The 72,089-nt window shown below is 43.9% G+C and overlaps 1 long non-coding RNA gene across 1 annotated transcript; it reads left to right on the forward strand.

Moving 5' to 3' along the window:
- Window positions 1–6,319: 6,319 nt before the first annotated feature.
- On the forward strand, window positions 6,320–14,410 carry LOC143443796 (uncharacterized). The gene is made up of 4 exons (XR_013113087.1): window positions 6,320–7,098; window positions 8,070–8,161; window positions 8,692–8,877; window positions 13,937–14,410. It is a non-coding gene; the product is annotated as an uncharacterized LOC143443796 (long non-coding RNA).
- The last annotated feature ends 57,679 nt before the right edge of the window (window positions 14,411–72,089 follow it).

Below are 72,089 nucleotides of genomic sequence, written 5' to 3' on the forward strand. Positions count from 1 at the left end.
CTGGGCCCATGTTCTGGAAAGGGACCCGATGGATTTTTGTGACTCTCCAAGTAGGTTTTATGGGAATCCATGGTGTGAGCTGTGAGGAGGTTCGTGATCTTTGCATTTTATTTCTCTGTGCCTTCTCTCCAGAGGAGAAGGTTTGGGGCTTTTCTCTATGGCATTGGTACCTTTTTCTTCTGGGTTCTGTTTTTCCTCATCTGTGGTGGTTTAAATAGGAATGGTCTTTATAGGATCATATATTTGAATGTTTGGTCATTAGGGAGTGGCAGCACTTGACAGGAATTATAAGGTGTGGCCTTCTTGGAGGAAACGTGTCACTGCAGGTGGGCTTTGGGGTTTCAGATGCTCATGCCAGGCTCAGTGTCTCTCTCCTTCCTGCTGCCTGTGGATCTGGATGTAGAACTCTGAGCTCCTCCAGCACCATGTCTGCCTGTGTGCTGCCATGCTGCCATGCTATTAATGGACTAAACCTCTGAAACTGTAGCAAACCCAAATTAAATGCCTTATAAGAGTTGCCATGCTCGTGGTGTCTCTTCATAGTAACAAAACAGTGACTAAGACATGTGGGTTCTAGGGACTAAACTCAGGTAGTTAGGCTTGAACAGCAAATACTTGACCCTTGCTGGCCCTATTATTATTACTATTATTATTATTATTATTATTATTATTATTATTATTATTATTATTATTTAAGACTCCATGTAACCCTGTGTATTAGTTACTTTTATATTGCTGTGATAAAACCCTATGACCAAAATAGCTTATAAAATAAAAAGTATTTAATTGGGCTTATGGTTCCAGGGAGTCAGAGTCTGTGATGGTGGTGTGAAGACATGGTGGCAGGGTCAGCTGAAAGCTCATGTCTCTAAATACAAGCAGGAGGTGATGAGCACACCAGGAAAGGCATGAATCATTTAAAACCTCAAATATTCAAACATATGAACCTATGAGGGTTGTTATCATCCATAACACTGGCCTTGAATTTACAGAGACCCATCTTCCTCTGTCTTCCAAATGATGTGATTAAAGGTATAGTCATCATGCTTGACCCAGAACAATCAATTCTCCTCCTCTTCCTCCTCCTCCTCCTCCTCCTCTTCTTCCTCCTCCTTCTTCTAAATTTATGTCTATGGGTGTTTTGCCTGCATGTATGCCTGTATACTACATTCATGCCTGGTATCTGCAGAGTCCAGAAAAGAGGATCAGATACCCTGAAACTGGAGTTACAGATGGTTGTGAGCTGCCATGTAGATGCTGGGAATTGGACCTAGGTCCTCTAGAACTGGAAGAGCAGCTGGTTCTTTTAACTACGAGCCATCTTGCTAGTCTCCCTGTTTCCTGATGATTCTTAAGGGCCTATCTGGAGTGCCTACATTTCTGGGCAGGTGCCCTACAGTATCAATGACGACTGCCTACTAGACCTGGATAACCCCGACTACCATGTTACATGTCAACTACCAGATTCATCATGTCCAAGTAGTTTTTCATTCTCAGTTGAAATACTGGTCTGTTGTCATTTACTCTTACCAAAACTGGGCACCAACATCTGTCTAGATGCCCATTTCAGAGACCAGACTTCATTCCCTTTCTCTTTCTTTTCCTTCATCTAACTAAGCTAAGTATGTTATGAAGTCTTGTTAACACTACACCATAATCTTTCTTCTTACCAACCTTCTGTCACTCATGACCTGTTTATTTACTTTTAAATTTTATTTTTATTTTATTCATGTGTACACACTTGTATGAGTGAACACCATATGTGTATACAGGTGATCATGAATTCAAGAGGTGCTAGAGATACAGGTGGTGTATTAATTATTTTAAAAAGCTGCTGGTAGAGCCGACTGTCTAAGCTGCAGCAGCTCTGCCTAGCGCAGCCACATAGCTAGAAATGACCAGCTAGAAACACCAGCCCTGCCACCCACGAGACACCAGTGTGGGAGATGGCTCTGCCAATCTTCCACACTGTCTCTGCAAGGATTTGCAGTGCCTGGACCATTCTGCCAACCACACAGGCTCGGTACAGATGAGACTCTAATGCTTAGATTATCCAAAGGCTTATATATTTAGTAAAGATCAATAACACGATAGATACTCTTACAATCAGAGGTGTAACCCAATACCCAATCTAGATATACCAACTACCTTTGACTGCTACAGACAATCAAACATCAGTTTCCATGGCCACTTCTCTCCTTCTCTGTCTCTCTTAGCTCCTCCTCTTCCTTTTCCTCTCCTTTACTCCTCCTCTTCCTCTCCTTACTCCTCCCACCTTAGCTCCTCCCACATACAGGTGGTTGTGAGCTGCCTAACGTGGGTGCTAGGAACTACACTTGGTTTCTCTGGAAAAGCAGAAAGCACCTTTAAGTATAGAGCCATCTCTCCCAGACCTCATTTGTTTATTTAAATTCAAGCTTTCTCTAGGCCAGTGGATCCCTCCAGTAACCTTGAAAGCACACACTGGATTCTCTGTGTTCTCTTCAAATCTTTGAAGACTTTCCATCCCTTCTAGGGTAGAGCTTTGCTCCTAGACAGAGGCACCGTGAGTCTCTTATAGTGTAATCCCAGCTTATTTCCTAGAGTCCTGCTCCTGCCCAGCCCTCCTGCTCAAATGTCCATGTGACCTGGCTCATCGGATCCTGAGGTCTTTGCACTCTCCTCTCACCTCGGCAGCTTCTCCATTATTTAGGGCCTTTTGGGCTAAAGCTGTGACCTTCCCATGATTTCTTCTAACATTTCTTTTCAGGACCATAACACATGAATCACCTTTTCCTCCCGCATGCTGTGCATCCTTCCATTATAGCATTCATTATGTTGTTTTATGAAGCCTTTTCCCTTTTGTCTCCTGCTCTCTCGGGGACTTTTCCTTATTCATTACTGTCCTGTACTTGACACCAGCTGGAGTCATTAGAGAGGAAGGAGCCTCAATTGAGAGAATACCTCCAAAGATCTGGCTGTAAATAAGCCTGTAAGACATTTTCTTAATTAGTGATTGATGGGGGAGGGCCCAGCCTGTTGTGGGTGGGAACCACCCTGGGGCTGGAGCAAGTCGTGGGGAACAAGCCAGTAAGCAGCATCCCTCCGTGGTCCCTGTATCAATCAGCTCCTGCCTTCAGATTCCTGCGCTGTTTGAGTTCCTGCCTTGACTTTCTATCGATGTTGAACAGTGATGTAGAAGTGGAAGCCACATAAACCATCTCCTCCTCAGCTTGTCTTTGGTCCTGGTAACAATAATGAGGACGGTTACCATATTTCATCCAAGTGCCTGGAATACAGGCAACACTAAGTAAGTTTTATTTTAATGTTTCTTCTTCCTCATTTTCTTCCTTCTGATCTCTCTCCAGTCCGATTGAAGGTGTGGACAAAGCCCAACTCTTTTTTTTTTTTTTTTTTCTTTTCTCCCACCCCTCTCCCCCCTGGCTGAGCCAGTTCAAATAGGACACAGCAGGCCCTGAGAAATTGTAATAAGAATGAGAGATCAAGGGCCGGGAGAACAAAGAGTACATTGAGCGGTTTGCAGTAGGGGTGACTGGAATTGCACCCCCCACCCCATGCTTGCTCAGAAAATAACAGTCATATTTTACAGCCTAATCCTGTCTTACGCTTTCCACAGTGGAGGCCAGCTGGTGTTAACAACATCCTGATGAACAAGCCAAGGAGAGAGTGTGTGTGCTGGTGAGGACTTTCTGGTGACTGAGGAAAAAAAAATTGTCTCAGTCTGGGCTGGCATTGACCTATTGATCTTAATGGAGGACTGACCAATCTTTCCTGTAGGGACAAAAAGGATATTAAGCTTTGTCAACCTCGGGGGCTCTAGGGCACCTACTTAGCTTTACCACTGAAACACCACAGCAGCCATAGAAGATATGCAAATGAGTGAGAGTGGCCGCCTTCCAGAGAAACCGCCTGTGGACACTGAAATATTAAAGATATGTGTTTCATGTGGGTTTTGTTCTTATTGTTGTTTATTTGAGACAGAATCTCATTAGCCCAGGCTGGCCAGAAAGTCAACCTATAACTGAGAATGACCCTGAACTTCTAAACCTCCAGCCTCTATTTTCTGAGTGGAATGACAGACACCTCCCTCCTACTTAAAGGGTTTAAAAGCAGCTTGTAGAATTTGAGCCACAGTCCATACCGTAGTTCTGACTCTGTTCTCGGAGGCATGATTTATCACTGCACTAATGCTTCTGAGACTAGACAGGACTGGGCTCATTCGGGGTGGTATAGACCTAGTCAACCCACCATTCACAATAGCTGTATTTGGAGTGAAGTACTGTAGAGAGCTGACTTCTGATAGGATAACAGCAGCCTTCCTCTACTGTCTTTGTCAGGGTTGTCTATTGCTGTGATAGAACATCATGACTGGAAGCAACGTGGGCAGGAAATGGTTTATTGCATCCTACAGCTTATAGTCCATCATCCAGGGAAGTCAGAGGAGGAAGCAAGACAAGAACCTGGAGGTAGGAGCTGATGCAGAGGCCATGGAGGAGTGCTGCTTACTGGCTTACTCCTTATGGCTTGCTCAGCCTGATTTCTTAGACACCCCACCCAGGACCACTTGTCTAAGGCATATCCACAATGGGCTGGGCCCTCCTACACCAACCACTAATTAAGAAAATTCCCTATAGACTTGCTGCTTACAGGCCAATCTTATAGAGGCGTGTTCTCAGCTAAGATTAATTCTCCCCAGATATGTCTAGGTTTGTGTCAAGCTGACAAAACCCGACAAGCACACCTACAGAGTGCCAAGTACATGCCAGGCACTGAGCTTCAGCAGGGAATGTAGACCCTCTCATTGTTTCTCACAACTGTGCACTGCAGAGCCTGGTCTGCCTGCTTTACAGATGTTTGCCCAGCTAAAACTTCTCCCAGGCATTTGCCAAGTGCCTGGTTCTGAAGTTTGTGTTCTTATTGGTACAATGTGCTGCCACAGCAGATGTGTCATTGCCATGGAGATGGTGGGTGACAGGTTACATTTGCCAAGATGCCATTTTTATCATATATGGATCAAATTTTCTATAAGAAAATTTGGGGACAATAAAGACCAAAGAGCAGATGGTATCATATCCAGCTGAGAATCATAATGGCTCTGAATCCTCTAAGACTTGATGAACTCCCCTGAATCTTTAACTTTAATTAGCTAGGGATTTAGTTTCTGGATCCTGAGTGTGGGGTCTCACATATGCTAGGTGAGCACTGTGTTACCCAGGTCTTCAGTCCTGTTTTGATTTTGAGAAAGGTTCTTATTAGGTTGCTTGAGCAAGCCTTCAATTCACTGTGTAGCCTAGGAAGAGTTACTTTAAGGCCAGGCCAGCCTGGGGCATATAAAAAGGCCCTCTTTTTTCTTTTTTTTAAAAAATCATTTTTTGTTTTTGTTTTTGTTTTGAGACAGGGTTTCTCTGTGTAGCTCTGACTGTCCTGGAACTGCTCTGTAGACCAGGCTGGCCTCAAACTCAGAGATCTACCTGCCTCTGCCTCTGCCTCTGGAGCTAGAAGACCCTGTTTCAAAAGAAAACATACATGCACGCGCATACACACACACACACACACACACACACACACACACACACACAGAGAGAGAGAGAGAGAGAGAGAGAGAGAGAGAGAGAGAGAGAGAGCGCTCTGGTTGCACCCACACCCGCCACACAGACTCAGTCTGCCTTTCCTGCAGGACACACACACACACAGCTCTTATGTATGCAGTTAAACTTCTTTAAACTACCTGTCATTATTCTTTATCATTTCCTGAGGACTCTACAGGATGATGGGGGTTGGGGGAAATGGGCAGTTTTCCCCATGAGATTAGCCACACTTTACTTATTTTGAGATGGGTTTCACCATGTAGCACTAGCTGGCCTAGAATCTGCCTCTGTCTCCCAAGTGCTAAACTTGGTCTATCACCACATTTCTACACCTGCCCTTTTCTCTCCTGTATTCTGACTGCTTCTCTCCTCAGAAACCTTACCCTCTAGTCCCTACCTTAGAGTTCCTCAGGAGACAGCAGACGTATGGGGGTGTGGGTGGTGTGGGGATGGGCATGCTCACTCTCTGCTGTTCCTGGAGTCTAACACAAGCTCTGGTGTCTGCCCTGCCCCCACCATGCCTCACCCTAGCTTCCTCTCTGACCTCATAAATTAGTTCCCTTTCCAAAGCTGGGGTGTGACTGTCACCAGGGCAGCAGGCCACAGCTGCAGGCCCTGGGGAAACAAGCTCAGTTCAGGGTGATGCAATGGGTGTGGGGTGGGGGCTGGAGGCTGAGGAGGGAGATAAGAGAGACAGAAGGACAGTTAGGAATGTAGTCAGACAATGAGTAGGAAGCTTGGAGCTGTAGGAGGAAAAGGAGTCTCTGAGCTGAGCTGGGGGCTGACCTGTCTTGGAAACCTGCCAGCTCTGGACTTGGGGCCCATTCCATGCTGTATCAGATAGCTCCTTTTTTGGCTTCTTTAATTGGCTTTTCTCTGACTCCCCAAGCATCTCTGGAGCAAGTTCTGGGTGGTAACCTGTGCTTGTGGAGCCCTTGGCCTCCTGGGATTGTCTCTGAGCTTGCTTCCTGCAGACCTGAGTGTCCGAACAATCTCTCTCATGTGGCTTTCAACTCACCTTCTGTCCTCAATTAAAGTTAAGATCTTCACTGGAGCCTGTGTCTCAGGCTAGCAGTAGCTGAAGGCCTTTGTAAAAACTGCCTAGTTTTTTCCCCTCCCCACCCCTTCTTCCTTCTTCTTGGGTTTTCTTATATTCCATTAGGGTTTTTTCTTGAGACAGGGTCTTACTACATAGTTCAAGCTGGTCTGGAATTCACTAAGTAGCCCAAGCTGGCCTAAAATTTGTGGCAATCCTGCCTCAGCCTTTTGAGTGCTGGAATTACAGATATGAGTCGTTGTGTTTGTCTCTCAACTTTCGTTGAGATTTCCTCATGCGAAGGCATTGTCGTGAGGAAACGTATTCTGCATTTGGAAAACAGTCTTGAAAGATGATTCCTCCCACCTAAGCTAAGATCCATGCTTGTTCACAGTAAACAACTGGATGGCACAGAAACAAGGAAGGGCACCCCAATTCTGCAGTTTAGAGACACCCTCTCTGGCTGGCACTTTGGTGAGTTTTCCTTTGTTCTTTCCTCAGTGACTATTCTTGTCTCTATCTCTGCCGATGACATACAGCATCTATTATTTGATATTCGATCCACTGATATTCTGTTCTGAGTATTTGTCATGAAAATGATCCCTTAAAGCAGCGGTCAACATTTCGAGAACAGGCACTTGCTTTCCAAGACTCAGGCAACATTCTTAGCTAGAGTTAATAATGAATTCGCGTCGAGAACTGACACATCCTCATCCAACCTCCACCTACCCACACATCAGGAAGGCAGAAGAAACAGACTCCCCTGATGAGATCTGTGGACAGTGTGGAGCAGAATACTTGGGAAAAGAGGTGGGCATAGAAAGATGCTTTGTATCTCTCTGCTCACTGTCTCTCTGGACCTGTCCCCACCCTTGACCAAGAAGCTTCCATTGGGAAAGAGCATCAGCCAGCTACCTGACAACTGGAACCAAGGCTCAAAACTAAGTGGGTGCATGTTTTGTTTGCTTTGGAGACAAGGTTCTTTTATGTAGCCCTGACTGGCCCGGAACTCAATTATGTAGACCAGGCTGGCCTACAACTCATAGAGATCTGCCTACCTCTGCCTCCCATATGCCGGGATTAAAGTATGTACTCCACACCTGGCTAGGATGTATTTTTGATGCTAAAGAAAACAAATGTTTATCCATGAGCTCTGCAAAGGCCATTCCTATAGCAGCAGTGTGTTCCTCAGTTCCCTGCAGCAGAGTTCTTGTGATATTAGGTGTTCTTAGAAATAGCACCAGGCAGAAGAATGGGGGTGTAGATGAGAACTAGCTATTCTTAAGGAAAGGGCTCAAGAGTCAGATGTCTCAGATTTGGGGTTCATCAGCTGGACTCTGGAAGGACTGAGAATATTGTGAGCAGGGAAGAGGTCCATGATTTGTTGAAGGATGATACCCTAGACTCAAATGATATATAAATGCAAAGAGTGTTTTATTTTGTAGGTCCAGCATGCTGGGGTCTCCTATTACCAAGATAGAGAGACAACCAAGTGAGCTCGCGGGACCGATTTAAAGCACATTAGGGGAATTCCAGGGTAGGTGGACTTTGTCTTACTCTATCTCTAAGGACATTTCATGGCGAGTGTGGAGGCTGCCTAGAAACTGCTGACCCATTATCCTTGCTTCAGACCAAGTAGTGGGACAGTTTCTGATGGCAGGGAGTTTCTGACTAGCTGTCTAAAGCCTGGATTTTTAGGCTTAAATCTCCTGAACTGCCAATTTGAAACCTGTCATAGAGTCAGCCTGTCTCATCAGAACAATAGATAGTGTAGTCAACTCTAACTAGGTCAGATCAAACCAACTTCAAAACCTCCTCAGTGGGGGAGCATGCCCACAGTGCTATTAGCCAATTTTTCCTAGCATACTATTTCAGCTTTAGGGCTACTTAAACCTTTATATTTGTTTTTGCATCGTTTACTCTATTTAGAGTAAAATTTAAGTACAGTGGGTTTCTGAGAAAAGCCTGGTCCTTTAATGGAGAGGCCTACTCTGGAGGTGGCACAGGGGAGGGAACAAGAGAAGTATAAGACCTCATGCCTTGGTTTGGTCTGCTGTATTTCTCAAGGGTGTCTCCTTGCTTCCCTGCTTGCTGTACTTAAACTCTTGGATGTTTGACCGATTGCTGTGTCTGCATGAACACTGTTCTTTGAGGAACACAAGAATCAAGAAGGCTGCTAGAGACCTGCTCATAACAGGGACAGACAATGCCATCTTTCGGACTGAAGAGATAAGGTCAGGAATGAAAGAGAAGGTGAGAAACACCTTGGGGTCCCAGCTCCTGAATTCTTTGGATCTGACTGACCCTAGTCCTCTCGTTGCCTCCTCAGAGTCTGGTAATGATAAAAGCAATCCTTCCCTTCTGTAGCTGGGGCGTCAGTTACTTTTAGCCTCAGGCACCTCGACAGGTCCAAGGAGGAAAGGAGGGGAAAAGAAGAGCAAGATTGAGGACTAAAAGGCTAAAAGGGAACAAGAAAATGGAGGGTTTTAGGTCTTTGCAAAGAACTTGGAGTGTAAAATTAGAGTCCAGGCTCTGCCTTCAGGACAGAATGGGACAGAACATTTGCTCCTCAGACTCTTGCCCACGTAATGGCTTCTAAAAAACTTCATAGGCTGGCAGCTGATCCTAGCCTTGAGCACTGTTGAGATAGAGACTGTGTGTGTGTGTGTGTGTGTGTGTGTGTGTGTGTGTGTGTGTGTGTAGATTTGGTGTGTCTATAGGGCTAGATCCTAGTTCTCATTCCTTTATTGCTGCCTGCCTTCAGGCGAAAGCACTAAAATCTTTAGATGCATGGTCATGTACCACCTAAGTGATGTATCTGTCATTCAAGAACCATGTGTGTGTTGCTGGTCCTTAGATGATACACAGGGCATTAAAAAGTTCCTATCACCATTGGCCCTCATAGCCATCCTTCCTAATATCAAGTAAAACACTTAGTTAAGCGTTCATGTTAATGGTGATGTAACACACTGACCACACATGCAGAAGTATAGCAGCTTGGAGTTCTAGTGTGTGAAAGAGGCAGTGAGCCATGGGACTCAGAAATGGGAATGTCCAATTTTATTACAGAATAGGGTCACAGAAAAATTCACTGTAGAAGGAGAATTCTACAGTGAATTTCAATTCGTTTCACCTGGACCATCAAAGACAAGTGAGGTATCATAGGTATAAAAAGGTACAAGGAAGTTTTGAGACTAAGAGAAAGAAATGTTGGGGGTTTTCATGAAAATAAAACACCTAATGGGTTCCAGGAAGTGTCTTTGAAGGTAGCTTTAAAGGAGGGATTGTACTCAGAGTGATGTGTGAAGTCATATAATGGGCTATCAGGAAGAAACTCAGCGAAGTCCCGAAGGTGGGTCTCCAGATGGAGGCAGCACAGAGGAGCTTAGCACATGCACACATGCAGAAGAAAACGCAGGAGAGGTATTCCCAGCCAGACACACCAGGGTTTACCTCCCAACTCCATCTCAATTGTTGCAGATTTTGAACAGGTGAGCAAAGTCTTAGACTCCCACTTTCATAGCACATACACTGAAGATATTTGCCTGTCTGAAGGAGATACAATTTAAGGGACACCATGATCAGAAAATGCTGACCAAGTACCCAATGTAGACCCTCCACAAATATTGTTTCCCCGTTACTCATTTAGGTGGGACAAACGAAGAAACAGAGTTAAACATTAGGACATTCTCTGAGGCTTGTAAGATGGGTCAGTAGATTAGGGTGTTTGCTGCCAAGTCTGATGATCTGAGTTTGATCCTCAGAATACACGTATCGGAAAGATAGAACTGACTCAGGGAAATTGCCCTCTGACCTCCATATGCTCTGCCCCCTGCATGCTTGCACAACCCCAAAATAAACAAAAACAAACATTTTAAAATGTTTTCTAGTGCCATTCCTTTGACAAACAGCTATTGGTCATCACCGATCACATGTTAGACCCCGAGCTAGATGCTGGAGGAGATATAAAATGCCACCTCTCATAGAGTGCATGAAGTAGTTGGAGGGATGATACACAAAGAGATCAAAAGTCAAGAAGGGTCCAAGTTATGAAGCTGTCCCAAGGTGCTGGAGAGAGTGCTCAGTGCTTAAGAACGCTGGCTGCTCTTACAGAGGACCAGGTGCAGTATCCAGCACCCACATGGCAGCTCATAACTATATGTAATTACGGTTCCAAGAGATCCGATGCCCTCTTCTGAGAGTGTAGGCACACACATGGTAAAATACATACATGCAGGCAAAACACAATACACATAAAAGTAAAATAAGTCTTAAAAAAGAAACTGTTGCAAGATTGTGCAGGGATGGGAAGAAGACCTTCCAGGCCATGAGTTCTGGGCATCGCCTGCTGAGGGTTCAGGGAGAGTGAGGGCACGTGCCGGGAAGGTTCTTGAGAAACATGAGCCAGAGCTGGAACATGACTAGGATTGGAAGAGGAGAGAGGACAGAAGTTATGTTCAATGGCAGACAACATGAAGCAAACGGAACACACAGCTGTGTGAGAGGAACATGGGCACGAGCCAGTTTGATTGCAGAAATGGATCCTAGGCGGTAAGGAGGGAAAGATGGTGGATTCGGGCTCAGAAAAGAACAGGAAGTCAGGCTAAGAACTTCAGATTATGGGCAAGGTCTCCTTCACTGTATATTCTGAGCCACACAAGCTTGTTCCACCCCTACCCTGCATTTTTAAAATGTCACTTACTCCTTAGCATTTACATATGGCCTGCACTATTTTCTTTGCTGTATGTATGTATCATACTCATACTGTGCCCTAAGCAAGATTGCAAATTCCATAGGGCAGGTCACTTAGGGGTTACACAAACAGGCATGACTCAGGGGAGGAGGCCTGTCTTAGAGGCTGGAAGGTAAGGAAGGTTGAAGGAGAAACACCAAGAAGCTGTTTTAAATATGCTGGATATCTGGATCTCTATAGATTTGGTATTGTTTCCACATCTACTAATACAGAAGTACGTTTCTTCTGCCGAAGGTTCTAAGTGTTCCAGATTTACATTCTTTGGGGATTTCCCTGATCAAAATTTTTAAAGTGTGTGTTCGTGTGTGTTTAAGACACTGTTTCTCTGTGTAGCTCTGGGTGTCCTGGAGCTCACTCTGTAGACAAGGCTGGCCTTGAATTCAGAGATCCACCTGTTTCTGCCTCTCAAGTGCTGGGATTAAAGGCACCACCACCGCCCAGCTTATTTGTGATTTCCCGTTCGTTTTTTTTTTTTTTTTTTTTTTTTTTTTTTTTTTTTTTTTTAATGTAGACCAGGTTGGCCTTTACAGATTCTCCTGCCTCTGCTTTGCAGAGTGCTGGGATTAGAGGTGTGCACCACCATTCCTGGCTTGGCTTCCATTTCTTAACTGCCAGAATCACACACCCAGTTTTACATGGTACCAGGGCTTTGTGTGTGCTAGGCAAACATTCTTCCAACTGAATTACACTCCCAGCTTGATTAAGCTTCTTTCTTTTCTTTCTCTTTTTCTCTCTTTTTTTAAATTTACTAACTTTTATTTTATATGCATTGGTGTTTTGATTGCAGATTTATCTGTGTGAAGGTGTGATATCCCCTGGAACTGGAGTTATAGACAGTTGTGAGCTGCTATGTGGGTACTGTACTGATCCCCAGTACCCCTGGAAGAGCAGCTAGTGAGTGCTCTTAACCGCTGAGCCATCTCTCCAGCCCAAGCTTCTTTCTTTTTAAAAAGATTATTATCTTGTTGTTATTTATGTATATGCATGTGTTTTGGAGGGAAGGAAGGTGCCTGTTGAGGCCAGAAGAAGACAGCGAATGTCCCGGAGCTGGAGTTACAGGCAATTGTGAGACACCTTAGGGGTGCTAGGGGCCAAACTCTAGTCTGTTGAAAAAGAAGTCAGTGTTCTTAATTGGTAGTCAGTCTCTCTAGCCCCTGATCAAGTTTCTTGACCTTCTCCAAACCAGCAACAATCTCACCATTTAAAAACAGAACCACAATGAAACCCCTACTCCTCTTATAGTTGTATCCACCATCTTTTGAGCACCAGCTACCTGTTCTCATCTTTGACCCCAGGAGGAAATCAACCAGGAGCCTTGGAAATCAGGTGACTGAGGGCAGGAGACAAGCCCTGTGCAGAGCAAACAAGGCCTGCTTGCATGTTTGCTTTGGTTTAAAGAGTTACTGGGGATCCTATACTAACCTTTAGTTTTGCAGGGAGCTTTGCTCTCCTTGTAAATAGCTGTTCCAAAGGAGCAGTTTCTTCATGTGACCTGTCAGAAAAATCCTTAAAACTGACCTTTTCTGTGGTCAGCAAGTGTGGCAGCAACGACACCAGGGCCATTGGCCCCAGTCATGTGTGAGGACAGTGACCACTCAGGAGTATCTCCATTTATTTCTTTTCAATCCAGGGCATAGCCTTTCATCTTGGTATCTCTTTAAGCCATATTCTTTGATGACCCAACCATCTCCAAGAAGTTGGCTCTTTGCATGGGAATCTGTACCCAGATATGACTAGGGCACTTCATGGCAAAACATACACACCAGGGGTCTCATTGTTCAGGGGACCCTTGCTTTGGTCTTGTGGTACATCCTGACCCAGTTATCTAGAAAGAAAAGATGAAGATGAGGGTGAATCTGAATAAGAGATCATTTATTATCATTTCTAGAAGAAAAAAAAGGACAAGATTCTTCTTTAACCAGAGCCTTCTTATACTACCAAGTGTCGAGACTGGGGTTTGACTGGCTTTCAAGGCCTTACAGATGTAGGCCACATCTGGTCCACTCCCCTCCCTCATGTACATTTCCCACTGGAATCTGGTTGGTTCTTTACAGCCACCTCCAAGTCACTTGTGTGTGAGCCTTGTAGGAGTCGTTTCCTCTGGCCTCTGCTCATCATGTTCCTTCTGATGATAAGTCTCCCCCTGTATCCACTTAAAGCCTTCCTACACTTCAAGGTCAGCCCAAACCTCCCTCCTCTGCAAAGTCTCTCCACATTTACTGCTGGCTCTGATCTTGCTTTGTGTGGGTTAGTTTGGCTTTACCATATAGTCTTCAAATCTTAGAAGGATAAAGACCTACTGAGTCCTTTTCAGGTAGTATCCCAGCCGTCCCCAAGACAGCCCTCAGTTCCTATTCTCTCTCTCTCTCTCTTTTGGTTTTTTCGAGACAGGGTTTCTCCGTATAGCCCTGGCTGTCCTGGAACTCACTCTGTAGACCAGGCTGGCCTGGAACTCAGAAATCTGCCTGCCTCTGCCTCCCAAGTGCTGGGATTAAAGGTGTGTGCCACCACTGCCCGGCCTCCTATTCTCTTATATTGTTCCTTTGTTCACTTCTCTAGGGCTCATAGCTACCTGAATGAAGACAGAGATCCATCCATGCTTGCTGACTGGTTGATTTATTCAGAGCTCGTATTCAAAAGAAGAAAATAATCAGCAAAATAATAAAAGGTTGAGTATGATTTATGTAGCCTGCTCTGTGCCTTTGAAAGTGAGCACCTCTAAACCTATAAAAAGCCTTTTGTGTATGTTTCTCTCATTTAACCACCTGCCAAGAGATTCTGACACTAGCCTCTGTGTTAACTCAGAAAAATTCACCCACAAGTAGACACTAATTAGCATGTGTTAGTAGTACCTAACTGGGTGCTGGAGAGATGGCTTACTGGTTAAAAGCACTTGCTGACTCTTTCAGAGGACGCAGAACCCTGTTCCCAGCACCCACATGTGGCTTACAACCCTCTGTAACTCCAGTTCCAGAAGATCTGATGCCCTCTTCTGACCTCCACAGGTTCCTGCATGAATGTGATGAACATATATACACTCAGGCATACACACATAAAATAAGATAAAATGAAATATTTTTGTTTGTTATTTTGAGACAGGGTTTCTTTATGTAGTTCTGGCTGTCCTAGACTCTGTAGACCAAGCTGGTTTTGAACTTAGAGATCCACTTTCCTCTGTCTCCCAAGTGCTGGGATTAAAGATATGTGCCATACACACACACAGCTAAAATAAATACTTAAACAAATAAACAAACAAAAAACCAAAAGAGCACCTAACTGTGTGCTTCCTCGGGGATCTGAAATCCTGTCTGTGGAGAATAGTCCAGAAACTACTTCACAGTGCTTAGTCACATGGGAAGTGAAGAGAGCTGTGGGCAATTGTTTCAGAACAGGAAAGAGATGACAAAGGAGAGCCAAAGGTTCAGGAGCTACAGCTTCTAAGAGCATAGATTGATTCTCAAAGCAAATCCTGTTGGTTTAACACTACTGAAAATACCAATCACACAAGTGGCACCACAGCCCCGAGCACTGAGCATCTAGGTGAGGGGAGGCAGCCCTAAACCAAGCCCTGGCTGAGTAATGGCCAAAACTACCACAGCTGTGCAACTGTCAGGAAAGGTTCCCGAAAAGAGCTAAATTTAGCCTGGTGCCTGAGGGCATGAACTTCTAAGGGAAAGGGCAAATGAGGAACCACTCACTGTGCCAAGGAGAGAGACCAGCAAGCACAGTGCCCACGCCTGGTTTCCAACAGCCAAAAAGGACTATCTTGCCAGTTACGGCCATAGCAGCTGCGTGATAGCACAGGCACCTGCATGTGTGCATGTGGGTCTGTCTGTGTGTGTCTCTGTCTCAGTGCGAGTTTACACTGAAGACCTAGAGTCTTCCTGGACATTTAGATCAGGAACCTGTCAGGCTTCTGCTCATGCTTGCTGAAGAAACTGAGAAATACAATGTCTTTCAAGGATCTAGGTAAAGGGCTGAGAGTTACAAAAGCATGTCAGCTTGGATCCAAGGAGTTGCAATATCAGAGCAAGTAATTTCCAGTGTGCAATAGCTTGGTGATATCATGGCAGAACACCACCTACTGATGGGGCACAGAGAAAACCATTGTGTGCATTGTCAATCTGGACAATGTATCAAAATTGGGAAAAGCCATGATGAAGGTGGCTTGTGGGCTCTCACAATGAAGACACATATCCCAAAGTAAGAGCTCAGGGCACTTGCTGGGTAGCTAATGCCACCCCTTTGCAAATAGTCACTTGATCCTCAGAGGTATCATCCCCAATTCACAGATATGGCTGCCAGCTCCAAAGCCTGGGTTCTTCTGTATGCATGGTTTTCTCCATTCTCCATGGATGTAAAATCCTATCCAGAAGGAATCTATAGAAAACCCAGTATAACCAGAACATAGGGGGAGGGGGGTGGTTTTTGTTGGTAAGACTTCAGATATCTTAAATCAGTCAAAAGCTAACAATATATTGACACCCAGCTTGGTACTTTGCTACCTGAAGTTTCTATCCCTTGTAAAATGACTAACCTCTGATGAATACACTTGGTAGGTAAAAGGGGATGCCCCCTCCCCCACCCCATACTCTTTGCTTTTAGCATATGATTGGCTTTCTGCTCACTGCCTGGTCCCCTTGACATTTGCCCTCAGCACTCAGGAAAGTGCATATTTGTCCAGCCTTTATGCCACATGGCTCAGAGCAGCACATGCTCTAATCTGGACTAAGTCCACTTAGCAGAGGCATAGGTGACCTTCTGCTGACCCTTCCTGGAAACTCTTATATTACCCGGGTTCTCCCATCTGTGCTGGTGGGAATGGTAAAAGGGTGAGGCAAAACAGACAGAAAGCTGTTTTTCCACTGTAAATCGGGAAGTGGCCTTGGGTAAGCCCTAATGTCTTCCTCCACCTTTTTTGTTTTATTGGTTATTTTAATTATTTGCATTTCAAATGTTATCCCCCTTCCCAGTTTCCCCTCCACAAACATCCTGTCTCCTCCTGCTCCCCCTGCCTCTATGAGGGTGCTCTCCCACCAGCCCACCCATTCCTGCCTCAGTGCCCTAGCATTCCCTTACCCTGGGTCATCAAGCCTCCACAGGACCAAGGGACTCTCCTCCCATTGATGCCCGATAAGGCCATCCTCTGCTACATATGTGGCTGGAGCAATGGATCCCTCCATGTGTACTCTTTGGTTGGTGGTTTAGTCCCTGGGAGCTATGGGGGGGAGGGGTCTGGTTGGTTGATATTGTTGTTCTTCCTATGGGGTTGCAAACCCCTTCAGCTCCTTCATCCTTGTCCTAACTTCTTCATTGGGGTCCCTGTGCTCAGTCCTATGTTTGGCTGTGTGCATCTGCATCTGTATTGGTCAGGCTCTGGTAGGGTCTCTCAGGGGACAAGCTATACCAGACTCCTGTCAGCAAGTGCTTCTTGGCATCAGCAATAGTGTCTCGGTTTGGTGTCTCTGGCCACACCACCCTGAATGTGCCTGATCTCCTCTTTCTCCACTTGTAATTCCTTCCATTTCCTTTGGTCACGGAGCATTAGCCTTGCATAACATATTCAACACTAAAGAGGCCAGCAAGCATCAAGAAACTCATTCCCAGTTCTAGACATTCAAGACCTGTATTCAGAGATTGTCTGGCCTCCCTTGGTCTGTTGGTATTCTTTGCTCTTCCCGTCTTCAGGCTAACAATGTTCTTTACAGCTGTGTCTTGGGCATTTTCTGTTCTCAAGGATCTCATTCTCTCTGGGCTGGGACTTCTCATCCTTCAGTGTCCCAGTGATCATCAATCACACTGAGATCTCTCTTTATAGCCAACACACGATTGTTCGCTAGACACCTCCATTTGGAAGTCTGGAGACACAGTGGGTCTTTACAATTCGTTCCACTGGAGGGGGCCAATTTGTAACTCAAAGGCTAACATCTCAGGCAGGGAAAGCCTCTGGGTTCTTGGCCCCCTTTACCCTTGTTACTTTGTGAGGTCAGTTGGAGTGGTGGAAGTGTCAAAAGACTTGGTTACCATCCCGACTACCTCTAACATCTGTTTGTCTACAGGAAGACTATAGGGCAAACGGAGGTAAGCAGATCCTTCCTAGTGGGAGTATATTCTATGCTACTTAGCTGATAGTTTTTGCTGAGATGATACTATCATCTTCAGCGATTTAGCAGATTTCATTCTGTGTCTCTACAGCTTTGTCCTGACTTCCATGGAAGGGGCTGGAAATTAGTTGCTTGCTTCAGTGCTATCCGTCTCACCTTTGCATATAATTTTTATGAATTTAAAGTTTGTTCTTTGACAATCTTGTACATGTATATAATACAGTGGGATCACAATCTCTCTTCCTGTCCTATCTTGTCTCCCCTCCATTCCTACCAACTCCTTTTCCAACCAGTTTCTTTCCTAGACTCAGGATTTTTGGGTTTGTTTTGTGATCTCTTTAGTTTAACCGGGGTCATCTGTGCAACCATTGGTTTGGAGTTGTCTTTTGGAGCCTGGTGAGGTCATCAGGAGGCACACAACTGAGGGCAGTGACCCCCTTCTCCCCACATCTTTCCTCTGAGGCAAATGGTTCAGTGCTGAGGGCAGAGTGCCTTCTGAAAATCCTAGTTGTCTCTGCCGGACTGTCAGTGGCCCATTCTTATGCAGAATAAGATGCACACTTACTAGTTGACGGTTTCTGTTTCAGTGGAGGTTTCAGATGTCAATCACTCCCCCTTTTGGGCTCACATGTGTGCTGTTTTCTTGAGGAGATAGTGAAAGTCTTACTCAGTGTTCACCTTATGAAGACCATTGTTTGTTCATGCTAAGTCAAACAATGAACTGTGATCTCATAATTAATGATTGTTTACTTTTTTCTTTTCTCTAATTTATTTGCATTTATACCTAAATCTCTCTTCCCAATTCAACATTCTTGCTATATACATTTCCAAGTGGTGAAATCAAGTGTCTATGAATGATAGAATTTTTTTCTTTACTGATAAATTGATTATGCTCTTGTACTCACGTGTGTGTGTGTGTGTGTGTGTGTGTGTGTGTGTGTGTGTGTGTGTGTGTGTGTGTGTAGGTTAAAGAACAATGCTTAAGAGCTCTCTCCTGGCTGGGCAGTGGTGGTGCACGCCTTTAATCCCAGCACGTGGGAGGCAGAGGCAGGCGGATTTCTGAGTTCGAGGCCAGCCTGGTCTACAGAGTGAGCTCCAGGACAGCCAGGGCTACACAGAGAAACCCTGTCTTGAAAAACAAAACAAAACAAAACAAAACAAAACAAAACAACAACAACAACAACAACAAAAAGAGCTCTCTCCTGAGAGTTCGCTCCTGCTACCATGTGGGATTTAGTGATTAAACTCAAATACCTTTACCTTTACCTGACCCCCTTAAATTTATTCTTTTGGCCTGAGAAACAATTACAATAATTGATTCCATATTTATTATTTTTGTAATCAGGGTCCTGTCTTAGACTTGTTTGAAAGTTATAGCCCCCTGTCTCTGCTTCTTGGACTCTAGCTGATTCTTCATTTAAGAAAAAGGTGGGGCTGGAGAGATGGCTCAGTGGTTAAGAGCACTGGCTGCTCTTCCAGAGGACCTGGATTCAATTCCCAGCACCCGAATGGCGGCTCACAATTGTCTGTAACTCCTGTTCCAGGGGATCTGACACCCTCACACAGACCTATATATGAAGTAGAAACTTCTGGGTTCTTTGGAAGTCAGTTATGTTAAATGATGTTTTGCTGGGGCACACAGGTGAAATGCTTTAGCAAACATGTGAAAGGACTTTATGATGTTTAGAAAGACTATAAATATGACCCCACAGACAGTGGGAGCTCAAGCATTGGTTTGCTTTGTTCCACCCCACTATCTTTGCTGATGTCACACATGTATTGGTTCACCTTACGTTGCGTTGCTGAACTTTGCTTGTGGCGACTTCATAGAGAGAAAGTTGCCAAAGAACTTCTCACGAGGTTCCTGCAGTTTCTGCTGCTCCTGAAGATTCAGGTCAGTTGGAGAGCCTCGAGGTTTCCTCTGGATCGAACTGCCCTTGCTGGTTTTTCTGTGGTATCTGCCGAGTGGGCTGGGCTGCAGCTGCCGACTCATGTTTGGTGTTTGCTAATGGACTGGACTGAGAACAATGAAGATTGGAATCATCCCAAAGAACTATTTCTAAACAGGTCCACTTCCTCCAAATCCTAATGATCTTTCTTTTCCACTACCTCTGGTGGGTGGTGGGCGGCAGGGGAGGTTGAACCCTTATTAAAATAGTCTATAAAAATATATGCCTACATAGAAGCAGTCAAATCATCAGTGTACATAAAAATAAAATTTTTTAAAAGGTGCTTTCCAACCATTCTGTCTTTTCCCTATCCTTTGGGAGATTTATTCAGCCTTATATCTTACCTCTTCCATTGAGCTTATTGTATCTTTTAAATTCCCATTGATCTTTTTGCTTTAATTTTCATTTTGTTTTGCTTTGTCACTATGTGACCCAGGCTGGCCTTGAACCCATGACCCTTTTGCCCTAGCTTTTGTAGCTTTCACTAACAGTGCACACGTGTGCTACCTCTTTGTTATCATCTCATTGGCTTTGTTTGTCCTCCCACATATCCTCCTTCCCAGAAGTCATCCTCATCAGGGCCACCAGAGACATACTGTTGAGTTCAGTAATACAGATTTGTCCTCGCCATCCCCTTAACTGCTTTGAGTCTGTCTACACCATTGGTGCTATGGGGCATTACCTCTGTCTGGGAATTCCATTCTCATTCTCCTTGATCTTAGTGTCTCTAATACTCCCCAAATTTTCTCTAGCCTCTCTGATTGCTCCCTAGGCTCCTTTCCTGTTCAGCCCCAGGCCATGTGGGCTCTCTCTGCTCTTCTTCCACCATGGTCCTCTCACCCTGGATGACCTCTCCTCTCATGACTCCTCTCTCCCGCATGAGCACTGATGAGGTCCAGTTCCTGTCTCTGCTCCAGCTCCAGACTCATCTTGTCAGCTGCCTTCTGGCAGTGTCTGTCTCCATTGATGCCTCAGACTCCAGGCATCCAAAGCTGAGCTCATTCTGTCTCTCATGCTCATCCCATTTCCCATGCCTCCTCTTTCTGCATCTTTTCTGAAGGGCATCAGCACCTACCTAGTACCCTAAACATGATGCTCTCACTCTATCCCATGTTTAATTTCACTGGAAACACAGGCAAGCAAGCATAGACTTGGAAAACTAAGAAAACGAAACCAGGCTGCTAAGAAACATTTTTAAAAATCTAGTGCCTTTTTCAAATAAGTGCCAGAGGGTTAGAGAGATGACTCAGTGGTTAAGAGCACTGACTATTCTTCCAAAGGCCTTGAGTTCAATTCCCAGCAACCACACGGTGGCTTACAATCATCTATTATGGGATCTGATGCCCACTTCCAGTGTATCTGAAGACAGCTACAGTATATTCATATACATTAAAAAAATAAGTAAATCTTATTTTAAAAAAAACTGTCAGAGTGGCCATACACGGAAAAAACAGGAACATGTTGGATTTTCTTATACCCATATTAAGATTTAATATTACTTGTATCTTAGATATATACACAGAAGAGTAGATGGACATAACCTTCTTGGGGACAGAACCCTTATTACTAACAGACTCATCACTCTCTGACACCTTTTCTCCATACTCAATTGGTTCCTAAGCCCTGTTGATATTTGCATCATTGATAGCAATTGAACCACTTATAATGCTCTCTCAGGGCTTTCCTGTCTGTGACCTAAATTGCTCAAGTAATATCTTAACCCGCCCTCCCTTGCCACTCATCCATCACAGAACTGTGGTCTGCTTCCTGTGTGTCATGCTCCTTCCCGAATACTTTCCATTGCTACTTAGGTACATCAGGAAAGTTCCAGCCTCCTAGCCCATGTGTCCTGCCTCCCCTCTGCCTGTCCCCCACCTCCTCAATGTTACTTCCTGTCCCCCACCTCCTCAGAGCTACTTCATATACAACATCTTTCAATATATCCTTACCCTGGACCCCTGTCTCCACAGCTAGCTGACCTGACCGTGGTGTTTAGAGGCAGGGCCTTTAGGATAGCAATTCTCAACCTGTGGGTCGTGACCCCTTTTACAGATCCCTTTTACAGGAGTGGCCTAAGACCATCAGAAGACACTGATATATCATAATTTATAAAATTTTATAATTTTATATTTTTATAATTTATAAATTATAAAAACAGCAAAATTACAGTTATAAAGTAGCAATGAAAATAATTTTATGGATGGCGTGTGTGTGTGTGTGTGTGTGTGTGTGTGTCACCACAACATGAGGAATGTATTAAGGAATCACAGCATTGGGAAGGTTGAGAATCACTGCTTTAGATGGTGACTAGAATTAGAAAAGGTTGTCAGAGTAGGGCCACCATGATTAAATACTAGTGACTTCAGAAGGAAATGGAGAGACCAGATAAGATACAAATGTGTGCTGTGTATGTCACTTCGTGTTGTCCTGCCATGTCAGGTTGCTACAGAAAGAACACTGGCTCTGGATATAAACCCTTGACCTTGATTCTCCAGAGTGGAAGCTACTTTTTTGTTATACACAGGTAAATGAAAAAAACTATAAACAATTTTCTTCTGCCTCCTGTGTGCCCTCCCCCACCCCACCCCACTCCCATCCCCTGCCTGGCACTTGTCTTGGGTCATCACTTTTGTCCCTATCATGGAGGTAGGTTCCTTACTGGGGCCCCATGCAAAATAAGGCCATTGTCCTCTTCTCAAAGCTTGCTACAGTGAGGGCATCTTCCGGACACCAGCTCCACTCAGCTGACAGAACCCGTGTCCTCTGTAAACAGTGCCAGGAGAACGCCATGGCCTCCTTGGTCTGGGGCCCTTTCACCAAGGGGCTCCCAGGACGGGGGGGGGGGGGGGGGGGGGGGGGGGGCGGGGGCGGGGGCGGAGGGCGAGAGAGCAGGAGAGAGCCGAGTTGTTTGTTTTCTCCTTTGTGTTAACAATACAACATCTGTTCCCCAGCCTGGCAGCTGGACCAAAGTGAAATGGTGTGAGCATTCATTGCTCTCTGGATGGGAGGCTGGGCCCTGCGGAGGGGAGGCTGAAGGGGTGTTGTGAGGAGCCCCACAACCTCCCTGGACAAGAACAATTGCAGTAAGAACATCTGCAGTCCCTCTACCCTACCGCACCGCTACTTCCCACCCTTCCACCCTCTCAGTTCCCCTACCCCTCACCCGTCACAGGCATCAGGAGAAGGGCTGGGTGACTTGATGTCCTGGCAGATTCATGAATTGTCAGTAATATCCTGCATAGCTGCCAGTGTGCAGTTTTAAAAGAATCACTCAATTAAAAGGATGGTGTTTGCATAGTAAATATCTATTTTGGCTCTTGCACTTTGATAAAAATTGTCTTTATTTACTTAAGAGTAAAGCTGACAGAGGTGGAATGAGACGGAAGCAGTATCACGTGAATGGGGAAGCATGGGGGTTGGGGGGCAGAGTACACAGGCTTCTGGGTTGCATCTTTTTTTCCTTTCTTGGAGTGTCATCTTCCTCAGCTCGGAGAGTACATAAAGGTGGTTGGCTCCATGGCCCAGTCTCTCTTCCCTGCACTGGCCCTCAAGATTCTCCTCAGTCTTGTGGCTGAGAGAACCTTTCCCAGTTCACACTGTAGACTGCACCCAGGTCCTGAACTTCAGCCTCCTGAGTCCCAGCTTCTTGCTCACCATCTGCAGCTGGTTATCAAGGGCCTATGAAGCATCCATAAGTGAGCTCTTAATGTCCTGCATCCTGCATACACTGCTCTTCCAGTCTTCCTCACCTCTGCTTATAGTGGTTGAAGTGAGAAATGATCCCCCATGGTGCTTCAGAAGGTTTTAGTATCAGACGCCTGAATGTAACTCAGATTCTTTCCATGTTCTTTAAGAAGATAGTTCTGCCATCTTGTGAAAGTTTAATTTTATTCTCAAGTGACCGCTGTCAAATGTTTGAAGATAACTCTTATGGCTCGAATGTCTGTAACATTCCTGGCTAAACATCTTCACTTCATTAGTGACTTCTGTGTCACAGTGTGGTTCAGTTCTGAGTGTCCCAACTCATTATTGTCTAGTGTTTCTGTTAGCCTGTAATGGTGGCACCCAGAAGTGAAATGACTCCTTCAGATGTACAACTTACATAGAACTTCCTTGGTTCCCAGTCTGGTTCCAGTTGCATGGGCGTGGCAAACAGATCACAGTTTTAACTCACCTCCCTTTAGTCATCAGCACTCCCTGGGAGGTCTGCTGTCATTTCATCCTGGGAGGGGGGATTGATCTTAAAGTATTTTTACTTTGAAAAAGTGGCATATTTATAAGAACTCACAAGCACAATGCAAAGAGGTCCCTTGTGTCCTCCCTTCAGTCTCCAAGTCACACCTCCACGCTCACATCTCACTTAACTATTACACAGTGTCCAAACCAGAAAGCTGACCCTGGTCCATCACACCTATAGCTCTCTGTCGTCACGTCTATTTCTGAGTTGCACAAGTAAGTATGAGCACATTACACCACAGCCACGTAACTGTACATGCTTCTTCAGCTGTTAGCTCAGTCCCTGTCAGCTGCAATTATATCATCCGGAGCAAATTTCTAAAGGATTTTTATATCACCCGAGTTTTCCTTCCTTAATGTTTCACATATGTTCATATATTAATATATACACACATGCACACACACATATATAATTTTATTTTATGTGCATTGGTGTTTTGCTGACATGTATGTCTGTGAGGGGGTGTCAGAAACCCCGAACTGGAGTTATGGACAGGTGTGAGCTACTGTGTGCTTGCTGGGAACTTACCTTGGGTCCTCTGGAAAAGCAGCCAGTGTTCTTAACTGCTGAGCCAGCCCTCCAGCCTCATTCTTATATTTTTGGTTGTGAGCCTAGCCTTTAACGGCTGAGCCATCTCTCCAGCCCTCCAGCCTCATTCTTAATGTGTGTTAATACCTTCTCAACAGGAAGACTAAGCCAAGACTAAGCTAAGACTAATCAGGGAGTCTCCTTCTTGGTGCCAGCATTTTGAGTGAATGATGCCATCAGTGACTGTGTGGCTTTTCCGTTCACGTCTCCTCGCTGACCTATTAGCAAATCCTCTGACCTTTGACTTTTGAAATCCATCCTGAACCTTGAACAATCCCTAAGGATGATGACCTTAGTCTTAGCCACTATCACCTTGGCCTCAGTTGCTGACCTCTGACTTTCTAAGTGACTTCCCCTGTCGCACTCTTGTGACTCTATGTATGAAGACCAGACAGAACATCTCCCAAATCACCACCACCACCAGCAACAATTTCAGCAACAGCAGCACATTTATGCTGGAGAGATGGCTCAGTGGTTAAGAGCACTCACTGCATTTTCCTGCAAACAACATGCTTTTGTTCCTCTTTATAGCCGAATGAAATCTCATGTTGTACATACATTCCACATTCTTTCCACAAATTTGTTTCTTGATGGACACCTGGCATGACTTCAGAATGTGGCCATTGTGAATAGTAGTGTATCAACCTGGATGTGCCAGTATCTCTGTCACACTGGGTCCTCTGGGTGATTGTTGGGAATCAAACTCAGATCTTTTATAAGAGCAAGTGACCTTAGCTACTGAGCTGTCTGTCTTTCCAGCCAGGTATTTTGTAAAATGACTCTCTCTGGGATTTGACTGTTTTTTTCACAGTGAGACTTTTGTTGGGTGGTGATGACAGGATTGCAACTATCATGTTCTTTCTCCATCCTTGCCACCCTGTTGTCTTTGAAAGCATCACTAGATGTGGCCCACAACTGAGAGTCTGGGCCCTGCCTCTCTCAGAGGGCATTATCTATACAAGTTATTTGGAATTTCTTACTTAAGATTTCCCTGCTTATCCAGTCATCTCTATGTCGGTGTAGATAGAGTGTTGGTTACTTGCCTGCACCTTGGGTTGATTGAGGCTTCCTTACTTTATGGCTCCAGTGTTTCTATATCTCCTCACTGCAGCCTCTTCACGTCATGTTTCCCTGCGTTCTCCTCATCCTGTGTCTCCCTGTGTGCTCCCATCAATTTTCTTCCCCCTCTACTTTTAGCTTTGAGCACTTCCTTATTTTCTGGCACTGGAGATGTTTTGAACCTTTCTTGTTTATTTCCTGCTTGAGTTACAGTCAGCCGTTTCTTCACAGGGTTTGTTCCACTTTTTAATACTGCTTATCGATACTGACATTACATGATGTACTTCTGCTCTTTTCTTTCTTCCCTCCCCTAACTACACTGCAGGTTTCACAGGGACAGGAAGCTTGTTGTTTTTCCTGGTTATAAAATCAGTTTGGTCAGGTCAGCTCTGAGGTTTTGTTTTCTTTTGCTTATTTGTTTAATTTTTTCCGAGACAGGGTCTCATTGTATAACCTGGAACTCTCTAAATAATACAGGCTAGCCTCACACAGATCCATCTGTCTTCCCTCCTCAGTGCTGGGACTAAAGGTGCGAGTTCTATGCTCTTCTCAATTTTTTTCTGAACTTAAATAGGCCCCTTGGGAATTGGGAAACAAAATTGTGATTTACTTTTTTTATTTATACAAGTATTTATTGATGGGTTATCATATATCCCAAGATGGCTACGAACTCATTATACAGCCAAGGATGACTTTAAACTTCACATTTTCTTGTCTCTACCTCCTGAGTGTTGGGACCACAGATACATGCTGTCATGCCTGGTTAATGTGGTGCTGGGGACTGAAGCCAGGGGACTTTGTGCATGCTACATAAATACTCTACAAACCATGTGACATGCCCAGCTTTTGTTGGGCTCTTGAGGGTTTGGTCCATCATAGCTATTTTATTCTAAACTTCTCTTCATCTCCTGATGACTTTACTTAATCAAAAATGGCACATGCCCTTAATCCTGATACTCTGGAGGCAGAGGCAGGAGGATGTCTGAGATCGAGGCCAGCCTGGTCTACATAGTTAGATGGAGGCCAGCCAAAGCTATTTAGTGAGACCCTGCTTTCTAAATTCTGTATTCTGTATGCAAGAGAAGGTTTGTTTTGTTTTTTTTTTTTATCGTATTCTTGCACCACATCCACACTTTCTCTGTGGTGTTAACCACTGTTCTCCTTCCAGCTGTGTTTGCAACTGTGGGCTTCCTGTTTCTGCTGAAGCTCCTTTGGGCTTCCATCCTTGAGTTCACAGGTGGTCTAGACCCCCACAGTGTCCAGCAAATCTTCAAAGCTCAATTGGGGGGGGGGGATGTGGCAGTCATAGACTCAGTTTACTACCCCTTTGGGAAATGCCCAGGCCCATGTTTGTGCTCTAGCATGAATATGTTCTAAGCTTTACTAATTGCTATGGAAATTAGTTCTACTTTCCCCTTGCTTAGCCATTTTCTGCAGTATTGCTTGGCTGTTCTATGGCTGCTGTTTTGAGTCAAGGTATCATAGTGTAGCCAGTCTGACCACAAACTCAGGACATCTAGCCTGCCTCAAATGGCAGACTTTGAGGATTGTGGGCATGTTCCACCATGCCCTGCTGGCTACTCTTCACAGCCTATGCATTCGCACTGTTATCTAGGGATACTACTAGAAAACCCTCTGTCCATATGAATTTGTGTCCTTGTCACTTGCTTCCTGGGTTTGATGGAATTTACCTTGTCTTTGGCCAGAATTTCACTACTTGTTAATTTGAATATTCACTCCCTGTGACATCAGCCACTTTTGTTCGTTTGTTTGTTTGTTTGCTTAGTCGTATTTCTTTTCACCTTCTGAGATAGATTTTGAAATTTCCTAGTGATAATAGAAGAGGAGAAAAAAATATGGGCTCAAAGTATGTAAAATGCTACGGTAGGCAGAGGTTGCTACTTTAGAGACCATGTCCAGGGCAGGTCTCCACTCAGAGGACACCTTTGAGCACAGTGCTGCTGGAGGAAGGGAGGGACCAAGCCTGGGGAGGAGTGTGTCTGACACAAGTAGTACAGAGGTTCTGAGACAGGTGCAGACTGGACATGATTGACAGTTAGCCAGCAACTAATGTGCCTGGAGCCCCGTTAGGAAGGAAAGTGTAAGCAGACAAATCAGAAAGGGAACTGCATGGGGAGCAGGTCCTATAGATCGTGGATAGTAAGGACACCTTTATGTTGTACTCAGAGAGTGACGGGATTTAGTTGGACACTGAGGTGTTCTAGGAGACTTACAGCCATCCAGGCTGAGAAGGTAGTATGACTAAAATCTAGTGGACCGAATGTAAGTTCTTCCTCTTAAATGAAGACTTGGGTAAGTAAGCAGAAGTGAAGAGCACATGCGTGTGGCAGTCGCCAGGCTACAGTTAGTCCCGAGCAAGCTGTGAGAGTTTATCACTTGGTTTGCTGACAACTCTTCATTTTTAAGCTGGAGTTGGAGAAGTGTGTGCAGATGGAGAGGGATGTAGAGTCCAGTCTCTGACTGAAAACTCTGTGCAGCGAGAGGATCTCGGAACTAGGAGAAAGTGCAAACGAAACTCTTAGGGGCTCCCCAGAATAGCCTGTTCTGAGTCACATGACATTAAGTTTTTTGGGAACTGCTTTCTATGTCTGCTGTGTCTGCTGTAAAAATGCTTCCAAGGGTGCACATATTAAGTCAGCCAGTGTCTTTAATGAGGCCCCTTCAGAAAAACCTTCCCCTTGTTGAGGTCCAGATGTGGTTCAGTAACTGGACTCCTAGTTATTAAAGGTTTTAATATGTTCCAGACACAGTTCTAAGAGGCACAGCTGAATTCTTGTGCTCATGATCTTACACATGGGATGAGTGCATAATAAAAGATTATCATGTATACAAATAAAAATACTTTATGTGGTACTATGAGAAAAAGAACAAACAAATTCTGGGGAGAGGAAGCAGAGCCATGCCTTTGAAAATGAGATTTCTAGCTGAAGCTTGAATGTGGAGAACAAACTGGATATGCAAGCATGTGAGGGAAGAACATTCTAGAAGAATAAAAAAATGTGGTACAAAAGCCTTAGAGGGTCCTTGGGTGACTTTGAGTGACCTTGGCTTGTTTGAGGAACAGAAAGGAGACAAGAAGTGCTATGAACAGACAGGGAGGTGCAACTGATGAAGTCTAAGTGAGCAGTAAGGAGTTGGGCCTTCTGGGTACATTCAAAAGCATCCAGAACTTACAAATACCTGGGTAGTTCTGAATGAACAATTGCCATGTTTGTCTCACGAGCCTGTGAACTGTGTATCTTATTCCGTTTCCCTTTTTCCTATCTTTGAGCCAGATTGCAAGCTACCCTTGGTAAAAATGTGCGTGCTATGAACCGTTTGCATCTTCTCCCAATTGCTCGTTGGTGCTTGCTTACTCTCTGTCCTGTGAAGATATAAGAAGACTATCTGAAACCAGGGGCCGAACCTTCACCATGCCTACTGACAGGAGACTCCTCCACCTTGGACTGTGACTAATAACGTCTGATGTTTAAGTTAGCCAATCCCAGGAAATTCCTCAGAGGAGTCATAACCAAGGCACAGCATATGTTAGATTCCTTCCTGGCTCCATCTTGTGCTCAGAACCAAGGCCTTTTTCTTTATCTCTGGCAGACTTTGTTTTACTTTGGTTACATTGTCTTTCTGGCAGATCCCATCAAATATATTTTGGATGGAAGTGTTTGTACAAATATATTAATGGAGAAAAAAATATGGAGGAAGAGAGGTAGTTAAAGCTTTTTCAGGATCATCATCTTTAAGAAAAAAAGCATTAAAACAGGAGCTAAGGTAGGCAGCCTAACTCCACTGTAGCCATTGCAGACGCCTAGGACTTGAGGTGCTTGGAGGTGACGTTAGAGGGTGGCGTGGTGGAAGGTGAGGCTGAGAGGCTGCTGAAGAGCTGGGAGGCAGATGAACAACCTCAGTCCAGGACAGTAGAACTTCCAAAACACTCTTAGTTGCATCTCTGATTCTTCATTCGTGGGTTGTTTTTGTTTTTGTTGTTTTGGACAGGGTTATGGTTCCTCCCCCCACCCCCATGTGTGTGTGTTGTGTGTCTTTCACTGGCTTTCCTTGAGCAAATTCTTGAGTAAAGATGGGATTGTACAGCTGCAGAAATTCAAATCTCTAAGGGGTGGGTCTGTCTGTCTGTCTGTCTTGCTTTTTAAATTTTGTGTCTGAGCACTTTATCTGCATATACGTATGTGCACTGTGTGAGAGTTTGGTGCCTTTGGAGGTCAGAAAAGTCCTTTACAAGAACAATGAATGTTCTTAACCACTGAGCTATCTCTTGAGCCCCAAGGGATCTTCCTTTTATTTGTGGATGGCTCAGCAGCATCTTATATTTACTTTGTTGTTGTTGTTGTTTTGAGACAGGGTTTCTCTGTGTAAGCCTAGGTGTCTTGGGACTCACTCTGTAGACCAGGCTGGCCTTGAACTCAGAAATCTGCCTGCCTCTGCCTCCCAAGTGCTGGGATTCAAGGTGTGTGCCACCACTGCCCAGCATCTGAAAGTGCTTGATATGCAAGCCTGACAACCCAATGTTGGTCCTCAGAATCTACAGGAAGCATTGAACTGATTCCTGAAAACTGTTCTCTGATCTCTGCACACAGCACTGGGGTAAGTCCTCTCCTTATCTCTATTTCTATCTCTGTCTCTGTTTTTCTCTCTCTTCATTCCTCCTTCCTTTTGTCTTACCTCCCCCCCAACACACACCATATCATAAATACACATAAGAGTAAGATGTTTTTTAAAGTTAGTCAGGTGGTGGTGGCACATGACTTTAATTCTAGCACTTGGGAGGCAGAGGCAGGAAGAACTCTGAATTTGAGATCACTCTGGTCTACAGAGCAGGTTCCAGGACAGCCAGCACTACACAGAGAAACCCTGTTTTTAAAAAAAAAAAAAAAAAAAAAAAAAATTATTATTTTCAAATTAGAAAACAATTTCACACACTCTGGGAACTCATTCGAAGAACTACTTAAATGAATAGTGATCACCTATTGCCAAGATCTCAAAGCCAGAGCCTTTCGTTCATGTTTAAAAGCATACAGGGGCTTTGTACAGAAATCTTTGAACTTAAGGGTCTGGGATCTTGATTAAGACAGTGGTGTCCTCTAACCTGTAAGAGTTGATCAGGATTAGATTGAATGCAATGATATGGCGTATGAGGTGGCGATCTATTGATCTACAAAGTCAAAAGTAACAACTAAAAAGCAAGAGAGAGATTTGGAGGAAGGGCTGGAGGGCTGTTGGGGTGCACAAAAACTATAGAGAAGCCGGGCAGTGGTGGCGCATGCCTTTAATCCCAGCACTTGGGAGGCAGAGGCAGGCGGATTTCTGAGTTCGAAGCCAGCCTGGTCTACAGAGCTAGTTCCAGGACAGCCAGAGCTACACAGAGAAACCCTGTCTCAAAAAAACATTAAAAAAAAAAAAAAAAAAAAAAAAAAAAAAAAACCTATAGAGAAGATAGCCCACGGGATACGGCTCAAAGTTGTCTAATGTTTAGATGAAGACTCTTATGAGAAGACACTTGGTATGGAGGTTGATACAGTTATAGAGAAAGTAGATATAAATGAAAGTGGAGTTATTAGGCATGTCCTTTAATCTGGATGCTGCCCTTAGACTGTAAATTCCTGAGCTCCCTATAACATCATGGTGTGTTTCAAAAACATGTTTCATTACTGTTATATTAAGTGTGCTTATAGGCAAAACACATATGTAAAATATTATTTATTATTATTTCATGCATGTGGGTTGGTTTCTTCCACCCTGCACCCCAGGAACTGAACTCAGATCACCAGGCCCTTGTGGTGAACACTCTTAGCTGCTGAGCCATCTTGCTTGTTCCAAAACATTTTGTTTAAAAATTCCGGTATGTGAGCTGGAGACATAGCTCAGTGGTTAAGTGTACTGCTCTTGCAGAGGACCTGAGTTCTATTCCCAATGCCCATGTCAGGCAGGCTGTAGCGGTAAGTCCAGCTCCAGAGAATCTGATGTCTCTGCTGTGGACACAAGCATTCATGTACACAGACAGTCACACATACATACAAATAAATAAAATCTTTCAAAAATTACCCTAAAGTAATTTAGTCGTATCACTGTGGAATTGACTCATCCAACATCTATCGGCTTCCACACTGCAGGCATTATTTTAGACACAGTAGTGAACAGGTCAAAAATTCTCATCTCAATGAAGTTTACCTTCTTGTTTACATGTCATTTAAAAAATGCAGGCATGCAAGATGGCTCAGTGAGGGAGGCACTTGTATGTGGGTAGGCCAGACAATCTGGGTTGGTTCTCCAGATTCAACAAGGTAGTAAAAGACAACCATCTCCTGGGGGTTTTTCTTTGACTTTCACATGTGTGCTTTGGCATGAATGCATCTGCACATACACATATACATATGTGCATGCACATACACAGTAAAACACACACACACACACACACACACACACACACACACACACACTGACTATGTTCTTTAACAGAGTTTACTCTCTAAGGTTGAACAGCTAGCTCTTAATTAGAAAGGCCATACTCTTGTATTAGCTACTGTAAGCCATCCCTATCGACCTTAAAAAGTTTTACATCAGGGTATTAGGTCATGTGGTGTGACTGCTTTGAGTAAGGAAGGAGACTGGCAAAAGGCAGGGCAGAGAGATGATGGGGAGGTCAGGGGGAAGTTTGTATTTAATACCAAAAGGAAACCCACCACTTTTTTTTTTTTTTTGGTTTTTTGAGACAGGGTTTCTCTGTGTAGCCCTGGCTGTCCTGGAACTCACTCTGTAGACCCGGCTGGCCTCGAACTCAGAAATCCACCTGCCTCTGCCTCCCAAGTGCTGGGATTAAAGGCGTGTGCCACCACCGCCCGGCAAACCCACCACTTTTCATAACTAGAAGTGAATAGAAATAATAGATGCTAGAAACCAATGCTTCAATATTTTAGATTTGTAAGTAAGGCTTGGGATCTAGTAGACCCTTAACAGTTAGGTCTTCAGGATATGGTTGCATATGTGTGTACAGAGAACCTAGAACACGAGAACAGGCTAACACTGACTTCACCCAAAAGATTGCGTGACTACTTACCATGTGCTGCTTACTAAGAATTTTTTTTTTTTTACTAAATGTTTACTTTTTCATTTTTTTCTTTTATGTACATGGGAGTTTTGCCTACATGCATGTCTGTGTACCACATGAGTTTGGTGACCACCAAGGCAAAAATAGGGTGTTGGACCTCTTGGGACTGGAGTTGTAGTTTGTTGTCAGCTACAATGTAGGTCCTAGGACTCAGAGAAGGTCCTCTGGAAGAGCAGCCCATGCTCCTAACTGCTGAGTCATCTCTCCAACCTCCAAGTGTTTGCTTTTATTAGATGAGATGTTAATATCTGACTGTGTGATTGGGAATGGAGTGGGAAGGGCTCACTTGAGGATGTGGGCAAAGAGAAAGCCTAGTGATTGTTCAACAGGCCCTAAAGTAGCATGTCTGGTTTTGTTTAAGTATCCGCCTCTCAGTCTAATGCTAATTTCAGCCCAAATTATTTCTATCCATCCATAAGTATCTTATGTGCACTTTGCTGGTCATTGGGGCAAATTATTGGACAACGCATGCTCTTCACTTTCCGGTACACTCAGCTTTGAACTTGGTTTTCTATTGGAACAGTCATACTCAATGAATGGATCTGGGAATGAGTAAAGTCAGGGGAAGAGCTTGGGTGTTAGTTCTTGACTGGCTCAACATTGTTACTCTGTCAGGGACCCCATATGCCTCAAGGCTGGCTGGGCAACAGTCCAAGGGAGGTAGAGAATGAAACTTGCATCAGTACCGTCTTTGCACTAATTGGCTCAAAAACCTTCAGAGTCTGACCTTGTGGCTTATTCTTCTTACACATTTGAGCATAGTAAAACTTTGGAAAGAGGTTTCCACGTGACTGTTATCGCGACAAATCTTTAGGCATAGCTACATAGACACTCCCTAGCAAAGTAATAGAGCACCTGTGGCGTTTACAGTAAAACTGAGTTCTATTAGCTAATAAACAGAGCTCAGGGCTAGGGCCTAGAGATCGCATCTGTGGTAACTACAAGGAGAGAGTCTGTTGGTGGAAGATGCAAAGTACATGGGGTCTCTTTCATAGGAATGGCTTCTAGTTGCTGAGAGACAAAGCTCTGGATTAGGGACTAAACAATGCTCAGGATACAGGGGGAGTGGGGAGGATGGATTAAGGTGGAGGTTGGTTCCTAATAGAATAGCAAAGAATCATTAGGTAGTTCTACCACTGTCACTCTGGCATGAGGTGACTAGGCATTGTTCGTTCCCTTCCTTTAAAGAAAATAGGCGGGCAAGCTTAGAATCGACAATCCTGCTTTCTCCAATGCTTACTCTAAGCTGTCATATGGTCACCAGGGGCCAGATCCACAGTGACCCTGGCTGCTTTCCACACACCATGAGCCTTCTTTGCAAATGTTGCATGAACTGACTTAGTGACATTTTTCGGTTCATTGTCTTTTCATCCAGCACTTTCTCTTTCCATGATCCTTTAAAAAAAAAAAAAAATCAGAGATAAAACAGCTAAAAAATTAAACCCCAAAGCAACTCAAAATAGAACAAGAAAAACTGGAGGGCATATTCCTTCATTATTTTTCCCCTGTCCACGCCCCTTCCATCTGGCAATGTAAGTGCTGATCCAGCATGAGAAAAGCTCTTCTTGGGACATGTGGCCTGGGCAGCAACAGTAGCAGGAAGCACAGGAAATCTCATGAGATGGCCTGTTCGTGAACACTTGCCAGCCTGCCTCTGCAGATTCATAAGGTGGGTATTTCTAAGTTTCTGCAGAGGCTGCTGGAACAGACCCTTAGCTTTCAACTGTGTGAGCCTCATTCATGTTTGGCACAGTAGCTGCAGGGCACAACTGTCAGGAGCCCCGCCACAGTCTGTGGCTATGGGGGTTGGGGGGGTGGACGGTGGGGGGGGGAGGGGGGAGGTGGGAGGTAGGGCAGGCTGAGGTCTTGTTTGAATAATGTGAAGCATGGGGAACCCAGTAGCTAATGTTGGCAATGAATGGAAACCAAGCACACTCTCTCTGTAAGTGCTACCATGAGCCAGATCAGTCAGACAATGCTACCAAGTCCTCCTGAGGTCACTGAGAAGGAGGAAGGCATGGTCTGTTGCTGTGGTGCCAAAGAGCAGCTGATCACGAGGGAAAGGGGAATGGTTAGGTTAAAGGCCAGAGCTTACTTGTTCAGAAGATTCAGGGCTCGGGCTTTGTGACCACTCACTGATTTACGTTTGGGGACAATTTAGCTAACTAGTCACCCATGAACATAGCCTTCTGGATGAAGATGCTAGCACCAGGACATCAAGCCACCAGACAGCCAGAAGTTTCATTGTTTGTTAAGAATAAAGAGGAAAACATTTAGGGGAAAGACAGAGAAAGACAGACAGATAGATGATAGACAGATAGATGATAGAGATAGGTAGGCAGATAGATAGATAGATAGATAGATAGATAGATAGATAGATAGATAGATTTCTTCTGTTCCTTCTAAGAAAAATGTTTCCTGACACAAGTCCCTGACATAGTCAACGGCTGCTCTCTGCAGGGTTTTCTTGAAAGTCCTACACAGAAACCAACCTAGAAAGACTTGATCAAGGAATAATGATTGGGCAGGTCTCAGTCCGCCCAGCCACATGCTCACCTACAGCACTCAGTTCTTGTTTTGGGCCGCATCTGATCACCTGCCCGCACATCTCAAAAGTTGGAAACCTGAGGTGATTTGATTCTGTTGTGCCAAATCACGGGGCAGACCTAGCTTCTAGCAAGACCAGAGATCATCCATCTTCAGTCAAGCTCTTAGGGATGGCAATTCTTCAGTGAGATGTCAATTCCTGTCATCCATGCAAATTTACCTTTAAACAAGGTTGGCACTGCTAACCCTGGCTATGTCTCAAGTGTTTAAGAGAAGGGTCAACGCTCAGCTTCTGCTGGGTGGGAGCACAGGGTTTTTGTTGCTGTCTCTCTGGGTGAAGGCTAAGCACTGGGGCCCTAATAAGCACAGCTACTCAGGGAGGCAGGAAATGCTCAGGAACCTGGCTACATAGGTTTCCAGGCTGTTCAGATACAGGACAGAGCTCTCAGGTCTCACCCAGCCTTACAAGTCGGAGGTTTGGGATTTTAACTTTGCAGAAAATAAGCTTGACTCTTTAGTGTTAACTTCAGTTTTTTCGGGATGATTTGTCTCCTCCAGGGTCCCTCACTGGCTTTGTGAGCCTACCCTCTCCTTCTAGGGACTTAATGGTCCAGGATATAGAGTCTACATAGTCCACATAGAGAACATGCCAAAACAAATCCCTGTGAAACTCCATCCCCTGCTCTGGGTGAGGGCCCCGCCTGGCACAGACTTCTGAGAAACTGAGCAGGGGCCATGTGATTTTCTGAATCAGGATTAGCTAAGAATAATACAGAGCCATTGTACATACACTTGAGGATATGAGAGCACATGCTGAAATTTGCATTTATAACTGATCAAGCATTGGGGGTAGAGAGCGGAGATTCAACTCTTAATTATTTTAGTTTATGATTTAGACACTAGTCATGTTAGGGGAGGACGAACAACCATGCTGAGATATTCTAAGACAGTGGTTCTCAGCCTTCCTAAGGCTGCTACCCTTCAGTACAGTTCCTCACGGTGTGGTAACCCTCCTAATCACAGAATTATTTTTGTTGCTACTTCATAGCTGTGATTTTGCTACTGTTACGAATCATGATGTAATATCTGTGTTTTCCGATGGTCTTAGGTGACTTCTATGAAAAAGTGATATCCAACCCACAGGTTGGGAAACACTGTTCTAAGAAATTATTTAATAGAGAAGCGTCATTTTTCTCTTTCCCATTAAATATTTATTTGTTTACTTTTTTATGTGTATGACTGTTTTGCCTGCATGTATGTATGTGCACCGTGTTCGTGTAGTGCTCAAGAAGGTGGAAGAGAGTGTTGGATCCACTGTAACTGAGTTACAGACAGATGCGAGCCACCCCGTGAGTGCTGGAAATTGACACCAGGTCTTTTAGAATAACAGGAGATGCTCTTAATCACCAAGCCATTGCTCCATCTCCAGGAAGTGTCATTTCTTGGTCACAAAAAGCAAACCTGGACTACAAAGCTGGGACTTCTTCCTCTGTCTCTCAAGGTCACCAAGTCCCCAGGAAAGCTAGTAAAAAAATGGCCAAGTGATCCAGGAGGGGGAAGCTCTTTGTATCCTCCCTGTCATAGTCTTCCACTTTTATTTAAAAGTTATTTTACTAAGGTACAGCTTGTTATACTGCAAAACTAACATTATTTAGAGTAGTAGACAGCCAACAGTGGGTCAGACGCTATCGGTCAGCATGAGCTGTGGACATTCCAGGCAGGCTCATCACGGCTGCCCCGGCTGTAATCAAGTTAAATAAAGCTCTTCCATGCTCTCTGTGACACGATGCTGCTTTTTCTGCTCATGCCTCCTTTGCTCTTCCTCCTGGTCTACAGATCAGATAAAGACCATACCCAATACCACCGTCTCCTTGGTGAACAACCTTAAAGCTGGGTCTCTGGATCTCCAAAGCAAAAAATGGTTTGAATCTATTATGATCTTATTAGTGATGCTATTAATCTTGACCTTGTATCCTCAACTGTTATCTTTTGTCATTTATGGTTGATCCACACTCAGGTGGTCTTTTGATGGTCTAGCATCTATCAATCTATCTATCTATCTATCTATCTATCTATCTATCTATCTATATCCCTTGATTGCCCTGCAATGCCTTAGCACCAGCAAGGGTGGAAAGTCTAGGGCTGTCTATTTACTCTCAAGGTCAGTCAGAAGCAGTCAAATGGACTTGACGTCCTCCTCCTAAGTGGTTTTAGGGTTTTAATGCTTGAGTGCGTTAGGTAGCTAGACAGATATCAGCAGGCTTGGAAGCCGAGGAGGACAGACCTTTCTCTCACAGTTTTCTTCTCCAAAACCTCTGATACCAGACACTGTCCTGGGACCGCCTGATGAGGATACTATTCTTGTTTAGCAGGAAGAAGCTGAGAAAACAACAACCTTGCCTTCACCTAGCTAATGACACAGAAGTGTGGATGTCAGCCAGGACCACACCATTTTGTAAGCTCCTTCATTTTGGTTGGACTGTGACTGACAGTTCCAGTAATTACAGTAATTTGGTTCCTGAAAGTAAGTTAACTTGGTTCTTGAGATTCTTGAGATTCTTGATTTCCCTGCCCTAGGGAACCCTAGCTAGGTGTTTATTGATCACCTAACATTCCTTCAATGACTACTCACTGGGTGTTCCTAGAAATGACCAACTGTGAGCCCCAAAGGAACGTTCCCAACCTTTTCCCCTACACCCTCTTTGTCCTACAGCTACCCAGCTTGTTAATAGAGTTCTGATTCTTACAGATAGCTCCTTTTACAGCTTCCCCCACAAATAAAGACCTGTACCACAGTTAAATCACTGTCCTCTTGTCTGTCTTTTCTTCTTTCACTGACTTTTCACAGTTGATAAGTCATAGTATATGTTCAGAATGCACCATAGAAGTCTTATAAAATCGAATCAGCACAAAATATGCAAGAATGTTGATGACAGTCACAATGACCCTATGACAACTTAACACTTTTACCTTTAGAAGTCAGCCTTTTCTTTGTATAGACAAGAGGAGGGTTGTGAACGTACAAGTATGTGGCCTCTGTCCCTTGGGATTAGGACTTTTTGAAATCAATGTTTTAGGTTAAAAAAGTAATAAGATTCATTGTGGAATCCCCAATGGAGATGGAGAAATGGGGACCAATGAGAATAAAGGGAGCAGAGTTATGAACAGGGTTTCAGACAGCCGTGAGTATGAATGGAAATAACATATTCTGGGATCAGCTTCAGGGAGACAGATCAGCTTTAATAGGGGTGAATCAAGGGTCATATAGTTTGGGGGAAGGGGATAGAAATGTCCAGGGTATGCAAAGGTCACTGGCTGAAGGCTAAGGTACTGAGATGCCTCAATAGCACGTGGAGGCACTCCAGGAATCTCAGGTGCACTAGCTGGGTCCTAATTGGGAGAAAGGAAGCTGAACTTGTAATCTAACCAAGGCATTCCACAGGTAGAGGTGTGTGAGGGTTTTGAGATCTCCAGACAAGGTCAGAGAAGGAGAAACCCTGCTTACTAAAGAGAGTCCACCATTTTGTGCTGAGCTGAGAAGGCTATCTAGACAATGGTAGACTTCAACCTTAATTAACAGGGTCTTCATTATGAGGTCTTTATACATGAGTTCTTATACACTGTTCTTGTTCACCCTCTACATATACTGCCCCAAGATGCAGTTATATGATTCTAGGAAAGGAATGTCTTATAATTTTATAGAGTTCCATGGAAACTTAAAGGAAAGCCTGGGTGGGAAACTATTGAACAGGATTTTGATCTTCTACCATTTAGTCCTATCCCCACCGGATAATACTCACTGTGTGTATTTATGTCTCTGTGTGTGTGGGGGGGGGGGGGGAGGTTGCTAAAAGAACCATGAATAAGAGATCTGTAGGAACCAGATAAACTAAAGACTGTTATCAATGACAGCCCACAAGACTCTACTCTGAAAGATTCTTTCAAAATATATTATTGTAGTGAGCGGTGGTGGAACACACCTTTAATCCCAGCACTGGGGAGGCAGAGGCAAGGACAGAAGCAGAGGCAGGGGCCGAGGCAGGGGGGTGGGGGTAGGGGCAGGGGCAGAGGCAGAGGCAGGGGTGAAGGGTAGAGGACAGAGGCAGGTGGATCTCTGAGTTTGAGGACAGTCTGGTCTACAGAGTAAGTTCTAGGACTTTCAGGGCTACACAGAGAAATCCAGTCTCAAACAAAACAATTTTCTCTCTCTCTCTCTCTCTCTCTCTCTCTCTCTCTCTCTCTCTATATATATATATATATATATATATATATATATACACATATATATATACATATATATATACATGTATATACACACATATATATACATATGTATATATATGTGTGTGTATATGTGTCTGTGTGTCTCTATGTATAAAAGTCTACATTTCAAATGTGTTTAGTTAATTGTTAATAATTGGTCTGTAAAAGTAAGGTTAATGTTCTATGTCTTTCACTTTTACTTCATAAATGAGAAAATTATTGAGTGTGTCAAGCAGAAAAAAACTGTTGCCCCATTTTATTGACACTTGTGCAGAGGGCCTCTAAGATGCCTCGATTTCATGTTGCTCTGAAGTTGTGACCAAGGTGTTTGTCTTGTTCTTGTCCCTGATGCCACTGAGAAAGTTACACACCTGAGAAAGTTTCAACTTTGAAGTGGGAACACTAGAGACTGGCTCAGGGGTTAAAGTACCTGCCTACAATCCTGAGGACCTCGGTGGGTTCCTTCTTGGGGACTCTCCCACGACGGAAGTAGAGAACCTATACTTTCAGAAGTTATCCTCTGACCTCCATATGTTCACTGTGGCACACGTACAAATAAATGTGATACTTTTTAAATGAATATAACAATGATTATTTTAATAACTTGAAAGCACTTATGATGTTAAGTTAGATAGAAGCATTTTTTTTTTCAAAGAGCTAAATGCTTATCTGTATTTATATCATTTGCAATCTGTGTTTCATTTGTTTCACATATAATTTGACCCATGGGTCTCAATCCTGTAGCTGGTAATTTTGGCTACTCTGCTTTGAGCTCCTGGTGAGTTAACTCCTCGCCTTACTGGCTCTATGGCTAGGCTCTCCAAGCCTCCCCTGGCTAGCTCACCCTGACCTTTACTCCCAGCTTAGCATCTCGAAATCTTCCCTCAGCTTAGTTGCTCAGTTACCTTCTGTGAAGCCCATGGGTCGCTTTCTTTTTCTGCCTATATTTTGGAAGATCTCCCCGGTAGCTTTGAGTCTGTTTGGTCTCTCTCCCCCCAAGTATTTTGATTCTTCTCCTCCTTTCTCCTAGCCTGCAGGAACCTGAAAATCCTGCATCTTTATTGATTGATCGAGAACTAACTGGGGACAAGGACTTTCAGCATCAGTATCTGCAGGATTCCTGATTGAATCAAAGCATCAGAACCACTCCCCCACACAATCGTATTTCACAATAGGAAAACCTAGCAAATTGCCTACTAATGTCCGTATTTTTATTTTGGTTATGTTCTTACCTCAGTATCAAGATGATAGAAATATCAACAAAGTGTCTCAGTAAAGTGACTCAGACAAATACCTCTGAGAGGCCTCCCTTTACCAGGTTGTTCAATAGCACTCTGTATAACCCTGTCTTTATTGTTATAATATTAAAACATCCATTTCCAGGACCCAAGGAAAATGGAGTCATTTCCTTACACAGCACATGAGCAATGGGGTGGTCAAATGGAGTGGTCATTGCTGTGGACTCGAAGGAGCAAGTGGTATGAACAGAATGTGTATACCCACTGTGAAGTACCAAATGCACATGGGTGTTGCTCATGTTGGCAGTGATGGTGGAGATGACAGTGTCAATGAGAGTGGTACCCAGCAGCATTCTAACCCCAAATAAATAGGAATGACCATGAACTACCTGGTCCCTACCTGAGCAGGAAATGTACCAATGGAGTCATGGCAGCCCCTGAGTGAGTATCCCACAGAGTGAAGCCAAGGCTGGCTGATTGGAATGATGGTGGTTCCAGGCTTCCCTGTCAACCCTGTCAGATCTGAGAACTATAAAGTGCTCGGCCTCCCTAGCACACTTCATCTTAGCTACTTCATTCTGAGCCTTGCATGCACATCCTCTCTTGTTTATATCCCTCTTCCAACACCATATGCATGGCTTCCATTTTCTAGACCATAGGATAGGTGTCAGCATTGGTCATCAAAGGGTGCAGAAAGGCAGGATGGGATGGCGAGGAAGGATTTTTCACACTCTCTAGTTTGGTTTGAACGCTTTGAATCTATTTCCCCATAGCTACATATGGAAGACATGGTCCTCAGCATGGCGAGGTCTGATGAGAGCAGTCTGGGTCCTGAGAACATCACCCTCTTGAATGCTGCTACTACAGAGAGTGGGATTCCTACGAAAGCAGTGATGTCCACTTTCTCGTCATCTCTCTCTTTTCATTTGCCCTTCAGACTTCCACCATAGAATAACCAACCCAGCAGGACCATTGCCAGATGTCAACACCTTAACAGTCTCTAGAACTGTGAGGGGGAAAAATCTTTTATTATAAACCACCCAGTCTCAAGTATTCTAGGGTAACCACAACAAAATAAAGTAAGACACCCGGGATAGTTCCATAACATACCGCTTACAGCCTACTGACTGCTCACGAGATTGGCTGAGTTCTTTGGAGATGACTGTATACTTGGGAGGACACCTGGGCTTGTTGTGAACCAACAACTGACTTTACGTGTGGCTGTACTACGCCAGTCTTGCTTCTTGTGTGTCAGCTGGGATTAAGTGTACCCACACTGTCTTTCAGGAGTTACGAGTCTGAGGGCTGAAACTGCACTGTTCCTTCCTGTTGCTTTCTTGCAAATGTCAGTCCAACTCAACACTCAATGAAGGGATCCCTACTGATGGGATGGCTCAGGGTTGTTTGCTCCTTTGACAAGCGTTTCACTGCTTACTAAATCACCAGGTACTGTGCTTGGCCCTGGTGCTCTGGGGAGACAGAGAAGGTGCCGAGGTGGAGATGTAGGAGTTTCTGCTTTGTTTAGAGGACAACACTTAGTAAAGAATCTTTAGAAGTCCTCTGGGTACTCAGCATAGGCAGTTGTAATTTTATTTTGGTGGGAATATTGAAAAAAAGAAAGTTAAAAAGAAACAAAAGAGACATCATAGGTAAACGGGCACTAGGAAAAAATGAAAACATTTGTTTTAAAACAAAACAAAAATACTTTTTAACATTCCAAAGAACTTCTTTTTGTTGTTGTTGTTGCTGTTGTTCTGCCAAAGGGGGGGGGGAATTTTGCTATTTTAAATATAGGAAAATGTACCCCAAATGACCTGAATATGTGTAAGTTCAAGACAGAGAAAACCTTCCTGGCAGTTCCTAGGCTAATGAATTCTCCTAGTCTTTAACAATGGTCTTAAGTTTTTTCACCTGCCTGAGACTGACTGTCCTTGATTCCTGCAAATCCTGCTTTAGACTGACACTTACTCTTCATCTCCCAGACTCCAGCTCTCATTATTTTCATGCAGATGTCACCGAATCTTCTTGTTCTCTCTCTCTCTCTCTCTCTCTCTCTCTCTCTCTCTCTCTCTCTCTCTCTCTCCAACCACAGCATTGCATCCCTTTCTACTGCTCTCTGCTTTTTTTCCTTTTCACGTGGAGAAAATCTACAAATGTTTGTGCCATCTTTGAGCAGGGCCATGTTAACAATCTGTATTGTTCTGTGGGGTATGTGCTGCCAAAGTGAGCCCTGCTTATCCTTTTTAAAATGAAAATGTACTGTTAGTATGTTATGAGGGGGCAAGTGTGTGCTGTGGCATGTATGTGGGTCAGGCTAGCAGGCCCATATGTCTCCTCTTAATTCTCTCATGGTGGTCTCCACCTTCCAGCCCACAATAGGAGTGCTGGAATCACTGATGCATGCTGCCACATATGGCTTTTTCACCTTGGTTTCTGAAATAGAATTCAGGTGTGGGTAGCAAGCCCTTTCCCTACTGAGCCATCTCATCACAGCACACCCTATTCCATTACTGCTGCTGCTGCTGCTGCTGCTGCTGCTGCTGCTGCTGCTGCTGCTGTTGCTGCTTTTATTATTTGGAGACAGAGTCTCTCACTGACCCTAGAGCTGGTCATTTCAGCTAGACCAGCTGGCCAGTGGGATCTGCTCCCCCATCTACTTGTCTCTGCCCCTCCATAGCTGCTGTTAAAGTTTACTGTGTTTGCTGGGGATCAGAATTCAGGCACCCATTCTTGTGTGGCAAGCACTTTGCACACCAAGCCATCTCTTCAGCTCCTTCTTAATATTTTACTTTATTTTATTTATGTATTTTATGTATACGAGTGCTCTATTTGCATGTAAGCCTGAAAGACAGAAGAGAGCATCAGGCCCCATTAGAGATGGTCGTGAGCCAGCTTGTGGGTGCTGGGAATTGAACTCAGGGCCTCAGAAAGAATAGCCAGTGCTCTAATCGGTGAGCCATCTCTCCAGCTCCTATTAACATTTTTTTTTTTTTTTTTTTTTTTTTTTGGTTTTGGTTTTGGTTTTTTCAAGACAGGGTTTCTCTGTGTAGTCCTGGCTGTCCTGGAACTCACTCTGTAGACCAGGCTGGCCTCGAACTCAGAAATCTGCCTGTTTCTGCCTCCCAAGTGCTGGGATTAAAGGCGTGGGCCACTACCTCCTGGCTCCTATTAACATTTTAAAGTACAAAATGTAGTGAGAGCTTAGCAGCTTACAACTAAAGACTAAAAGAATGCTCTGTGATCTGCTGTAAGACCAAGCATTCTCTTGTGCCTTTACAGCTGTGAACCACTGTACTGTCCCCAGGTTTTCTGCCCTGCATTGAATGGGGGTAAAGGGAAGGTGAAACTCTAAGTAGGCTTCTGGAAAGTGTTTGCTGCCTTTCAGCCCCGCTGGCTCACTGCAGAGTTGTGGCCCTGAAGAGTCTGTTCCCCACGTGGTCAGTGTGGCCTCCCACAGAAAGCTCCAGCTTTGTAGATGAAGGCTCTCACATGAGGCCACCGGGGAGGGACATTGTGTCCTCTCCCGGTCTGGAACATGGCTTGATAAAAGCTAGCTTCCTTCTAACATTAAGAGCTGGTAGATAAAGGGGTTAGTTTGTTTCACCTTGGGAAAGCTAGAGGTGACAGATTGCAAACTAAACAACAGAAGCAAACAGCCTCAGATTTCCTCGGGAAGCATCAGGAGTAAATGAACAGAACCAGTAGGGAAGATAATCACCCAAACCTAAAAACCAATCAAGCAACAACCAACAGCCCCTGTAATGAGCGAGTGGGGGCGGGTGGGGGTGGGGGTGGGGCAGGGGAGGGCGACGCTCTGGTCCCTGACAAACCCTGCTAGGTATCCTGTGGAGAATCAGCTTTGCCTGTGACAATAGGGATATACAGGTGAACAGATTAGACCACCAACCCAGCTAACATTCTTTTGTGTGTACACACGAGTGCACACGTACATGCACATGTGATGTGTGTGCATAGTACATGTGTATGTGTGTAAATGTGCACACCTGTGCCAACCAGAGGTCAACTTCAGGTGTCATTCTTCAAGAGATATCTGTCTTGTTTTGGGGACAGGTTTTTTTTTTCTACTGGGACCTGGAATTCACCAGTTAGGTCAGGCTGGCTACTGGCCACCCTCAGAGAGTCACATATTCCCACCTGCTAGCACTGCGACTGTAAGGGTGAGCCACCATGCACAGCTTTTCTTTACTCGGGCGCTGGGGAGTCAAGCTCAGCCCTTGTGCTCAGGCAAAAGGCACTCTCCAGCTCTGCAATATTCTTTTTTCTATGAGACTCTGTATCCTCTCTGCTTGCTGTTGAAACTGCACAGTGTGTTCCGGCAGGGCTCTGCGCCGAAGACCCCCCCCCCCCAAAGGGGGCTGCTCTGTGGACTCTTTGCTAGGTTTACCATTTCACTGAAGGTATCTTGGACTTTACCCCAAGTGATGTGCATCCAGAAGACCCCTCTTTCCCACAGACAGCAGAAGCTCTCAATATTATGGACATTTTATGCAATGACAGGAGTCCACCAAGTACCATAGGCTTGGCTAGGAGTCCTGTTTCTATCCTGCCTGTACTGCTGACTGGCCATGACCATGAAACCAGAGCAGGTAGCTTAACCTGTTCTGTCCTTCTTATTTTTACCTGAGCCATCTGGGAGGTTTGCCTAGATAAACTCTGAGATCCTTCTCAGCCCTGATACTGGATGGTTTGCTGTCATTTGTGTCCTGTCTGTGCCAGAGCTGACTTGTATTCAAACAGAGTCACATTAGCAATGACACTTGTTGTTCTGTGGGTCCTAATGCCCTCCAACACTACTGTAAGATCTTTCTCTACTCAATTTATTTCTAGGACTTGTCAAGAAACCCATATAAGGCCGGGCAGTGGTGGTGCATGCCTTTAATCCCAGCACTTGGGAGGCAGAGGCAGGTGGATTTCTGAGTTCGAGGCCAGCCTGGTCTACAGAGTGAGTTCCAGGACAGCCAGGGCTACATAGAGAAACCCTGTCTCGAAAAACAAAACAAAACAAAAAAAAACAAAAACAAAAAAACCCAACAACAACAACAACAAAAAAACCCAAAAACAACAACAAAAAAAAATATAAGTGCTCATTTGGCCCCGTATGGCCTCTGCCATGGGCTTCGTCTTTGGCTGTGGCCCTCTTATTTGACATCCACTGTCCAAGAAGTCACTTAAGGAGCCTGAACAGCACTGCTGACAGTGACATTCCTGATGGTGCTGCTGTCTGCCAATGTCACTGTCACCAGGCTATAGACCAATGAGATGGTAGTCTCAGAGGTCTGTATCCCCCAAATGCCTTGACACTTGTAAAGAAGAATGGGACTTCTTCCTAGTGTAGGCTGTCCTTTGACACCTGCTGTCCAATTGACTATGCAGTCGATATCCTCTCTAGCTTCTGGAATGGGCAGGGTTGTTGTATCTTCAGCCTGTAGCTCTTCTTTCCCGCTAGTCTGACTCCTCTGCCCTCTGGGGTACAGGAGGGCTCTGGTGATATTTGGGAAACTGAATTCTGTTCTGCCCAAAGATCTATGCTGTCACCAAAATCTCCTTCTCAAATCACTCGTGCTCCACCTTTGGGTCACACTCGCCCTGAGAAGTCTGAATTCCTGGAATGGGCACAACTTAGGCTGAAGAGGGAGGACTTTGATGTGCTATTTAAGGGGCGGGGAGGGAGAACCAGGAATCTTGAAGCCATTCATCCTGAAGACTATTCATGGAAGCAGAGGAATTAAACACTGTATCCTTGAATATATACCATCTACGAATGAGGGCTGGGCTATTGTTTTCTTCATAATGACAGTATATCTCTGGGGGCTTGTGAAGTGGGCATGGGTGTCTGCTCAGCACAATTGCACAGGGCCTATCAGGTATCAGAAGGAAATGAGAACAAAGCTGTATTGTCAGGAAGCCCGAGGGCCAACCCAAACTCAGCAGAACTCGGAAGGCTATTTTGGAAAATAGTTCCTATACAACTGCCTGTGGCTATTCAACCTGATTCTTAGTCAGCCTGGACTGGAAGAGGAAAACTACTGATCACTCGGGCGAGGGGCCTTCGTGCTGTTTTGTGGTTTGTTCCATTGAGAAGACAAGGGCAAACAGAAGAGTAAGGGTAGTAGGCTGAGCCACAATTCAGAGGAGCCCATAGTTCTGCTTTTTTTTTTTTTTTTTCTCTAATTGCAGATGCCATTAAAGTAGAAGATTGATTCTAGTTAAACACGTGAGTTGGTATTAAAGAGTTCCTGCCTGGTTTACTTGACTAACTGGAGGGGCAATCAAAGTTGGAATTATAAGAAGGGTGAACCTAGGATCTCTATTAAATGTGATTAAACATGGAAGCTATGAGCTGGTTATCAATAACTCCTGCTCCTTATGTTAACTGCCTAGAATGCTCTGAAGTAGATCTGATGCCGTAGTAGAGATCACAGAGGGTATTATGACTGTTTGAGTGAAAGTTTGAATCAGGATTCTGTGGTTGGATTTTTTTCATATTGCTAATAAATCAATTTATTTCCTTAAGCATGTAGGGGAAAGACCATTTGGAGGAGTCCTAAAAAGAAGTGCAAAGATGGAACTCTGTATGGAAAAACAGACCTGCTGCTCTTGAGTGGGTCACCTCCTGTGGATGGCCGTGATTTCTGAGAGTCCGTTCATTTACCCATCCATTCACTCCACACACATTTATGGAGCCCTGTGACATGCCAAGGAATCAAATAAAGAAGCTCACTGCTTTCAGCCTAGGGGAGGAGGCAGACAGCAGGACACAGCTTATGTAATGGTACTTGCAAGTTGGAAGAAGGAGAAGCACAAGGTGCTATGAAAACAAATAGCAAGAGTGGTCAGGGGGTTAGAAAAATTTCCATGGTGGAAAGCTGAGCCCCCTGAGGGATTAGCCAGATGCAGGGGGTGGGGGCTGAGGGACACTCAAGCAGGAAGCAGCAGCATGAGTGAGGGGAGGGGCAGCCACGGAAATTTCAGTGAAATGAAGTAAGCTCAGGGTAAGAGTGAGCAAAGGTAAATGCAGAGGAAACAAAACAAAATCAAACCAACAGCGGGGTACAAATCCTGCTACTGAACGCTACCAGCTGGGGCCAAGGGTGTGTGCTGGGCTCTCTAGTTCCCATAATGCCTTTGGCTCCAGCCACACTGAAAGTCATAGGATTTTGTAGAAGCAGGAGTCAGAGTCTTCCACCCATATTCTCGGGCTGATAGGCTGGTGCAGAAGGATGCTGTGTGTGCTTGTTGGTTTGTTTGTTTATTCATTTATTTATCTGTTGTGAGACAAAGACCTGCTATGTAACGCAGGCTGTTCTCAAACTCATGTCTTCCCATCTGAGCTTTCCAAGTCCTGAGAGTACAGGTGTATTCCACCAGGTTCAGTCAGTTAAATTCTTCCTAGTATTAATGCAGTTGTCCAATGGGGGAGCAGCAATGCTGGAAGTAGAGATAAAACCAGAATGGTTGAGCACCTGCGATGGAACATACGTTGTACAGACACGTTATCTTTCCTACCTTATTTAATATTCCAGTGCACCTGTATGTGCATTATATTCTAGAGAACTGAGCCCCTGGGAAGGAGAGTAATCTGCCCCACAAAAGGATGGTGGAAACAAGCTTAGGGTGGCTTCCGTACCATGGGGATTCAGTATTCCCACTGTGGTTCCCATTGTTGGCAGAATGCACAGCCCATCAGATCCGGACTGTTACTTTCTAGAGAAGACAGTGGCTCACAGAGGATGCAGGAGGAGCTGGCGTGGAAGTTAGGAATGGTTCAACATTGCTATTCTATGGATATCTCTACTTGTTGCTGTTTAAAAATAAATAAAAACCAGTGATACATATTTAGTTTGTAAATTATGTGAGTGCCCAAAGATACATGAATTCATACACATTCCAAATTATTTTTCTTGAGTTCCATCTTCCACCCCCTTTTTCAAATGAAAAACTTAAGAGTTGAAATATATAGTGAGAATCTGACTGTGATGGTGCACGCCTTTAATCCCAGCACTGTGGAGGCAAAAGTAGGTGGATCTCTGAGATCTAGGTTAGCCTGTTCTACAGAGCTAGGTCCAAAACAGCCAGGGGTACACAGAGAAACTCTGTTTTGAAAAAACAAACAAACAAAAACAAAAAAAGAGAAAAAGAAAAAAGAAAGGAAAAAAGTATGTAGTGAGAATTTTCTATTATAACACAATAAGACAAACTCTAAATGACACATTTTCTTTTTTTGTGCTCTTCTTTTTTTATTTTTTTATTTTATATTTTATTTACATTTAAGATGCCATCCCCTTTCCACATTTCCCCTCCCTAGAACACCCCTGTCCCATGCCCCCCCTTTCCTTTTTGCTTTTATACGATTTTTTAAAAATGTTAATCAAAGGATTTATACGTTTGGTATTGCTCAATCAGAATCATAACCCAATACCCAACCTAGATATAAAAACTATCTTTGACTGGTGGAGACATGTGAACATCTGCCTCCATGCCCCCTCTCTCTTTCTCTCTCTCATCACCTAGCTTCTCCTCTTCTTCATCTTCTCTCCTTGTTCCATCTCTTCCTCTCAGTACTCCTTCCCATTTAGCTCCTCCTACATATCACTCTTCCTGTTAAAGTAGAACTTTTCTCTCAAAATACAATTAGAGCATACTTATTCCTAATTGTACCAGTGAGGTACAAGATAGTCCTAATACCCAGTCCATCATTCTGTTGACTAACCAGAACCTCTGTCATCTCTCCTAACTAAAACACTTAGTTTTGAACCTGGCTTTTTTCTTGGCTTTAGAATGAATGTCAGCTGAAAACCATCCACTCAGATCTTTTCTCTCAAAGTAAATAGCCAGGATTGGCTATGAGACTATAGGTCTTCAACCCCATCAGAAATCCAGAATGACTGAGTTAACTGAAGTTATGGGAAGCACTAAGCATAGCTTCTAAAACTTAGCCAATTTATAGAGGCCGCTGAACACCTGAAAGGCCCCTATACTACTGAACGTTGGAGCATCAAATCTTCAGCCTTCTGACCCAGAGTCATCTGACAGACCTTAGTGATGCAGGATTATTAAGGGCTGATTACTCTGAAATGACACATTTTCTAAGGAAGCAATCACACTTTACTGTGTTTTTCAATTTGGAGTTTCATATTTTGAGAGCTCTCAAGGGAGTGCACACTTGTGTAGAGCATTTTACTTATGCCTTTGATGTCCTTCTACATTCCTATAAAACGAAATGTGCAGTTACTTAATTCTCTAGTAAAATGCCATCTTCAGAATAATATCCTTATTTTGAACTAGTGAAAAAAAATCCCGTACAACAGAAAAATCAAAATAGTACCCGTTGCTCCATCAAAGGGTGACTCTGACATTTGCTGTTACACATTGCTTCAAATTAGGTTTGACTGTAAGTATGTGTCTTCTGACCTCAGATTTAGCGTCTGGGAGAATGGGAAATTGTGCCCAACGTCCCCTGTGGTCACTTACAGCTTTGAAGTTCCGAGACAGTAGACCTTGGAGGTATATTACCAAGCAACCCACCCCTTCCTTAATAGGCTCCAGCTGTCATCTCACCTGCTGGTTTCCCTTAATTTTAGTTTCTAGCCCTTCCCTACTGGAGCTTGAAATATTACAAGGAACGTTAAGATTTTCAATTCCTGGACCAGAGCGCCCCCTAGGCACACAGAGCTGAACTGTGACGTGCTTTGACTCAGGATTCTGGGAAGTTGGTGTCTAGGGTCAGCATCAAATCCTTGAACTTCCCGGTTTGTATTGTGAGGCAAGCACCCTGGGACTTTCCTGACTTGGGCAGGGAGGGTGCAGGGAAGGAGGCGGGGAGGGAGGAAGTGGCAAACTCTGTCCAAGCAGGTACTGGAAAGGCTATGCAGGGTTGCTCTTTCGACAGACAGGTGGAGCTGGAGTGGGGGTGGGAGTGGTAGATATACTAGCAACTCAGGAGATTCTGTCCAGCAGGAAATATCCAGCAGCTGTAGTGAGTGCGCAGGAACTGAAGAATCATCACTTTAAAAAAGCACACAGTTAGAGCAGGTCAGTGTGGTGTTCACCTTTAAGCCCAGCATTTGAGAGGCAGAGACCGGAGAATCTCTGAGTTCGAGGCCACACTGGTCTAGACCTAAGCAAGGGCCAGGACAGCCAGAACTACAGAGAAACCTTGTCTTGAAAAAACAAAACCACCAACAAAAACCTGTTAGAACAGAACAATTCATTACATGCCAACTATTTATGCTCCTGTTACTACTCTCTTGTTATATGTTTATTCTAAACAATGATTCTTCCTGTTTATAACGTTTTTGCTGCATGTTGGCGTTCTTTCCTCTTTTTTTTAATACTTGTCTCCTATATTCAGAGCTAACATAACCAAAGCTTTGTGTCATAAGGTATGTTACATTTCATCTCTGTATGTGTACACTGTGGTGATCTAGTATATACGACGTGTGTAGTATTTATCTGTGTGTCTCTGTGGTATATGTACATGATGCATACAGCATATATGCATTATATGTTTCTCTCTATGTTTGGTATTTTTGAGTGCTACATGATTGTGTGTGTGGTATCTATGACTGTCTATTTGTGTGTCTGTTTCTGTGTGGAGTGTTGCTGTATGTGTGGTGTGTATATTTGTGGTGAATATATTTCTGTTTCTGCAAGTGTTAACATGGTTTGTGTATGTGTCCACGTATGTGTGTGTGTGAGTATGAATTTGTATATGACCGTGTGTGTATGTGTGTGTGTGTGTGTGTGTGTGTGTGTGTGTGTGTATTGTGCATGTTTACCGACTCTAGCTTCTCAGATTCAAATTCAGGCCTCAGTAACCATTCTGGAAAGTGAGACACCCCTAGGAGTGTCTGAGAGTGTGGTCAGCATCTCAGAGTTGGGCAAAGCACTTTTCATGGTAGGCGTTTGCACAGTCACTGTGTATGCTGGGGGCAGTGACATGCTGCAGCTTCTGCAGAGGCCAGCGTCTGCGGTTATCAGCAGTCAGCACCTTCAGGAGCCATTATCACAGGCCACAGAGCGCTTGACTTCACACTCGACATGTTTTTCCTTTAAGATATATTTTCATTCCCTCCTAAAGACAAAAAGTCTCTTGGGTGGATCGCTCAGTCCTTTTCCTCACCAGGCCAGTCGACATCAAGGATGTCAGCCTTTTTGTCTGAGCAGGAAGGGGTGGCACGTATCCAAATCAGCAGCAAGGTGGCCTTTCCCCTAGTTTCTAGCCACAGTTCCGACTTGTGTACACACAGCTCTGCCTCACCCCTCACCCCGCACAGTGAGCATGCCCCGCTGTGTGGCTCAGTCAGCCTCCTACCTCCTGACCTGGCGCTTACACAGAAGGTGAGACAGTCGTGAGGCCAAAGCATTCAAGGTTCTCTGTTTAACCCCATAAGTGAATTCCTCCAATAAGCATCAGGAGGTGTGGCCATACCCCGGGTTAGATGCAGGGAAGGGGAGGAGACCGATGGCTGAGAGCTTAGCTCAGGATAAGATAGAACCCCCTTACCGTGCAGGTTCACTCCTTACTCTGTGACTGGATGCACAGGATCTCTGGGCTCTGTTTCCTCAGTTGTCCCTGACTTACTGCGTGTTGGGCAGTGAACCTAGCATAGGGTTCATAGCGGAGTACATGGACCACGACCTCTAAGTGTGTGGGTTGGCTTCCTAGACCCAGCCTCAGACTGAGGGAGAACACGTTGGGAGTAGTGCTCTTCCCAGACTCCTCTGTAGTCAAGGTTCTAGAAATAAGTCATTGTTTATACTCCAACTACGATGTGTAAGGCCAGGGATGGGGCGTGTGTGCATGTGAATGTGTGTTTGGGGGGGGGGGTGTGTATCCATGTGCAGAGACCAAAACCAGAGGAAGATGTCCCTTTCTGATCTTTATTCCCTGGAGACACGGTCTCTCACTTAACTTGGAGCAGCAGCCAGCAAGCCCTGGGACCCTTCTGCTTCTGCCCTAGTGCTGGGGTTGCGGGTTCTTGTACAACCTCAGCTGGCTTGCGTTACATGAATCCTTATGCTTGTGACGTGAGTGTCCTTACCTGTGAGCCATTTCTCCACCCCCACCACTCACATCTCGGCTCTTTCACCCCGACTTCTAGTGGCCAACATCTGCACGTATCTGACCTTGCACATCTCGGTCTCCTTTAGCTCCAGGAAAACAGGATTCCCTTAACTTGGTGCTTTCTCTCAATATTTAAAAAACAAAACAAAACATCTATCACCACCACCAAACTTTTCTCAGGAGTTGAAATACTGAATTCTTCACCTAACTGAAAAGCATATGTGAAAACTTCCAATATGCTTCTGAACTATTTTTTGATGAGACAAATGTGACCTTCCTTTAGCTGCATCTCCAAATGGAAGGTACAGCTTAGCAACTTATAACAGCTGGCTTGCCTTTGTTAGGGATGTGGGTGCCCCAGGTTAACAGGAAATAAAAATACATTTTGATTTTGTGTGTTTAATGATCTATAAGAAGGTGTTTGATGATGATGATGATGATGAATCCCCCAGGGGCTGGAGCAATGGTTGGTGGTAAAGAGCACTGGGTGCTCTTCTGGAGGACCTGAGTTCGATTTCCAGCACCTACCTGGTCCCTCACAACTGTCTATAATTCTAGTTCCTGGAGATCACAGCCTGACTTCTGGCTTCTGAAGGCACTAGGCATATGTGTGGTGCACAGACAGGTATGGCATCCATTCACGCAAAATAAAAGCATTTTAAAAAGTCTCCCAACTGATCAGTTCACACACAGGATTTTTAGAGAGGCACTGTTCCTGTTTCAAGGGAGCAGGCTGCAAACTGGGGGCATGGTGGCCATGTGCTTTATCCTTATACAACTTGGGTCCCTGAACCTTGACTAGGGGTGGTGAGGGAATGAAGAAATGACAACCACAGGGACATGAAAAAGCTGGGATCGGATGAACTAGACTTTGATGGAGAAGCCACAGCATGCTGAAGGGAGGGCGGCATGTTTACTATATACAGAAGGACATGGAGGCAGGTTTTCACTTACTGACAAACAAGAAGACGGGGTTTATGCTATACAGCTGAACAAGGAGGTGGGTTTAGCTAATCTCAGTAGGACAGTCTCTGTAGAGGAGCAGTGTTTAGGCCATAAATCTGGGGGGAGAAAGCTATGGTGCACATGTTCTGTAGGTGATATCAATGGTTCTACTCAGACCAGGAAAGAAGGCATTAACATTTCCCTGAGCCTAGCAGGGGCTTTGACACACTTGTGAGTCTGGGATTAGGTTCTGTGGTCATTGGCATGGCCATGCCCTTGTTAAAAATACATATTCGATGAGGACTTTACCTGATCCCTGAAGCCCTGTCTGTAACCTTAGCTCAAAGGAGGTGGAGGCAGGAGGATTAAAAGTTCAAGGTCGACAGTCAGGAGTATAGTGTAGATGCAGTCTCATGAATAAAGTTCTCAAAACCAACCAACCAACCAACCAACCAACCAACCAACCAACCAAATAAATAAGACTATTTTGAAAAATGTTCAAGGTTATCCTTGGCTAGTTCTTGTATAAACTGAGGACATGACCACTCCATGGTCTTGTTAAGGGAAAGGTTTTTATTATAGATGTGTGTGTGTGAGTGTGAGTGTGTGTGTGTGTGTGTGTGTGTGTGTGTGTGTATGAGAGAGAGAGAGAGAGAGAGAGAGAGAGAACAGAGGCATCTGGAAAAGTCTAGGGCAGAGAGAGAAAGTAGCAGACTGAATGTGGCCATGAGAGAAGCAGGAGTCGGGTGTAGACTATGGGGGTGCACAGCAGGAGGGAGGTGGACAGCAGAAGACCAAGGCAGTGGGAATATCTTGAAATGGTAGGGTGGTAAGGACAATGAGTAGCTGGGGGGAGATTAGGGTAGGGAGGAGGTGAGAAGAGCCAGGATGCTTGCATGGACTCTGGAATGTGTAACAGGTTCCTGTAGTACTGAGGCAGGCTGAAGGCCAGCATGGGCTTTGGTATGTTCATAGGCAACCCAGACAGCCATTTGTCCCTTTTGCCTTTTGGAATTTGAGGAAATGGAGTTTCCTTTGGACCTGACAGTTCTGAGTTAGCTTGAGATACTCGAGATCTGTCTTACACACACACACACACACACACACACACACACACACACACACACACCATAAATAAATAAATAAACAAACAAACAAACAAACAAACAAAAAAGTTTCAATCAGAAGAGGAGGTTGACGCCAGAATTCCCCAGCTGGGCACCCCATGATTCTCTACAGGTGCATCTCCCAGTTTTCCTTCTCAGAGCTGTTGGAGCAAAGGGCCTCTCTGTTCATCCTTGCCCTATCTTGATCATGAATGAGGAGCTGGCGTTGCTTTTCTAGGCTGCACAGGGGCCTAGGCCCAGCCTATGGTGCCAGCCGGGTGGTGAAGCAGGTTCTACTGAGGACTGGAATCACACTCTAACCCCTCTCTAGATTTTACCACCACCTCCTAATCATCAGGTTTTGAGCCAGGTAAGGTTTTCTAACTTGAAAAGGCTGTCCTCTCACTTCGACTTTTCCAGCCTCCTTCGACTTTTTCCCAAGATAGGGTTTCTCTGTGTAACAGCCTTGGCTGTCCTGGAACTCATTCTGTAGACCAGTGTGGCCTTGAACGCATAGAGTTCAGCCTGCCTATGCTGGGATTAAAGGTGTGCACCACCACACCTGGCTAATTATTCTTTTATTTTTTTTCTTTCTTTTGCATTTTTGAGAGTGTCTCCTGTATATTTAAGATTGACCTTGAACTCTATATAGCTAAGGACCCTTCTGCTCTCTTGAACTCAGGAACATAATGGAGTCAAGGTAATTTTTTTTGAAAACTCCTTTGTATTCAAAGCTGATAGAGTAAGTATACAGGGCAGCTCATAGTTCCTCAGTGTCTGCCTGCTCTTATTTAGATGGAGATGGGCCCTAGTCCCAAGTACCAAGCCTGCTAGTCCTGCAGTGTGGCTGAGGCAGCAGGGACCCAGGCATGCTCCAGGTAGATGCAATTCCTGTTCTCTCGGATCTAAAGCTCTGAATGGTCAATGCACCTGAATATTCATCAGGATGAGTCTTTCCTGCAAAACTGAACCTGATTGTCCACTGCCCTCCCATTCTCTTACCTTTCCTTCCATCCCACAGCTTAAAATTAAAACCTTTCTCATTTTGAGATAATTTGAGTATAGCTACAAGAAACAGAGAACTGAATTTAGGTCTTCTGGAAGCACTCTTAACCACTGAGCTGTTTCTCCAGCCTCCACACTGTCTTTTAAAAGACTCTTGGTCCTTCATCTAGGGAAGTTACTAATCTGTTCTTTGTTTCTACACATTTATCATTTCGAGAAAAATGACACCAAGAGACTCATATATTACATGACCTTTGAATTGGACTTTTTTTTTTTCTCTGAGCAATTCTCTAATTCTTTGGGAATTCATTGAAATTGTTTTATTTCTCACTGGATAGTGTTCCATGGTGTGGCCATGTCACAGCATATGATGTAAGCATCCTTTCCTTGTAGGATGCCTGGGTTATCTCTAGTTGTACCGTGGGTTATTTTTGTTTGCTTGCTTTGCTTTTAAGTGCTGAAACTTGAACCCAGGGCCTTGCATGCACTAGGCAAGTGTTCTACATAGAACTCTATCATCAGCCCTTGTCAGTATTTATATTTGAGTCAGAGTTGTGCTAAGTTGTGCCAACTGGTTTTGAACTCTTCATGTGGTCCAGGCAAGCCTTGATTTTATGATCCTCCTGTCTCAGCCTTTCAAGTAGCTAGGAGGTGGGCCTGTGCCATCATTCCAGGCTTTGTTTCCAGTTTTTGAGTGTCAAAAATAAATTGGCTTACTCTAAAGTCTCATGGGATGAATGACCAAGCATGTAGTTGCTGGGTCACATGTGGCTTCATGTTTCATTTTAACTGCTTCACTAACCTACAGTCTAGAGCATCTTGTCACCGAGCATGCCCATCAGTGATTTTGAGTGACTGGCTTCCACACAGCCTCACCAGCAGGTAAATGTCTGAGAGCTGTTCCAACAGTAACCCAAAGAGTAGGCATCTAATAGGGGACATTATCTTCTCCTCCCAAGTAATCTTTTTAGTCACGTGTACATTAACTTCCATCCAACCTTGGCTGGATTCAGACATGCCTGAGCCCTTCTCATACATGGTCAGTCAAAACAATTGGGCCAAAGTCACAAGTTCTTCTATATATAGTTGGATATTTTAGGGTTCTAACAAACAACCACTCCTGTTGGGGTGATATTTAGAAAATGCCTCGGCTCGGTCTGGCTATCTAATCGGGGCAGCTCTGCTTAGCTCTGGGCACCATGCTTCGCACTAGAAGCGGCCAGAAGTCATGTGTGCTTGGCCAGAGGTCAAGCGTGCCAATCTCCCACACTGCATCCACAAAGCTCGGCTGAACCCCAGACAATATCTGCCATCCTCACAGTACCCGGTAGAAATGAGACTCTTAAAGCTTAATGATTATCTAAAGGATTTATATATTTAGAAATGTTTAATTAACAAGACGCCCACACAATTAGAGTTGTTACCCAATATCTAACCTTTTGATAGAAGTTGCTACCCAGGACTGCTTTCTACCCATCTATCTTCCTTCATGGTCCAGAGCCTCCTCCCTCTCCTCCCCTTCCTCTCTTTCTCCCCTCCCCTTCCTCTCTTTCTCCCCTCCCCTTCCTCTTTTTCTCCCCTCCCCTTCCTCTCTTCTTCTCCCAGCTCCACTGCGAATACAATGTAGCAGAATAAATACCCTGCTACACACTCCCATATTCTTTACCTCCCCCTCCCCCCCCCAGGCCAGTTTGTGCCATAGGTCCCTGACCTACCCATGTGGCACAGGGGTTGAGGGTGGCTTTCTGTATGACTTTTAGAAACATCCCAGTCCCCTTTCTTTGTGTGTGACCACTATCTAAAGCCTCTATCAGGTGTCTCTCTTCTACAGCTACAGCCCCTCCCACATTCCTCCTTTTAAGTTGCTTCTCTCAGATAATCTTGTTATATTGATGCAAAAGTAACAAGATGCTTTGCTACTGACAGTTTTTCATTTGTTAGGGATCTTTGAGTAATTTGTTTATTTTATTAATTTAAAATATTACCTCCAATACAGAATATATGTTGCAGATATAGTACCAACGTTTTCGCTTTCTTCCTTAATTTGGGGAGCAATACATCTGCAAACAACCAAAGGCTACAGAGACTCTTGGGCAGGCTCTGTCCTTGTTGGTTGACTATTGTTTTCTGAGAGGCTATTGGCCAGCACCCCCCCCCCCGTGTGCGTGTGCGTGTGCGTGTGCGTGTGCGTGTGTGTGTGTGTGTGCTAGTACAAATGATTTTTAGGCAGGAAGGAATTTACATCTACAGCACACTCTGTCTTGCTAGCTTCAGCTTGCCAAATACTTCTGCCTCTTGAGCCAGCTTCAGATCATTCGTGAGTGTGATGACAAGTCCCCCCAGACCAAAGTTTCAAACGCTGAAGAGGACAGAATAATGAGGTTCACCTTGCCTACAAACTAACGTGCTTCACTTTTAAGCTTCTTGGAGCTCAGGTGCTTAGTGAGTCAGGACCTCACCCTGGGTTTTACCATCTTCCCTAGGAGAATATGGTGAGCTCTTTAGCCAAAAGTTTTCTCAGACCAAGCTACACTACATTACCTATTTTGTAAGTTCATCAAAAATGTAAATCTGAATTCGATGGGACTTGCTTTTATGATCCTGAGTTGGTGTCTAGCATTTGCAAATGTTTTGTAGTGTTCCCCTGACTGGCTCTGCCTTGAGCAGTCCACCGAGCCTTCCTTTGGTTCTTCCCTCAGTGAACACAGAGAAAACAGTAATCTTCGTTGTCTTTATGACTTTTAAAGTCTTGTCTTTCCCTAATAGTATTATCCTGTTAATCTTTTGTACCCATTCTTTTAGTATTTCAGTAGCTTCTAAGGGTTCATGTGATGGCTCAGTGGGAAAATGTACTTGCTACCAAGCCAGAAAAACCTCAGTTCAATTCGCAGGGCCCACAGGGTAGAAATAGAGACTTGACTCGTGCAAATTGTACTCTGATAGAACACACACACACACACACACAAACATACACATGCATGCACGCATGCACACACGTACACACACACACACACACACACACACACACACACACACTTGAGAAATAAGGGAATGAAAATAAAAGAAAGAAGAAGTTTGGCTAACAAGTAGGCTTTAGAGTCAGGGCTAGGCTTTTGGGTTCTTTAACATGTGTTTGTACCTTGAATTAGTTTTCCTGTTTACCCGTCAGCTTTTTCACGTTTAAAATAGGGGTGTCTTAAGACTGTGAGAGAATTTTAGTAATTCCCAGTACACTGTGAGCATCATCGTTTTTACAATTATTTCTATGTTCAAACATGTTATATACTTAGAAAATAGAAGCTATTTTTGTTTGATGATTCTTGCACACATGATTAAAATCACTGCATATCTCCTGTCTTCAGATACGAAGTTTGAATGGCGTTCTGTCCAATGAGGATCTCATTTCCTCAAGTTACTTCTGCTTCTTTAAGGAAGGCATTTGCCAGGATATATTTGGAAACTCAGGCTTCCTGGTGTCTCAACCGCTGTTCTCTTCCTGAAGTTTGTCAGGTAAAAGCTCGAGCTCTGACAACCTAACAAGTTGTTCTCAGCCATCCATTCATCCTCCATACACCAATTAAAAAAAGACAAATAACAGTGAAAGGTAGAGAAAGGAGATTTAATCAATGTGGCCATATTGTAAAGAGGACTCAATACAGAGCCAGTGGCTCCCAAGCATACTTTGGGGGTACTGATATGAAGCTTAGGCTTAAGTAAAATAGGATGCAAGAAGTATGCATAACTAAGTAGTCTGGGTCAAGGGGAGGTCCCATCTATTGACCAATCTTTGTCTAGATTAAATCTTTCCTGCACGTGGTTTGATATGTTGTCAGAATTGTGTAAAATTTCTTTCTGGGAGACAAGTTCCTTCTCTGGCTGCTATCTGGGCTTCAGCGTCTCCTTCCTCTGTCATGGGACTGTGGGGATGTAACAGCCAGCCCTAACCTGACGGCACTGTGTTTTTGCCTGCCCAGCAACAAACAGCTCTGTCCTAGTCATTAGTGTTCAGACCTAAGTGATGATTTACAGGTCCCCTGTATAAAACTTAATATGGAACCAGGCATCCCTCAAGGTCCGTTGACCTTTTGTTCTGGAATGCCTGAGAGGTCCTAGTGGCCTTCAGGTGAGATAAGATACGCTAATGGTCTGGGAGGTATTAACAACTGCCTTTGCTTACCTGCTTTTTGCTATGGGAAAGGGTTGAAACTGTCTTTTTTATTACAATATTGGGGAAGTAAAACAACTGAGGGAAGAAAAAATAATTTTGCTGCCCAGCTGTGGATTCCATGGATGTAAGGCACATCTGATATCTGCCTTTAAAACCCTGCCTTACCCTCATGCTTCTGCACAGCACACTGTCTGGCTCTAAGGCTGCTGTCTTGCTAACAGTAAGAATACATTAATTTTAACTAAATTTGAATTGAGTCTAAGTCTTTGGTCTTTTCCAGGGGATTTGAATGCCACAACAGGGCTCCTGGGGAAATTCCAGTTTCTTGGGGATCATTGTTTCAATCCTGGTATAGTTAAAGGAACGGGACCGTGTCTTTAGAGCATCTCCTCTCCTGTTGGAACTGTTAGGAGGCATTTCATCATGTTAGTTTTCTGATCTATATTTTTTAAAAATGTCTTCCACATCTCTAACTGCTTCCCACAGTCTAACAATTCTGCTTTTTGAGTCTCCTCTAAAATTTTGTAGCCTCTGTGCTACTGACTCTAGAGCTGGAGGTAACGCTCTCAACATTGTAACTTCTCCATCCTCCAGTTAGTTGTGATTACTTTGGGTAATGGAGGCTCTGCCATGCAGTATGTATCCAAACTATGACAGAAGTTACTTTTTATAATTATTTTGTTATCTTTTTAAAAGTCTTTATTTCTAAGCCTGATGGTACAGTCCTTTAATCCTAGAACTTGGGAGGCAGAAGCAGGAGGATCTCTGAATTGGAGGCTAGCCTGGGCTACAGAGCTAGCAGCCCAGACTGTTTCACAGAGAGATCCTGTCTCCAGGGTGTGTGTGTGTGGGGGGGGGGACAAAAAACGATTATTTTTATTTTTAATTATGGGAGGAGGGAGCTGTGCAAGAATGCTCAACAGTTAAGGGTTACAGTGTTTTTGCAGAGGACATGTTTCAGCTCCCAGGACCTAAGTCAGGTGGCTCACAAAGCCTGTAACTCCAGCTCCAGGGGACCCAGTGCCCTCTTCTGGCCTCCACAGGCACTACACTCACATGCACAGCTCCCTCCCTAGCCCCTCTTAATATTTTAAAAATTACATCTATCTATCTATCTATCTATCTATCTATCTATCTATCTATCTATCATCTATCATCTATCTATCTATCTATCATCTATCTATCATCTATCTATCTATCTAGCAACCATCTATCTATCTAGCAATCATCTATCTATCTATCTATCTATCTATCATGTATCTATCTACCTACGTACCTTTCATACACACAGAATGTAGGGGTCAGAGGTCAATGTTAGGAATCTTCTGATTGCTACCTCTACCCTTACTTTTTTGAGATAGTGTCTCTCATTGAAGCTGGTACTGCATTTAGCTAGGCTGGCTGGCCAATGAACTCCAGGGATCTATCAGTCTCTGCTTTCCAGGGGCCGAGGTTACAGACATGTGCCTCTGCTCTCAGCTTGTTATTTATTTATTTAAGTGTAATTTAAAACTCATTCTTTGAGAATTTCATGTGTTGTACAATGTATTTTTATTATAGTCACTCTTCATTTACCCCCCCTCCCCCCAACTCTTCTTGGTTCCTTCTGTCAACTTTATGCCCTGCAATGTTTTTTGTTTTTTTATTTTTTTGTGTTAAATAACTCACTGAGTCTAAGTACTGCTGCCTATACACCCATGGGTGGGAGACCATCTGATGGAGCATGGTCAGCTTACAAGGGGCCACACCCCTAAAGAAAACTGACCATTCCTTCCTAGCAGCCATAGCTGTCAATAACTCTACACTGAGGGGTGGAGGCTTGTGCATTCCTCTCTTATGCATGGTGCAGTGTTGACTAGTTTGATCTTGCTTTGCTAACATGGCTGCTGTTAGTTTATCAGTGCACGGCCCTGTCATGTCCAGGAGACACATTTTGCACCAGTCTTCTCTGATCTGTCTCTTATAGTCTTTCTGTCCTTTGCTACAGAGTGCTCCCTCAGCCTTGATGGAAGGAAGTGTAACAGACACGCCCAAATTATGGCTAAGCACTTACTCTTTGTACTTTAACCGTTGTGAGTCTCTAAGTCAACCACTGTCTAGTACACAAAGAGACCTCTCTAATGAGGACTGAGACCTGCACCAATCTATGGGTAGAGAGATGCAAATTTAGAAAGCAGTTTGATACTGTATCCATTTGGCAAAATAATAGTATATTTTATATTTATTTATATTATTATATTTATAATAGTATATTTTGCCAAGTAGATCCTACTACTATGTAGGATCTTCCCTGGGGCTTATGGCCTCCTTGGCCATTCAGTTTTGGCCAGCTTTATAGAACTGGGCGTCCATTTCCTTCTGTGGAACATGCATGAACCTTAAATCCATTCAGAAAATGTTTAGCTATCCCTGAGACATCTGTGCCACTGTTGTAAAACTAAGTACAAACTGTAGTTTGTGGGGTTTCCAACTGGGCAATACTATTGATAACTTTTCTCCCTGAGCAGCTAGGATAGCACCTTTTGGTATTATGAAAACTCTGCAGCATAGGAGAGCTCTCAAGACCAGTAATTGCTTTTTATGTATGTGATGGGGATCTCGGGTCCTAACTCTTGAGTGGCAGGCACATTACCAGTTGAGCCTCTTCCCAGCCATTATTGAATTTCTTTATTTACTTCTCTTTGTATTGGAAATATTACAACTATGTTCTTATTAGTTTTGCTGTTAGGGCAAATGGTTAGGTGGATAACAAAATTGATAGTCTATCAGTTTCCTTTTTCTTTTGACAACTGAATAAATATATACAGCACATAGCAGTCATACTCACTCCCTGATTACCCTCTTTTATCCTCTTCCTGTTCCTGATGACCCCTTCTTTACAACTAGTTCCTCTTCTATCTCCACATCTCACGTGCATGAGCAAGTGTTTTTGTGTGTGCACTTGCATGCCAGGAGCCTAACTTTCATGCAAGCAGCCATAGTTGGCGGTATGCAATAGGCCAGTCGTATTCTGAAACTATCACTTTATAGCACCCCTCCCATCCTCCATCCTTACATTGTCTCTGCTGTCTCCTGTGTGGTGTTTCCTGAGCCTCTAAGGGAGTGATAGAGAGGTCCCATTCGGGGCTGACTTTCACTTACAGCCTTTTGTCTGGTTTTGAGTGTCTACACCAACCATTATCACCCCTCACAGAAAGAAGCATCTCCCACCAAGGCTGATGACAACACTAGTCTATGTCTATAAACATAAATACTTAGAAGGCAGCTTAACTACGTGTCCATTTAGCAAAGCATTAATAGTAGGTTCAGCCCTAAGGCCTGTTACCTTCCCAGCCAGATTTACAATACCAGATCTAAATTCCTTTCTGTGGAGCAAGCCTCAGATCCAACCAGGAGGCAGTTAGTTGGTCTCCCACAAAGCAATCATGCTAGGATTGCACCAAAGGTTGGATGGTGTTGTTGTGACCCTCATCCACGGCTGCATAAGACTGCTGAGGACTTGTCTTCTCTAAGAGCCCACACAGCACTGCCCAGAACTGTGAGTGTTACCAGCACAGAGGGAGCTTCTGGCTCAGTTCCAGCCTGATTCCTCTGTGCCCTGAATCCAAAATGTGCTGTTTCTCTAGCAGTAGGTCTTGCCATCCTGGTCTGGTGGGCAGCCAACTACAAAGGCAATAGATTATGCTGTATCAGAAGTCTCTGTGTCTTCCTGGCCAATAACTCTTAGGATGATATTTCACACTGTGCACTGGGATTTTTTTTTTTTAATTTAAAACCTACAGTTTTAATATATATTTGGATATGTGTTTATACATAATAATATGTGGTTGAAGTAATATTGTATTTGGGGGCTGAAATTTTTCTTCATATTATAAAAGAAGTGTTCTTCCCTCTCTGTATCATTGATGGCTTACATCTCTGAGAAAAATGTCACCTCTGTTCATAGGGGGAGGAGCCCAAGCTAAATCAAAGTAAGCATTGATTTGAAACCTCTCTTCTAAACTACACATTCTTGCCACTGGGTCTTGGGAGGATGTGAAATGGCATTGAATCTTTATTTGATTTGATCCATTAAGACTTTTGCTTTTGGGGCCAGAGAGATGGCTCAGCAGTTAAGAACACTCGCTACTCTTGCAGAGAACCTGAGTTCAATTTCCACTCCCCACAACCATCCATAGGTACACATATATACACACAGGGAAAACTTCCTACACATACAAAATAAAATAAATCTTTTTTTATTGTACAATTATATTTTATTTTTTTCTTTTATTTACATTTCAGATGCCATCCCCTTTCCCCATTTCCCCTCCCTAGAAAACCCCTATCCCATGCCCCCTTTTCCTTTTTGCTTTTATACATTTTTTAATGTTAATCAAAGGCTTTATAAGTTTGGTAATGCTCAATCAGAAGTGTAACCCAATACCCAACCTAGATATATAAACTATCTGTGACTGGTGGAGACACGTGAACATCTGCCTCCATGCCCCTCCTCTCTTTCTCTCTCTTTCTCTCTGTCACCACCTAGCTTCACCTTTCCTGTTAAAATAAAACTTTTCTCTAAAAATGCAATTAGAGCATAATTCTTCCTAATTGTACCAGTGAGGTACAAGATAGTCCTAATACCCAGTCCATCATTTTGTTGACTAACCAGAACCTCTGTCATCTCTCCTAACTAAAACACTTACTTTTGATCCTGGCTTTTTGGCTTTAGAATGAATGTCAGCTGAAAACCATCCACTCAGATCTTTTCTCTCAAAGTAAATAGCCAGGATTGGCTATGAGACTATAGGTCTTCAACCCCATCAGAAATCCAGAATGACTAAGTTAATTAAAATTATGGGAAGCACTAAGCATAGCTTCTAAAACTTAGCCAATTTATAGAGACTGCTGAACACCTGGACAGTCCCTATACTACAGAGCGTTGGAGCATCAAATCTTCAGCCTTCTGGCCCAGAATCATCTGACAGACCTTAGTGATGCAGAATTATTAAGGGCTGATTACTCTGTCTAGGCAGATATAATCAGTCGACTATTCTGCAAGTGTGTCTTTTTCTAGCCAGTAATTTGTCTGTAGATGGAAAGAGGCAATTCTTGCCTAGTGGCTGTCTCACCACAACTGGAGTAACTCCAAGGATGCTCAATTTCTTCTTAGAATCCAAGACAGGAAGCTGTCAGGAACAAACAGGTCTCTAATCAAAATGAACATTAATACAGAAATGTTTGTAACGTCAATTGTGGACTTCTGATGCTTTGAAAACCAACTATCCATGTAAGGCAATCTGGACTGTTGTCTGTTAACTCCTCTCAGCTATTTCTAAATAAAATATAGAAAGTACCCTAACAATAAACTCAGAGCCATGAATTTGCTATAGGCCCTTAACTCACAGGCTAACCATCTCAAATCAGTTAAAAGTTAAAGAAGGACTGGGTCTAAGCCTTGTATTCCCAAATGTGTTATACAGGCACAATGTCCATGAGAGTATCAATATTCATCTCCCTTTTATATCAATAAGAAGCTTGTATCAATGAAAACCTTAAATTTGAAATCAAAGTAAATTTTGTACTATTTAAGAAATTATAACTTCATCTTGATATTAATTATACAGATTTCTACCAATAGGTTATGGCTATGTAATAAATCCTAGCTACTCCTCCCTGTTCCAACAAAACCACTACTTTTTCCTAGAAAGACAGCCCAGTATTAACCACCTCAGTCCCCAAGCCCAGGGAATAGGGGTGCTGACTCTTCATTAACTTCTTTAAGCTGATTATGGGCGTTGAGATATTAGAAGAGGGGTGGGGGGAAGAGTAAATTGATAAGCCTCTGACGCTGTGTCTTCACTGCATCCAGATGGAATTCCAGGACATCGGAGGTTTGGGCAGGTCTGCTCAGTTTGCTTGATGAGTAGATACACCAAGGAAAATAAATCTTTAAAAAATCCCTTTGCTTTAAAATGTTATGTGTGCATTTTGCCTACATGCATGCTTGTATTCCATGTCCACGTTTGGTGCTCAAGGATGACAGAGGACATTTTCTCCCCTGGAACTATGGCTATGATGTAGATGTTGGAAACTGAATCCAGGTTTCTTGTAGGAACAGCAAGTGCTCTTTACCACTGAGCCATCTCTCCAGCCCCACATTAAGGCTTTAAATAAGAATAAAACTTTTAAAAGTTTGATTATTTAGTAAATCTTAAATTTATTCCCTGAGAATTTTATATGGAAATATGCAATGTATTTTGATCATATTCCTTGCCCACTTCCCTCTCCAGCTCTTCCAGGATTCTCCACTCCACTTCACCAGAACAAACTTTGTGATGGCTCTAATGGTCCCTTGCCAACATCTCCCTTTTTCTTTAATTACAGAGTATCATTTTGCTGTAGGTAGCAGCTAAAGGGCTGTGTACTTCTGTGTGCCTTGCAACCAGATATGGTCATGTTTCTGACCTCTGGCCAATGATGTAAGTTTCAGAACACTTATGAGCTAATGCTCCAGTAGCCATCTTGACCCTTACATTGACCTCAAAACTGGAAGATATTGAATGTTATCATCTGGACCACTCTCTCAGAGTCCTTTTATGAGGCCTAATACATTTTTAAAAAATCTATATTGTTCCGTGAAAATGACAAATGTTTGTTTAATTTGAACTTGACTATTTCTATGCTCTATATGAAAAATGAAAGATTAACAGTAGCTGTGGCTGGAGAGATTGCTCAGCAGATAAGACTGCTTACTACTGGTGCAGAAGACCCAGGTCTGCTTTGCAGCACCCACATGGCAGTTCCCAACCACCTGGAAAGTCACACATACTTGGGACCATGTTACAGGAGCCTTCCTGGCCCTGTTGTCTGAGTAGTTAAAAGAGTAGAAAAATTACTAAGTGACGTATGTTTATAGATTGGACTATAAGACAGCACAATAAATAAGAACTTCGACTCCAACAACAGCATGAATTAATTTTAGAAATGTGGTGGTCATTAAAAAATCATTAAAAAAATAAAAGACGCAAAGTATGCCTTTTAATGAAAATGTATGTAAAACAGAATAAAAGATTAAAAATCAAGAGAGCAGTTACTTGAGGCTTTGGATTATTTATAAGAAATGTAAGAGAAGTGGCCTACTAACAGCATGGTTCATGTTCCTTTGGCTTTGTTAGTTCTGCCAAGCACCTAAAAAAATGAATCGTGAGTCTGCACAAATATCTTCAGAAACAAATTTATGAAGCTTAAAGTACCCTGGTACTAAAATCTGACATAAACTCTTAAAAATAAATTATAGATCAAGACCTTTCATACACACAGATGTAAATATTCTTAATGTTTTTATGGGGAAGTCAGGCAGGCCTATCTGCACAGTTCCCAAGAAGGAAGAGAATAGGCATGTCTATGCAAAAAGCCTTAAAAAACAAACCTAAGTAAAAACTGTAAAAACTGAGCTTGGAAGATGGTTCAGTGCTTAAGAGAAGTGCTCTTCTGGAGGACCAGGGTTCAATCCCAGTACCCATATGGCAGTTCAAAACCGTCTGTAACTCAGTGTCCTCTTTTAGCTTCTGAGGGCACAGCACACACATACAGATACACGGGCAGAACAACCATACACACAAAATAACAAAATGGAAAAATCCCAAACAAAAGTGATACTGTTATAAAAACAACTATAAGACTCGATAAACAAAGTTAATAAAGATAGAGACTACAGTTACCTGGGATGTTCAGGAGTAATTCATTTTTTAAAAATTAGTTGCATTTTTCTATATTAGAATTAAAAACTGGAAATTGGAACAAAATACCATTTATATTAACATCAAAAATACAGACCATGATGTTCCAGAAATAGCACAGTGCTTAAGAATCTTTACTACTCTTGCAGAGGATCCATGTTCAGTTCCTGGCACTCACAATACTGGCACTCACAAGCTGGCAACCACTTGTAACTCTAGTTCCAAAAGATCCACAAAACACACACACACACACACACACACACACACACACACACAATCATGCACACACACACAATCATGCACACAACTCTCAGGAAACTGTAAGCACTAGCCTCCAGAAAGAGTTATGTATATTGACCAATAGATTTTATATCTGTCCCATCTGAGGTTAGTTATCTTTGTTTTGTATCTTTTCCTAGATAGTGTGCGTATGCACACTCAGAGTGACTACTTAAACTCATGACCTGGTATTGTTGAAACAGTTCCTCCCTGCTGATTTTAGCAGCGGGATTAGAATGCAGGTTTTGCAGTTCTGTCTAGGGGACCTACATGAAATTCTTCTACAGCTTAATCCACATACCCAGTGAACAGGAAGGATTTATTCCTCCAATTAGCTAGACTCAGAAAAGACATTAAAGGATATTCTTGATTGACTGATCACCTGATTGTGTTAATTGGAGGATTCAGGTTCAGAGAAGGCAGTTCTTATGAGATGTACTGGTTACTTTCTGAATTCCACGACTGAACATCTGACATAGCCGACTTAACGATAGAAGTGACTGTTTTGGTCCAGCCCATCTTTGTGGGGAAGCTTCGGGTGGATCCAGCTCCTGGCCTTGGTGGCTGTGGCATGCTGCTTGCTCACACCTTAGTGGTGAGGACACACAGATAGGGGAATATTAGCTGGCTTTCTCCTCTTTTCCATTTTTTAAATTCAGATTGTGACTCCAACCTATGAGATGGTGACACCCACATTCAATCTGGGTTTTCCCCTACTCAGTCAGGTATCACAGACATACCCAAAGGCGAACTTCAGGAATAGCCCAGATAATTCTTAATCCAATGAAGCTGACCATCAAAATTAACCACCATGGGGATCTTTCATCATGTAAGTTACACCATGCAGGTATTCAATCCAAAATGTTTCATGCCTCCCCTCTACTCTTTGGTGAATCAAAAATTCTTTACTTGACCCTTTGGGCTTGTGTACTTGGGCCATACCATTTATCTAGTCATTCCCTTTGCCACACTGGACCGGCATCATCTGCACTACAGAAGGGCTACCCAGCTATTCCTGCGGTTCAGAATGCCCAATGCCTGGTTAATTCTTGTCTTTGTGGTCTTAGGTTAAGTCCCCTCCTAACCCTTTCTCTCCCCAGTTAGATTCTCCCTATGCTCACACACATTTTACTATTCCTTTATAACCTTTACCACGGTTTTAATAATTTAAATAATTACTCAAACAGAGTATAACAGTTTGCCAGTAGATGACAAGATCCAGGAGGTCAGAGACCTGCTGTGCTCAGAGTCCAGGGGCCACGTGGAATTCTGTAGAGTTCCTGAGTGTCAGCTTATTAGTTCCCATAAATATGGCTGTCCCGTGAGGCACTGTGCTTGGAATATTCATCAACTTCCTTGTACAGAGTTGATTTCTAATCATCACTTTAGAGTGGAAGTCATAGCTGTCTTTCTTTCCTACATAGCATGCCTTGTATTATGCCATTCATGCGGGGCAAGGAACCTGTTTGTTACCATGGGAGGAAGGGGAGCTGACTCTGCAGGAGATCTGGAACAGCATCCTGTTAGTTGGAAGATAGCCTTGGGTGTTCTGAAAGGCTGGGGAGGGAGGTAAGGGCCTATCAAGGACCCTCATCACTCAGGAAATATGATGATCTGTGCCATGTCTGGCCCTGGGATAAAAGCCTCCCACTTGAAATCTTCCATGCATGTTCTCCTGCATGTGCATGCTGATGGCTGAAGATCAAGGCAGTGATGGCAGCTGAGAGATGAAGAGAGCAGAGCCCACCACTCCTCAGTTTCCCCATCCCTTGACTCATTAGATGAGATGCCACAGAAATAAGCTTTATGATATTAAGTGATTGTAGCAGCTCACGCAGCTAATGCGCTCACCTTTTGTCTTCATCTCTTGTTTCTGTTTGGAAGGGGGTGTGTTGTTTTATTTTTTGCCTCTGCTCTTTGTTCTCTGAAAAGCTAAAGGTCTAAGAGACAAAGAGGATGTGCTGTGGTCTAGAGAGGCAGTGGTATAGGCGGAGACAGAGCTCTCAAGTGGCTTCAGTATCTTCCTTCTTTAGATGCCCATCTTAGAGCATCGTTCTCATAATGCGGATATGAAGGTTTGCTACAGATGGGCAATGGTATAAGCCTCAGGTCCCCTCTGCCCTGCAGCAGTCCTCCTTTGCAGCCCCCTACTTTTCCCTGAACACCAGCTATTATGCTATTTTCATAGCTGACAGAGGTAGAGGAGGAGGGCCAGGATGCCCTTTTTGAACTACACCCTGTACCTAAATTCCTCTGTTCCTCTCACCTCCCATGGATCATCAGCAACCTCACAGAGAAATGACAGCGGAAGGAACCTCAAGTCTGCCTCAAGGCCACCCACAGGAAACTGTAGTTCACTGAAGTGCTGCCTTGACTTCCTCCGTTTCTGCTCTATCCGACTTACTCGTCCTTAGCTCCAGATCCTTTCTGCTTAGCCTCCGTCTTCCCGGTGTCTGAGCATCTTCTGTCTCATCTTGACCCCTAAATTTGTACCAAATACTGAGTTTGCTTTTCTCTTCTTGTCAACCATGCCTTTCCCTTTTCAAAACCAAACTAAAGCCTCTTTCCCTAAGATGCTGAAGAAGCTGATTGCTCTATTATACTTGATCTAAATTACAAACAAGCAGAGTTAATGATCATCATTCTATTTTCAGGACCGGAGGTTGGTGCCACAAAGCTGTGCTTCTCCCAGTCAGCGCTTCTTGGGAATCCCACTCAGTGAACGACAACAACAATTGGCCTGGAAAGATAGGCTTAGGGGGGCAATAGTGGCCTGGATGTTATGGGAGTAAGGAGACACTTTTGATTGGATTTAGGCCTGATCCACAAGTAGAACTCATGCCTGGTACTGTTAATCGGTAGGACTCGTGGCTAACTAGGTCATAGCCTTAGCGGAATAATCTTATACTTTCAGTTTGCCAAATAGGCATAGTAACACATTGTTCCCTAAGTTCTTATTTGTATTTTTTTTTTTTCGAGACAGGGTTTCTCTGTATAGCCCTGGCTGTCCTGGAACTCACTCTGTAGACCAGGCTGGCCTCGAACTCAGAAATCTGCCTGCCTCTGCCTCCCAAGTGCTGGGATTAAAGGCGTTCGCCACCACCGCCCAGCCTTATTTGTATTTTTAATTGTGTATATATGTGTGTCTATGTATGTTTGTGTATCTAAGTTACATGTCTAAGGAGACTAAGAGAGGGTCCCCTAGAACGGAAGTTATAGATGGTTCTGAGCCCTCTAACATGGGTGCTATAAAACAAATATATATCTTCTGGAAGAGCAACATAACTGGGGAGCCATCTCTCCAGCCCCAGTCCTTACCTTTATTCCCATAGAGTAATGCATCTTTTAATTCTTACTGGAGAAACTTTTTCTCCAGTAGACACAATTAATAACAGCACCTGCAATTGGTCAATATTAAGACCAATATAATTGGTCAAGAATAAGATTGTAGGGTGCTCACTTCTAAATAGTATAGCCATATTCCACTCCCTTCCCCAAGGCTCTGAGATCATCATGTAAGGGAAGTGTGTGCAGAGAAACTAAGAGCTGGGTGTAGTGGACACTTGTCAAGAAACATGACACTGCTGCCTCACACATGAACTCACAGCTGTAACTGCTTCCACAAGACCTGAACAAGATCAAACCAGCCAAAATTCTGGTCTGGACATGGGAGGGGCTTAGAAATTCCCTCCCTTTATGTGTGTAACTATTTGCAACTGATGACTTGTGGGGAAGAGAGTTGATTGTCTTCAGGGGTTTAGCCCCTGAAAGGTTACTATGCTCTAGTGGATAATTTCACATCTCTACACATATAGGCAGCACTGAGTAGGTCAGTGGTTTTTGTTGTTGTTATTGTTGTTATTTGTTTTGTTTTTTAAAGAGCATATGGAATTGTGAGGAAAAACAGTGTTAGAGGGAAAGAGGAATGGATTTGGTAAAAATGCATTACTCACACATATAAAGTTTGTTTGTTTAGTATGTGTGTGTGTGTACGTGTGTGTAATGTATATATGTGTATGTGTACATGTACACAGGCACATCTATGCCAGTGTGTGTGTGGCAGTCAGATGACAACTTTTGGGAACCAGTTCTTGCCTTCTACCATGTGGTTCCTGGGGATCAAACTCGGGTTCTTAGGCTTGTCCTTACTTGGCTGAGCCATCTTGTCTGACCTGACTCACAGCTTTGGATGCATTTCTTAGCTGTTGTGTTTGTTAAACTGGGTTGCATACTTTGCTTTCTGCTGATGGCACTATGTTCTGTTGTACAGGTTG

This window comes from Arvicanthis niloticus, chromosome 10 (genome assembly GCF_011762505.2).
Source record: "Arvicanthis niloticus isolate mArvNil1 chromosome 10, mArvNil1.pat.X, whole genome shotgun sequence".
Classification (NCBI taxonomy): Eukaryota; Metazoa; Chordata; class Mammalia; order Rodentia; family Muridae; genus Arvicanthis; species Arvicanthis niloticus.